Source organism: Corvus kubaryi, unplaced genomic scaffold (genome assembly GCF_017639235.1).
Source record: "Corvus kubaryi isolate FWS band 111438036 unplaced genomic scaffold, C.kubaryi_AGA036_p1.0 37357, whole genome shotgun sequence".
Lineage (NCBI taxonomy): Eukaryota > Metazoa > Chordata > Aves > Passeriformes > Corvidae > Corvus > Corvus kubaryi.
This window is the reverse complement of record NW_024581117.1, coordinates 16035689-16100806: the sequence shown is the minus strand read 5'-3', so window position 1 is coordinate 16100806 and position 65118 is coordinate 16035689. Positions and strand designations below refer to the sequence as shown.

Sequence of the window (65118 nt, the reverse complement as noted above, 5' to 3'; positions counted from 1 at the left end):
CATGCTTTATTTATGCTTTCGTGCAGCCACGGCCAGAGGTGGCTGCTGCCCCAGGATCTCAGCTCACCCCCACAGCTGAGCACTGAAGGGAATGCCTGGGCTAAGCTCAGCCCCACGGGTCTCATCCCCTCCACATCTCCCTGCTCTCCAACTCTTGTGACAACACAGAACAGCCTTTTTTTAGCTCCCAATAGGGGACAAAGCCTGACACGATGAGGACAGTCCTCCACAATGGCCTGGCGGGCAGCAGTCCCAGTCCCACAGCTACACAGATGGCCCAGCATCCCCAGCCAAGCCAGCCCTATAAGAAGGGGGGCTTTCCAGGTGCACAGAAGCCTTTGGCAAGCTGAACATCCAAGCAGCAAATTGAGATCAACAGAAACAGCCCTCGGAAAAGCAATTTGAATCAGTAACACCGGTGGGTCTGAGAACAGAACCCTGTTCTGAAATGCCTGAGGCTGGGAGCTACATCTCACCTCCAAGTCCAAACAAAATGGATGCCAGTAAAGTAACAACCCCACTGCCTCCCCCCCTTCTATCCTGCCCACAAAACAGTAAACACATTAACCGCTTAACTCAGTTAACTCCCTTGAATAGTCCTTGTAATTAACAGCTCTTAACACCTTGCATTGCTGTCATCCCTTTGCTCCACTGTTCAGACTTAAACTTGTTCTGATATGCAATAACGAATTTATGGGGAAGCTTTGATTGTCGATGTGCCATACTCTTCACACATCTCTCCCCTCTTCTACAAACAGCCTTTCTCCTTTCCAGCAAAAGAAGAAAATAAAACACAGTGGCAGTGAAACAGACTCAGTCTCCCCTCATCTCTTTCGTTTTTTTGGTTTTTTGTTTTTTTTTTTTTTTAATATAGCTTTGGTTTGGTTTTTGTCTGGTTTTAACTTAGAGTTTTCTAGATAAAAATAAGAATTTGGGTTGTTTTGGGAGGGTTGGGTTGTTTTGAGTTTGGGATATTTTTTATTAAGCAGTCAGGAAAGATCAAGACTGGAAGGACCTTCTTCCACTCCTCCCAGCAAGCTCCTGCTTGCCAAGATTCCCCCCCAACCTTTGGTTCTTCAATTCCTGCACAGGAAACCTCCCACCTGGAGCCCTTTGTCAACTTTCCTGCAGCCAATTCCTTCTGCCGGGGGAAGGGCGTTCTGGAGGAACCCATGTTTACCAGGTTTCTTACCAAATCTGTTCTGTCTTCACAGAACACAGCTTTTACTGACTCTAGAGGTCTAGAGGCTGTGGGAGGCCCCCGGACACAGAGTGCTGATGAAGTGTAATGGTGAGTAGGAAAGGGGCTGGCATCTGGAGGGTGTTAAAAAAGCACATAACAAGATCAAAATTATTTTGGCATTCCCCTCTCAGACAGACATGACCCATCACATTTATAGCACATTCAGTGTGCACATGCAAGGTGATAGTATCAATGAGAGAAAGGAAAACATTACTTAAAGTTTTGGCGGTTTTATATCTTGCTTTCCTCATTAGCTTTACAGAGTGGATTCAGTGCTGGGACAAAGAAGATATCTACCTTATTCCCCTTCCTCCTCTCACCTCAACAGGCCACCTGTGTAGAGGAATAGGTCCCTTACATTATTATTTTATATCTATATATGTATTTATCACTTGACAAGCTACTGACTTGACAAGTCTGAGAAATGCTTTGGATAAGCCCCCGATGACAGTTCAAGGCAGTGGTGGTCCTTTCTAGAGAAACTGTAAGTTTACCTAGAACAGGACAAAATTCAGTCTCCTGCTCTCCCTGCCTCACTCCCCCTCCATATAATTCCTATGGTGACCTCAAACCAAAGCCAGCTCATTTCACCAAACACAAAGAAACAAATCAAGAAAGATCGAAGAAACAATACTTTTCATTTTGGTATTACCTACATTTTGGCCTCAAACTCCTTTACACTAATCTGCTAATCCTGTATAATATTGACTTCTCAAGAAGGGAGATCCTGCTAATCAGGATTTCTGAAGGATTTCCACATGATCCTATATTTAATTTTGAACGTTGTCAGAGTGACAAAGGGAATATGTCACCACCAAGTTGCTACTGCATTTTCTCTGGGTTACAAGTCAAGGGCCAGCGCTGTCCAAATCTACAGCTACTAAAATGTGTCTCTAGCAGGCAAAACAACATATTTAGGATTATTTTTCCCCCATGGATGAAAGGGTAACTGCAACCATCTACTGGGAATTTCTGAAAGGCACAAACCTTATTTCCTCCACCCAGTAATACTTCTATCACACCTGTGATTTAAAGATCTTTCAACTTTCCAAATCATATGTGTGACCTAGATGTTAAAAAAATGTTCATGTCTTCAAGAAGCATCAAAAAAATTGATAAATTCAAGCCCTAAATGTATTAACTGCAGGGAAAGCAGGCAGAAATGAAGCATCACAAAGCTACCCAAGAAGCAGTAGAAAAGTAAAAGTAGGAAAATAAAAATCTAATATGTGAAACTGGAACAATCCCATTTTATTTTATATTGCCTAACAATGTCATGTGATGAACTGCAGCATATGCTGTGTTACATTTAATAGAAGGCCTCTACTTTTATTGTGATCTAGGGCTTTAAACTGAATCACCAAATATGATGGTAGAGATGGCAGAGAAATGTTTTGCTTCAGCAGTTTAATATCTATACAAGGGAGAATGCAAGTTTGCACCAGTCATTGAGTTTCCACATGTCGACATAATCAGGAACTTGATGCTGCATCATTATCCAGATGGAGAATGTTCTGGTTTAGAGAAAGGCGAAGCATCGTGTGGTTATGGGATGCCTGCGAAACCACAAGTGAAGTTGGTATCCCTGGTAAAACCCCAGAGGGGCCAATCCTGCCCTTCTCCAGGGCTGCCCAGCAAACCTCTGCTCACTCCCTTTCAGACAGCAGCCGCCCTCCCAGCGCAGCAGATGTGTATCGGAGCCGTGTGGGAGCTGCCCGGCTCCAGAGCAAGGCAGCTGCCTGCAGGAAAAGCAAGAGCAGTGTGTCCTGGGCCTCAGGGACCTCAGCAAGAGCCACTGAGCACTTTGTGAGCAGTTTCAGGTCCATGTGATCGGATTCCACAACACCCACAGACTCACTAGAAAAAAAAACCTGCACATGCGAAAAAATATTATTGTGTGGGCCTAATCTACTACAGAAAAGGAATAACTGCAGCTGAGGTGTAAACTGACTTTGTGTGAGTATTTCATTTCCCAAAAAGACTTGAAGGAAAAATCAAAGCAAGATACGATTTCTTTCTAAATGTGAGGAGTTTACCTTGTTTTCTTACTGATTTGCATTCCAATTGTGCAGAACAGGTTTTAGAATAAAAGTACAAAAGGTATTCTGCCCCGTACCCACCTGGCCATCCTGGGGCATCTGCATCACCTCATTCCAGATGTACAGGGACATACTTCATTCACAGGTGCACTTTTGCAGATTAGCAGAATCCATTCCCCCAAAAAGGCCCAAAACCACACAGATAGTACAAGATTTCAGGTGCCAAAGGAAGAAACAGTCCCTGGTTTTGCCTCTGGTCCCTAGAACAGCCTAGGCCCCACATAGCCGCAATACTTGTTTGTTTTTTTCTTCTACACCCAGCCCCTCCAAATTAAACCTGTTCATCACCAACAACAAACTTCCATTCCAGATAACTGCCCTTACTACACAGGAAGCTTTGGTTTCAGCAGCTCTGTGGACTCTGAAATATAAAGAAAAAGTAAAATACTAAGTTTCTTGACAAAAGGAGAAAAATATTAAACGTAATATGACTTCACAACTTGTCTTTTCCCAACTGCTCAGTACAGTAAGCTCAGCACTACGAGGAATTCCTTCAGAAGTGAAAATCATTTGCAAGTATCTTTTACCCATCCAGTAACTCTGACACAGAGCTGTTGACACATTTTGGTTTTTTTAAAAACTACAAAACAGGAAAAGTCTGTAGCTTCCAATCTGGTATTTGTGATTGCTAAATTTAAACCCAGAGGTGGCCTTGTTACTGATTATTACATAAACCCAACTGCTTATTCCCCTGCACCATAGTTACTTTTGACCTAACTAGGCTTAAAGCACATTTCTTGGCCCCACTTTCTGCTGTCAGCCTGCAAGGAAGCAAATACCCACAAAGAGAGGCTTAAAGGAGATACAGGAATACTTGAGAACAGAGAATAGGCAGGATACAAATTTGCTGCTTCTCTGTACCATATTATTGTTTTGGTTTGTTCTGGGTAAATCAGGTGAGGGACATTTGGTCACACAAGGCCATGAGCTCTATCCACAAATGGCCTTCACAATCACTGAAGTGCTGCTGAGTTTAAATTTAGATTTAAAGAAGGCTTTAGGTTTAAAGATTGATGTTTTAAGAAAGCTCCCACTTTCCTGCATGTTCTTCCCACAACGCAGAAGATGCACTAGACAGAGAAACAAAGGCTCACAGCACCACAGGTTTATTTACAAACAGACTACAAATAGGCAGAGCAGCAGGCAACAGAAAATGAAAACCAAGGATAAGCTCCTTTGCACAAATGGAAAGAATTCTCTCAGGAACAGGCAAGAAGATAACAAAGGGAAAACAAAGAGGAGGCTTTCAGATACTCAGGTGATTTTTTTTTTCTCTCTACACAGCTGTTTTGGTGGCCTCTTTGATACCCTCTATGTAGCCCTGACACAGACATAGCTCAGACTCTGGAGCTCCTTCTACATTCTCTCTTTCCTTCAGTATCAAAGGAATCAGTCACAGTCAGAATTCATCCAGCATTGGTTTAGCTTTATGTGACTCAGATGCACTGACGTATTTTGACACAAACTCATATTCTGTGGAATCACATTTTTTTCCTTTACATTCATCTATTAAACATGCCTCCTGTACTCAGGGAAGTATTACATTACACTTGCAACCAGTGCAGCAGCGGGGGGAGCATCATTGACCAAAGTCCATTAATTTATTTCACCTGCAAATTTATTGTAAAACCTGTGAAGCATTGAGAAAAGATATGTCCACTAGAGAAGATGCAACATCAGAATCTCAATATTCCTTGAGCCAGGCCAAGAGAAAACGAAGCTCAGAAATCCTAAGAAACGTGATAAACTCAGTTGTGGTGCGGTAGCTTAATTAGGATGTTGTAAAAAGACACATTTGGGTTGATTTTGTTTGTTTGTTTTGTTTTCACTCTCCCATGTGCATTATAGATGCACTGCAGGAAGTACAGAGCTGAGTAGACTGTGGTTTGCCAAGACATAATGCCAGTGGGGAGCAGAAACACCTAATCCAAGTTACCAAAGGACAAAAATCCACAATCCTGGTTGGTCAAAACCAGCTGCTCTCCAAAAACAGGTACCTGTGTACTGCTGTTTGGCAAAGCTATCTTGAGTCACCACTCAGCAAGTCCCTACTGCACACGCTTGGCAGTGCTGAAATTACTTGACCGCTCATTTCTACTTCTGTCCAACATTATGCAATCTTTTTGCAACTGCAGTAATGAGGGCAGCTCCCTTCCCACTTCCATCTTCAGAAAGCATGAAAGTCACATCACACTGAGGTGCGAGTTCCTTCACTGTTTCCCGCAAGACCCTAGAAAAACTGAAAGGGAAGGGAGAGAAGAACAGAACATTTTAGCAGCTGCTTTCTGATCTCTTTGTATTCACCTATAAGCAAGGAGCCATAACCTCAGCCAACATCTTCCACGGCATTGCTTTCTTTTGCTTTTCCTTCTAATCATGAAAGATACAAATTTCTGTACACAATCAGACTCTAATTTTTATTTCTCCATTTGAATTTTGTTCAGCATGATGCCACACACTGCCCGCGTCTTCAGAGATCATGAAGGAGGTTCTCTTAGCCCAGCTCAAAAGCTAATGCATCTATTTGTAGGCCTTGCTCACAAAATATTGACCCAACTCCAAAAACTCAAGACAGCTTTCCATCTGGGAGATTCAGATATTGCAGAAATATGCCAAAACACTGCAAAATAAGCATTAGGTTCATTCAACATTCCACAGAAAAGAGCCTCCCAGTGGCAACTGGACTTGCCTTTGCAATTTTTGATCCTTTGGCTAGGCAAGGGAAATGACAAAATGCAGGGAAATGTGTTAGATTCTTACCCCCTCTCAGGATTTTAATTACCTCAGCAGAAAGCTGGTACAGTTTGGTATGTTCTAACAGTGAAAACAAGCAAACAGCAAAGGGAAGTGGTGCCAAGGTACTCACTGTGGATGGAGCTTGTACAGAGTCCCATCTACTCCAACAGTGATTTGCAAGCGCCCCACACCTTGGTTCTCCCTCTTCTTCTCCACAATAGCAGCCAGCCCTGCCCCACAGAGCTGGGCAGCTCTTCTTGACACAACGCCACACACCTCCTTCACAATGATGCTGTCATCACAGGTGCTGTCCAGGCCGAGCTGCTGCAGGATGCGCCGCACTTGGAGGAGAGCGAGCCGGTCACTGTGCACAGGGAAGCACACAGAGCAGCAAGGCATTAGGGAAAGCTCCAGCAGCTGAGACAGATGTGATTCAAATGAAACAGGACCACTTCAACTCTAACACTCTCCAGCTCTTTTAAGGCAGATTTCTGTCTGAATTCAGATTGAAAACTTGCTCCTGCCATGCCCTTTGCCATGTTAAGCTGTATCTCCAGAAAGCACAAACTGTAGTCATTCATCTAACTCCCAAAGTCATGAGGGAGCAGAGCCAGATCAGCCACCTGACTGTTACTTTAGATCTCAAGGCTGAGACACTTCTTTCAAGGCTTTCCACAGCAGAAAGAGTTTCAAATAGCCTGGAGACCATTGCAGTCACGCACAGATTTATAGGTAAGCACATATTCATGTATCACTGACTTCCTACTTTCTTAAATAAGTACTATTCTAAGTCTCACAAGAAACATTTAGCTTGATGGCTAAGGCATCCAAGATAACCCAGTTGTGTGGACAGGAAATAATATTTCATATAATTACAGAATAATTCTGTAACTCCCCCAGTTTCTCATTTTTAACTTTTATTCTGGAGGTGGGGGGGTGCACAAAGAAGAAAACTGTAACTGACTTAATTGACTTCTTGAAGGAAAGGGCTCCACACACTTGCAAAAGACTGTTTTCTAGGTGTCCCAGAAGACTTTAAGGATTTAAACCATGTAAATCTAACAACTTTACCTCTCAATCTGAGACAGGAATTTTGTTTCAAATATGCCTCTTTTCCTGAGTGATTCCGAAATGTGTCCTCTGAACAGCAGCCCTTGTTTGGTTAAGTCAATCAAAATTTGCCTTACTATTTCACCTAGGTACATTCCACTGGTCATTTTTTCATACCTGTTGGGTCAAAAGAGGAATAAAAATGTTCATTTAAAGAGATGGCTCTGTTTAGCTTGAGTGGTATGTACATGCCCTGTGAACTCCAAAAAAGCAGCCCAAGCTTGCAGAGCAATAGTCATTGAACTCCATCTTTCAATCACCAAAAATCTGTTGCAGTGACTTCAAGTGCAAACATTAATTATGATATATTTACCTGTGCCAAATGGTAACAGAAGTAGAAAAAAACTCTTGCAATATTAAGCAGAATATAGTGTTAAAGCCAAAGTCCACACTGAAGTGAAACTCTTCCCTGTCCCCCCATGCATTCACCAGTGAGTCACACCTAACCAATACTGTCTTTACCCAACAAAGAACAGTCACGTTCAGCTTATCCTCTTGCTTGAGTTGTATTCTACCTTTGAAAAATCACCCTAAGAGGAGGAACAAAGCACAGCCTAGACTTTGCAGGGAAATCTTAAAAGCTGCACTGTTTGGTAACTGCTTCAAGATGAAAACAGTGCTGTGGTAACAATGTACATCTTCGCTTTTTCCTTTGGGGGTTTGTTGTTTTTTTGGTATGTAGGTTACTTACCAAGCAACAACAACAAAAAAATGCAATATTAAAATTTCCTTCCTGATTATTCATTCATTAAGCACGTTTTAAAAAGCAGCCAGTGTCTCTCAAAGACTGACTTCATCAGGCTCTTGGCATCAGGACCATCACATTTACCTCTGTTTCCCTGGGTTTAGTGAGCCTTCATCTACTTCTTTATCATATTTTGTCCTGATGTTGTCAATACAGCCATTGTCACCAAATGCTCCCCATTCTGTATTAATACACATTTTTCCTTCATTCCCTTCCACTATTTCTATGTTTTTCATGTCCTCCATGTAGCAAACATTGCTGCCTGTTCCTAGAAGGAAAGAAATAACAAGACTTCAGCTGGAAAAGTGAAGCAGCACCAGGAACTCATAGAAGATGACTGCAGTGTTCATCTTAAAGTTCTCTTTGCCATAGCTCAAATTTCAAGGTCACTTCCAACACAGGCCATTCTATGATTCTATGCTTAGATATATTTCTGGATCAAAACTTGGAGGAACCTATTGGGGGAACCATCTAAAAAGCCCAACAAGAATTCATTCAGATTTTAAAAAATATTTGCTTGTTCCATGGTCTGTAACCTGGCCACACAGTAAATATGAATACGCTTTCCGAAACAAGAATTCATGCTCTTATCTGCTTATATCCTTTTACCCTGCATACACTTGCTAGGCACCATCAGAGATACGATCAAAAGTCCAACAGGTCCAGGAACTTACCTGCTACAGATGTTGTTAAGTTTCCTGCTGAATACCACACAAATCTGCCAAGAACCCCAAGCAGCTAGTAACACCATATATCAAACTCAAATAAAAGATGCTGGTTTACAGATTCCAAAGCCCAGCATTACATAGGTGCTTTCTTCTCACAGTGGTCACCTGGCCACCACTGTACCTGCAATAAGGCCAATCTCACAGTTTGGATCCTCATATCCGCAAGTCATCATGGTCCCAACAGTGTCATTCACCACTGCTACAATGTCCAAGTCAAACTCCTAAAACACAAGTCACGATCAGTAGTGGAATGCCAGAGGAAGAGTGAGGGTGCATTAAGTACACCAAAATGAGCAGAAAAAAATAGCTCACATTTCTTCTTTTGATGGCCTCTCTCAGCATATCAACAACATCTTCCCCCTCACAGTCTGTTGCCTTGAATCCTTTTGTCCATCCCACAAGCGTTCCCTGAAACAGAAGAGAAAGAAAGTCATAAGTGAAGAAAAAGAGCAGACTGTACATTGCAAGCATCAGCTTTTTCTTGCCTCCCACCCCAATGTTTTGGGGTTTTTTTTCCAAATAATGTATTTCCCTGGATAGGTTACTGAGAGTGACTAGTGCAGGCTGTGCACATGTATCTTTGTTACCCAGCTGCTGATGGTAGTGACTCCAGGTTTACTCAGCTATTTATCAAGGCACTGCACTCAGTGCCTTCTAAATCTCATTTGGAAAACCTCATCTCATCTCATCTCTTGTGCACACAGCCATTGTATTACCTGTGAGGAAAAGACTGCAAAAAATACTTTTGCCATAAATTATTAAACACCCATCAAACATTAATGAACGTCTACTGTTAATTTTTCGGTCGTTTACTGAAGGACATTTCACAACTTCAGGCAACACTAATTTGTTTCTTTTCAGACAACAACCTGGCCTGACAGAAGTTGATTTCCAGGTTACCTGAAGTAATTAGCCTTACACTTCCTAAGTGGCTCTGGACTGTGTGTCCAAATAAGAAAAAAAGAAAAAGAAAAATAGATGGCAACTGGGAGAAAAAGCTGCTACTGAGAAACACCCTCAAGTTCTAACAACAATAAAAGATCAAACACACAGAGCAACATATTATGACCCTGACATATGTGTCTCACTCATTTTGCCTCCAATACTGTGGAATTTGCTTCCTAATCATTTGTCAAGATCTAAATGCTATGCTGTAGGTTGAGAAGGCATATGAATTAATGTCTCCACAAAAGGCTAAGTCCTATTGCTACTCTCTCAGCTGAGCTGAAAACTGAGACAGGGCAGACTAGCTTCCAGGCTTAGAAGCTATTGTAAAACCCACCAGGACATAAAAACATGCAATAAAATAGCAGTCTCTTATTTCCCCAATATCCTACACATTTGACTGGAACTAAGCAGTACAACATCCCCTGCCCCTCTCGGAAATTAATAAAAATAATCTTTTCTTACATAAGATCTGAAAAGATAAAAGATAAGGTATCTGTCAAAAATCCAACTCTTCCAAGCTGAACAAGAAAACCCAGGTCTATCCACTGACACTCAACAAAAATAAGCTAATGTAGTGCGGAAGTTAAAACAGTCAGAGCTGTGCAGCACAGCTTGGAAAACAACCTGGGACTGTAGCTGAGCAAGCAGAAGGAGCCATTTATTATCCCTTGCCACTGAAGAGTTAAGGCAGCCAGTAAGATTCCTGGGTTATTAAAAATATGCAGTTCATTTTGCTGTCATGAGGGCTTAGCTTTATAAAACAAAAGCAAGTCATGTCCACCACTTACCACAGACAAGACGTGAAAATTCAGATTCCCACAGGCAGATGGATAACATAGGATGATAACTTTCTCGTGAAACACAACTAATTTGCAAAATAAAGTAATAACATTCTCCAAACCAACAAGTCACCCTTGCCCAAAATGATATGATTTACCAAGCAGATGCAGAGCTGCCATTTGACCCATTTTGTGCTGCAGTTCTTACCTTGTCAATGCTGGCTTGCCTGCAGGGGAAAGAGAAGGTGAAGCCCAGAGGAAGCCGAGCACCTTTAATCCCCATATACTCCAGAAAGTCTGCTATGCACTGGACAATATGATCAAAGAGCTGGAGGGAAAGGAAAAGTATATAAATCTCACAACTAATCCCATACAATGGGCCTTGGCTGGATCGGTTAAACAGTCACTTAAGATTACCTCTTCTCCTGTTCCTTGCATGATCTCCAAAGGAATGGCAAAAATTTTGTTATACATTTGCACTGATCTTCTTCTCCCACTTTTGATTTTGACCAGCAGAACCCTGAAATTTGTGCCACCAAGATCAAGGGCAAGGAACTTTCCTTTCTCTGAAGGAAAAGAAAGGTATTTCATTTTGGTGCTTCTCATAGCACATTTGCCAGTTAGAATGACATACCAATGATAGCACACTGCTCCCTACGGCATTTATCCCATCAAGTCTTTTAGCATGGGGCTGAAGATAACAGATAACATAGCAGGAAGCACCGGTTTGACAACATAAATCCCCCTGGCATTTGCCAGGTTAATTAGCATATTCCCTCTCCCCAGAAAACAGACAAACAGCTTTCCTGAACCACCTTCAGGTGATCAGGAACTAACTTCACCTGTTCCATCTGGTGTCCCACAGACGTACGTCGGCAGCATCTTCACTGTGGCATTGGCTTGTGTCTCTCTCTTCAGCCCGTACTCCAGCTCAGCCCTCATTTTGTCCATAACTTCTCTGAGGATGCCCAGGGGCAGCAGGAAGGGTGCAAGCGTGGCATCAATGCACTGGCGCTGGGCGGCCAGTCTGTGTGCCACCGCCGTGACCATGGCAGCCCCCCTGCCGCTGCCGCTCACTGACAGCAGGAACCGCACGTCACAGGTGGGCACCAGCCTTCTCACCACCTTGTGCAGACGTTTGGCATATCTAGCAGGGACAGAGATTTGCTTTAGGCTCTCACAGGCCTTTTGGGCATGGTTTACTTCATCTCTGCCTGGAATCAGACCTTCAACCAGTTTGGGAGAATAGTTGGAGAAAGTTCCCGGTTTGGGAAAGCACGTGTTCAAAAACAGGGAGGTAGTGGAGGAAGGGAGAAAGAAAGAAAGAAAAGAAAAAATGTGCAGTGAACTGCAAATGTCCTGGAGACCCAGGAGTCACTTGAGAAATCAACTGCATTTCCCCAGACACCGTTATCCCAGGTATCATGTTCTTCCCACCCCACCCCAAATTCTAAAGCTCCTGGGACAGCTTTGCAATAATTAATCCAGTTAGATGTCACCCCAAAGCTGAAGCAAAACTGGCAGTTCTCTGAAAAGCCACACACACATGCAAATGGAGACTCTTGGCAACATCAATATGCAGCCAGCAATTATCAAATCCTCTCTAGTTACTTACTGGGGGTGGGTTTTATAGAGTCCCCCATCAATCCCAACAGTGGTTCGCATCCTCAGCAGCTTTTTATTCTCCCTGAGCCGGGTCAGGATAGCTGCCAAGGCAGCAGCACAGAGGTTGGCTGAGCGGAAGGAAACGATAGTGCAGACATGCTGAACAGCAACACAGTCCTCCTCAGAGGGAAACAGGTTCAGCTCTGTAAGGATCTCTTTTGTGTTGCTCAGACCTTCCTTGTACCTAACCCCAAAACAAAAGAATACATCACCAAATGCAAAGGCAACACATAAATCAATACCTTGGCTTAAAAAGAAATGAGAGGAGACCAGGACACAACCTATCAGGCAGTATCATGATTGGTTCCCATAAACCAGTAATGTCTTTTCCACAGTATTCCCAAAAGTACCCAGGGAAGAGAGTCTGCTTCCTGGGATTCAGCACTTGGTGAGACCAATTGGCTGTTCAAGAAGAGAACGGGATAAAATAGTCCATACAAGGAGAGCACATGAATAGATGTACAGCTTCACTCAATACAACAAAGAAAATAATTCCTGGACTGACTGAGGATCAGGATTCCTCTCAAAACACCAGAATCCAAGTTTTCCATGCAGTCATCCATTAGCTAATCTAGAATCTGTACTACATCTCCACAGCCCCAGTATTCCCACATCAGAGAGGCTGAAAACTGCAGCAATCATCCCACACACAGGTCTCCAGAGAGGTTATTTAAACAACCTGCATCTGTGATGTTTAGCAATATATTTGCTACTGTGGTACTTGGCTAAAACTATCTTACACCAATTCCTACTTACAGAAAGGTCAACTTTTCTCCTAGCCAAAAGCAAAATCAAGCTGTACCGTTCAGGATTGTTCCCAGCACTCACAGATTATACCTACACATTCATTATCAGTGCTGTGCTTGTGACAGACTGACTTTGAGAGTGGCTACTCTCAAACACAGTATTACAGGTTCTTACTTTTCCATTGCAGACACGTGTTTCATTTCAATCTTGCCCTTAGTAAGCAGAGCTGTTGACACTTTCCCATTGAAGAGCAGACCTTCCTTTGTCATTTTTAGGAGAATGAGTCTTACAAGTTCCCCCAAATACAGGCTGCTGATCATCTTCTCAAACCTGGAATGGAGCACAAGAAGGATTACAGGTTGTTCACCTATTTTTAACAACACATGAGCAACTGTAGCAGCAATCCCCTGGCCTGAAGCAGGGAGGTGTGAAAGGTACCCACCCTTCCTAGAAGGGAAAGATCTGGCTAAGAGAGAACCAGGATCATGCCATCTCAGGTTCACTTAAGCCAATTCCTGTTTCAAAGGGGCTCTTGGCATATACTGGAAAAGCACTCTGGGAACTTGGACTGCAAGTCAGTCAGGGAATCACTTACAATTGTTTTCCAGGATTGAGAGATCCCAGATCCAGCTCCCGATCAAACTCCGTGCGGAGGTCATCCAAAGCACCATCATCTCCAAAGGCCCCCCACTCTGTGTTAATGCACATCCTCCCTTCATCCCCTTCCACCAGGTCAATGTGCCTCATCTCCTCCATGTAGCATGCGTTGGTGCCAGTCCCTGTGGGTATTGGATAAACTACTGTTTGTTCTAGGTGTGCTCTTTGTTTAACTCCACATGTTTGGGAATAAGTCAGTATATTGACTTTGGAAGAAAATACAAACACATACCCCTGTGGCATAGGATGCTAATATAGGCCACCTGCACCTGTGAAATCATCATTTCACAATGAATGAAAAAACCCTGAAATTATTCTAAGGCTTGTCTTGTTTAAAAATAGTTTTTCCTTTTTTCAAATGTACTTCTATGTGCCTAATAAAAGCCACCATGGTGCATGAAATGGACAAACTGTGGAAAGCATAGCTGGTACTAACTACCAGACATGAGGGGAATTCAGCCTTCTCTGGACAGACAGAGTAATTTTCTATACGGTCAGCAGAAAAGTTTAGTATGCTGGTCACAACTGAGCCCAGACAAAATGGGGACTGTGGTATTTGATGGCAATGTGATCAGCATAAAAACAGCTGCTTTAGAGAAGGCAGCCAGGCTTGAAAATCCAATCATTGTTTTTTCCATTTTCTTTCTGCTCTTTCCTGTATTGTGAAACTCTCTCCTACTCCAGATTTGTAGTAATTCAACAAATGAGAGGGAAAAAAACCCTTCATGGTGAACAGAAAAAATTACCAATTATGAGCCCAACTTCACAGCGCTGGTCATCATATCCACAAGTCATCATGGTTCCCACGGTGTCATTGACCAGTGCCAAAACATCAACATCTACGTCCTAATAGCATAAAGATGAGTGATTAACAGGGACAAAAGCTTAGAAAGCCTCCTGTGTGATAAAGCACTGGCATGCAGACATACTCCCCAGGTTGCATTTTGAAGGCCTCATTCAGGAAAACTCTTTGATTGAAACACACTACTTCCTTTTACAACACTCTTCCCACAACCCTGTAAAGTTACAAGTATCTCTGAATTCTCAAGTGTTTCACCAGCCTCTTTGCTTGAAGGATTTGTTTTTCCCGAATACCACCTCATTTGCCAGAAAAATGACGTGATATTGGTGTGAATGTTGTGATACTGTGCTTACGGACTGTGTGAAAGGATAACATCCTACCACCTGAGCAGATCCCACCAAATAGGACAGAACATAAATGCAGCTATGGCTGTGCAGCAACACCACACTCAAGCAGAAAGTCCTTCCATCAAGGCTGTGCAGTTTTCCCTTCACATTTCTCAAAGGATTGTTGTAACTCAGATGCCAATGCTAGGAGGAGGCCACACTTCACCCATGAAGCCCCAGATCTTTCGTTACCAATAACTACAAGACTGATGCAGATAAAGAAGTGAACCAAAATCAAGGCTGGATTTTTACCACGTGAGAAAACAGAAGAATTTCCTCTTTACTATGAATTCATCAAGATATGGAAAGATGCCTTGTATTTCTTAGCTGTTGTTACCAATAGCACCAAACATGAAAAGCAAGGCTTTCCAAAATATTAAAACACAGTGTTATTCAAAGGCTATATGCTAGTTCAAGGGCAGATTTAATCATGTCTTACTGCTGACCTTAAAAATTACAATCACTCTGTTCCACAGACTGGACAGGCAAACCCTGATAGAGTCAGGTGTGCCAATCTGAGATGACAGTTGCCCCCTACCAAACTTCATCCCACAAGCCAGTATGTGAAACGATTGAGTGTTTCATGTCTCACTCAGTAGGCTCACAAGAGATTCCCTTGGGCTGAGACAGTGGGGCCATACTGGTATGCTGTCACAGCCAGCCTGGGTTACCAGTGTGCAGATGCCCTTGCTGTTACTGGGGAAGCCTGAGTTACAGCTGCGAGAGAGATTCAGATCCACCAGATGTACAGCCATGCTGAACACTTGCTACTGACCATCCCTTAAGGATGTCTGACAGCTCTCAAAAGAACCCACACAAGAAGAGCTGATTTCCCAGGAGGATATTCTGAGGCCACTCAGGTTCAGCTCCTGCAGGTACAAAACTTGCCTTACGCTTCTGGAGGGCCTTGCGCAGAGAGCTGACCACATCTGTGTCCTGAACTCCTCGGACCTTGAAGTGTTTTGTCCACGCAAGAAGAACCCCCTGAAAAGTAACAGTGCAGTGGCCCGAAAGCACACAAACTTTAGCATACAAACCACAAAGCCCACCAAGACTAAAGTGTGTGGAGAAGTCCACTATGTCTCTCCACACATTAAAACTGAGCCAAAATCAGTCAGAGCAGAACATCTTACCTTGGGGCACCTGTAAGTACCAACACAACCAAACAGGTACAGTCAAAGACACAATCCTGCAAATGCTTCTCCCTGTGCTTCATTTAAAGCACATGTGGCTTTCCTGATGCTCATCACAATCTAATAGCATTAAGCAAAAAGCATTCGCAGGACTAGGACCCAGAGCACAAACTCTTAGAAATAAGAGAGGCTAGAATGAGAGAACACAAAATAATTGCAACCAGTCCTTTGTTTCCCCAAGAGGTGTCTCAAACAGCTCTGCTACAGGTATTTCCTATTCAGAATCAACTGTAAATAAAAAAAATTGAGAGTGATTAAAAAAGTAAAGACGCTTCAAGACACAAAAGTACATATCTATTTCTAACAGTGTTAATACAGGGGCACGTGGTTCCTATGGAATTGGGTACTGATTAAGCAATGTAATAGCTTTAGCTTAAATATCATGGTGCCTTGAGATGAGCAATGAATGGTTAAATGGTAGTCAAGTCCAGTTAGATGCTAATGGTCATCTGTGCCTTCTTCAGAGAGCTACGTAAACATGACCCCACATAAAAGCCACAGGGTAACACCCCCATTCAACAGCTTCTCCAGATTCTGCAAGGAGCTCAGCTTGACAAGAGTATTTCTTTATGCATCTTACCTCTTCCAATTTGGTCTGTTTGCATGGAAAAGAAAATGTAAAGCCAAGAGGTAACTTCTTATGCTTCAGGTTTTTGGTTTCCATGAAGTCTAACAGACAGTCAGCAACATAATCAAAGAGCTGCACAAAAGGAGAGGACAGTTGGGCTGTGTCCTGCAGGCAGGTGCTCCAGCACAGCACCACCACAGCAGTGCCCTACCTCGGCTCCGTTCCCCTGTATGACCTCCTTGGGTGTGGGGTAAAACTTGCTCTCCAGCTGGCTGCTCTGCTTCCCATCATCAAACACCTTCACCTGGTGGGCACGAAACTGGGAGCCACCCAGGTCAACAGCAAGGAAGTCACCCTTCTCTGCAACACAAGTGGGCAACCATCACTGGGGATGGCCACAAAGTGTGGCTCAGATGCCATGCTGAAGGCCACAGCCACAGACTCTCCTGCCCCGTCATGGCAGATCCTTATCCTATGGGCCTGGGTGCATCAGAAAGACTGAGAGTTGGAAACCCTAAGCAAGGCTATCAGGTCTCTCCTGTTAGCTTGGTATGTAATAGCTAATTTAATTTTTATTTGGCAGTTTGGGTTTGTCCAACCCTGCTCCTTCCACAGCAGCATATTTTCAAGCTGCAAAAGGATGAGCTTTTCAGCTATAAAGGCCCAAAGCAACTGCAAAGCCAACCAGAGCACACAGGGGCTGCAAAACTGTCACCTGAAATGTGGGAGAATCAGAATGTTACCTGTAGCCAGTAAAGGACGCAGGATTTGCAGGCATATGTTAAGACTCAGCTCTAGTGCAGAAGTCAACTTCCAAGTGGGGCAAAACTAATTTGCTACCTAAAGTCAACCAACACAATCCTTTTCAAATGCCTTTTGGTGTTTCTGTAAAAGTACCATTTTGTTTCACAGGCTTGCTCAAACACATACTTCTCCAGCAGCAGCCTCAGATGGAAGGACAGTTTGGCCTTACTGCTACAATAAAACAACTGTTTATCCCACACACAGGAAAAGGCCCTTCCCAGAAGGAAAACACAATGGTATGTGCCCAGCCTTGCATGATCTTTGTTCCACAGTCCAAACACCTGATTAAATTTTATCAAATCTGGTCCTGAAAGGGAAGGAAGAAGGAAATTCTACCTGTAATATCATGGTCAGCTATTAAAGGTGAGGAGGCAGATTGGGTTACTCAGTAAACTGTGACCTTAGTGAGACCATTAATCCCTAAACAACGAAAACCTGATAATGCTCCATGTGAGACATTTCAGGCAGCAACACTGAGGGCACCAAAAAAATCTTAAAGTTGAATGCTCTTGCAAATGGGGAATAACCATCCAAGTCTGAGCTGTTTAAACCTGCTGGAAGTTTTGTCTAGAAGCAAAAAAACCAACAAGGATTTTTCAAGAGAGCAAAAATAGAAAAATCAATGTGATACTTAGAGTAGGCAGCGTGTCAATAAGATACAGCCCAGCTTGATGCTGCAGCATGTCCTTGACACATTGGAATGGCCACGCAGGCCAGGAGAGCACTGTCCAACCTTGGCCTTGAGGAACAGGAACTCTTGCAACAGTGATGACACTACGTGAAATTTTCCAAGTCTGCTGGCCTCAGGGGCCCCCTGCTGTTTCAGGACAGCATCAGAGACATGTGAGACCTCAGGACCAGTGACTGTCACGGAGATTGCAAGGGTTAAGAAAGTACTTCTTTCTCTATGACAAAGGTAGCAGCAAAGGAAGAGTGCCCCCTTCCATCCAGGCAGCTTGTGTATAATTTCTCTCAGACATGCCTCATTTCAAGAGACTTACCTTCAAATACCTTCTTTATGCCATTAAAGCTGTTATTCCTCATTTAACTGCAGGGAAATTACCTTCAGAAGGAATAAAGTCACATGGAAATAAGGTACAAAGCTAACATTACATTTTTCTGCACAGCTAGTTTACACGGAGTCCTGACCTAGGCCACACACAGAATCCTGCAAAAATTTACTTGATTAAACCTGGGAAAAATATAATTTTCTGTCAGCCTGCACTGCCAGGAGCCAGCTGAGGTGTTATTTTGGATGTGCATACTTCTCCAAACAAGATGGGCTTTTACTTCCTATCTTGCATCACATCCTCCCAGACGACACTACTGCACTTTCTCCCTCTCTGTTCACGTCTCAGGTGAAGGAGAGCAGACAGTTTCCTGGCAGATCCCACCCAGAAGCAGATCTTCCCAATGCAGAAGGCAAGAAAGGGCAGAAGGGATCGCTTTTTGAGGAATTAGAAAAAGCAGTGCAGAGTTTGGGGATCACAGCTCTGAGGATGCCACGTTGCTGTCACTTGGCAATTTGAGGGGTTTCACTGCAGCATCCTGCCCTCCCTGTAGCTCCAAGAAGGCCAGGCCACACATCCCACAGCCTCAGTACACTGCAGTGCAGGCTCTGAGCTGTAGAGGCTGCCCTTGCCGTGTCCAGCCACAGCTCCAACAGCAAGGCCTGCACTAGGAACAGGTGGGAGAGGCTGTTCCTGAGCACTTACTAGGTCCTTTCCCCAAACAAGCAGCACTAGGTCAAAATCCACCCAGTGCAAGGAAAAAAACTCTCTGCCAGCATTTTCCCAGGCTCAATATACACACCTGCTTTCTCAATGAGATAGGCAGTAACCCAGAGTCACTGGGTGCCCTGTGTCTCTGCTGTGCTATCCTGGAGTATTGGCAGCAACTCATCTTGCTACAGCAGCCGTGCTGTGCTGGAGCAGGGCGACTCACCTGAGCCGTCGGGCAGCGAGCGCACGAACGACGGCAGCATTTTCACTGTTGCCGTGGGGTTCGTGTCTCTGCCCAGGCCCTTCATCATCTCGGCCTGGAATCGAGCCATCACATCCAGCAAGACATCGTCGGAGAGGCGCATGTGGTACAGGTACCTGTCAACCTACAAAGATGGAAGGTGTTACTCAGAGGCATGCAGGCCCCTTAGTGCTCAGCAGCTACTGATTGTTCATTTCATTTTTGACCTCAGCACCTAGGTTTTCATGACTGCCAGTGCAAGCAAGCTCCAGGTCATCATCAGGACAGTCACTCTTCTAAAAACTTTGTTTTGAAAATGTTTAATGTAGCCCTGGTGAATTACTGCCCGAAAGTTGGCCATCTTTTCTGATGGCTCAGTAACTTGACAATCTACGTAAGCCCATGAGATTGCTTGAGAGCCTGACAAGCTGTTTTCACACTGTCCACTCCTCCTACAGATGTAATGAACTAGAACTACAAAGTATCTCAATCTCATGAGAATTTGACCTCTCTGAGGCAGATCCAGAAAATGCCATCAGTACCCAAGCGTGTCAGCCACAACCTGAAAACATCCATTCAGCTACTGCTTCACTCCATGGACAATTAACTTTGTTGGCATGCCAGGCTAGAACACAAAGCCTTTTTCTCACTCCAGCTCTGCTCTCCATTCTCTTGTGATTCTAGGATTACATCTAAAACACATTTTTGGGTGCAATCAATACCCTTTGTTAAAGGTCTGTAACTCACGGAATACATCAAAATAGAAGCCAGTCAAATATAAAGGAATTCAAAAGTATCTATGAAGCAGCTCATTTAGATAAACTGGCAGAGAAGCTAATCAGTGTTTTATATACAGCTTCATCAGGGCAAAGTGATAGTTTTTTTCCTTGAGGACCACGCGCTGCTGGACCGACACGTACCTGCAGGGCTATAACTAGGGTGGCCTAGAAACTACATAGCTGGGTACAACAAAGGATTAACACAGGAAAATAAGAATCTGTCCACATCCAGAAGCTTTTCCACTGGGGAGCCAGATTTTGGTGTTGTATGAACATGATACAGGCATAATAATTGTGTGCTCCAAATAGCTGGATGTCCCCTGAAGGGTAATTCGTGTTCACATCCCACTCCCCACCACATGAGACTCTGGGCCAGAGGAGGTGGGCAGGGGAGAGAGGTGAGACAGCTTCCAACGCTTTGCTACTACAGACACTCAGCTCTTGCGCCACAGGATATGTTGTTACGGTGCTTTATCTGTTGAGAGCATTTCATCAGTCCAATCTACATAGGGAGGTCTGGAAGGTTGGAAGGACACAAACCAAGTCCCACCAGCACTAAGGCAGGATTTAAAAGGCTGCATTGTCTAAACAGAGGGCAATGCAGGTTGTAGATAAATTGGTCTCTGCCACAGTTTGGACTGGCCACCTATTTCAATGAGGCACAAAGTTAGTTACCTATTCACAGTCCCATTTTAAACTGATGGTCAGCAATGACCCACCTGAAAGAGCCAGGACCCTGAAAGTCACTCCAGCACTTACATAACACACACAGAGGAGCAAGTGTTAAACTAGAAGATACAATTGTCCTAGAGCAGCAGCTGCCTTTGGATACAGCTGTGCCTTGAAAAGGCCATTATTCAGATTTGTCTTCGTAGCCCTCATTTACACAGGTACTTGATTTTCTCCAAGGGTTTTTGAGGCCCCACCACTGCATAGGATCCATCATCTCAGCCCACGCACCCGTGGTGCAGATCTATGCACCAGTACTGCTTTTTTGGAGAAAATACAATGATGGGAGACATACAGCACTCATGCACTCTGACACAGACCCAAATAGCCTTGTGACAGAAAACCCTGTGGGGAAAAAAACCCTCAAGAATAATAAAAATTACTATGACTGTTTGCAGAGAACATGCACTAGCTCCCTGCTGCCCACAGACATTGCATTCCCCACCCTGTTTACCTACAACCACAGGAGCAGACAGTCCTCTCCAAGGAATTAGATACGGCAGAGCCCAGGAAAGCCTGCTGGCTCTCCAGCCTGACTTACAACCAGAGCAAGGCCCTGCTCACATAGCCATTTACTTGTCAACACAGGAATGGCCAGGCTGTGCTAAACCAAACTTGTTGCCTCCCTACCATGGCACTGGAACAGTGCCTTGCCTCATTTATGGAAATAGCACTGTTTTCCTGGCAGCCAGGCTCTTGGTTTTGCCACCACAGAGTAAATAAGCCTGGGGAGGTAGAGGTGGGAAGACATTCCTTCTTTCTAATTAGGGACAAATCAGTTCTGTTCTGTACAGCCTACCCTAGGCTCCTTAAAAGAGAAGTCTGAGAAGCATGTGGTTTCTTGCCTTCAGGAAGGGCTAGTTTGCACCTAGCAGAAAGACTTCGACATTTTTAATGGCTTTGTCAGAATTCCTCTGCCCCCTTGTCTCCATTGTCCTCACTCAACTACAAGCTGGATGTTTCTCTGAAAAGCCCAATACACCCGAGCACTGCTCCACAAGGTCTCTCTCTTTCTTAGTAAAAAGGAAGAAGAAATAGTACTGTCTATATGTGAGATCAGCTCCTCACACAGGGGAGGGGCATCGAGGCCTTTTTCTGATCACATTAAATCCTAGGGGCAAAAGGGCTATGACTGAGTCAGAGACACCTGATTGTTGAGATACCAGTACCTCTCCCGGAATGCCTCTCTCCAAAATAGAATCAGTGGAAGAAACCCTCCTTGGAACAAGCCACGCCATGTTTTGGGCACAGAAAAGAGAACCCAGAATTGCTCAGTTTGCTGATGAGCTCAGTGATGAAAGTGGATCTATGCACCAGGACCCTGGATCTCCCACCATGCATCCACAGACAGCCCCACCTCCCACTGGTTGGAAAACCAGAGGACAGAGCCTGACAGCAATGGCCACCAGACTGCACTCAATGAAGACATCAGGAATACAGAGGGGCTGCAGGGGACATGCCGACAAACCAGAGGACCTCTGACCCATGAAGCTTACAGGTCTCACATGGTCTTATGACAGACATATGCCCAAAAACCCATTTCAGCATGGCCATGAAAGTAGATTAGGGAGGAGCGACCATTAGGCAGCTCACTCCCAGTACTGACAGCTTCCTATCTGAGCCATCCTGAGCTTTTCCAACTGTAATTAAAGTCACACCTATAAAGATCAGAGTGATTAGCCAGTTTTAGATAACCAGAGAGGAGGCACAGGCACACCAACACCAACTGGAAATCTCTCCCGGATCTCAGCAGACCCAGACCAAACACCACAGAGGTTTCTCCTATCCCTGCTATGTGACTGACTCCTGATTCCTACTCAGATTGAGAAATCCCATCATTCACACTACACTTGCAAAGCGACTCAGCAAGAGTCATCCTTTCTGTCCTCTGGGCTCTACTACACCATGCCAGATAAAGCTCAAGCAGTTTCCCTTAATGAAGAGAATTTGTTCCATTACTGGGAGAGCACTTTTAACAGTGCAGGAAAAACCACAAAACAGACCTGTTTTCATACTCGTCAGGTGGTTTAGGGTTTAAATACCTCTTACCCCATTTGGCTGAATGGTTTTAGTGGATAATGTCATTATATGGTCTGCATTACATACTGCAGACCCCTCCGTATCTGAGTAACACAGTTCTCAAAATAGCAATCAGTCAATGCTACATCTTACCTTTTTTATTTGATCCTCTTTTAGCTTTGTGAAGTGGAAAGCTAGCAAGTGGACAGCAAACATTTTCTTGAAGCAGATGGATGAGTCAGTAGTGACAGAGCTGCTGTGAATAACTCCAAAGCGACAGGTCTTTATTCACGGAGCTGGAGCTAGAGAAACTTCAGCAGAGGCATTTTCCCCAGTGTGGAATAGTGGAGTTCCTGGGAAATTGAGTCCAGAAATAAATCCATCCAGTGTGATCGGGTCAGTGATTAAACTTCTGCCTCTTTGTATCACACGCCCCCCCCCCCCACCAACCCAAAGTCCCTCCCTCCCCAGCTACACACTTCATTGTGCCAGAGCAGGCACCTGGAGAGCTGCCAAGCTGAAGAGGAGAAAAATCGATTTTGTTACTGCCCCACTTGGGAATTGTTACCACTTCTCAATGCAGTTGCTACGCAGCCTGCCCCGCTTCATTCCGGGGGCTGACAGGCTCCCACCACTGCTGCGTGCAGCAGAGTGCTGCCGGGAATCTGGAAAGTTAGAGGGTTTGAGGAGGTTTCTTCCCTTTGCTCAGTGCTCCCACTTGTGAGACAAGCTCTTCTGCATGAATTAACTTCACTCTAGTTCTGCACATTGCACCCTTATCTGCAGCTTTGTACCAATTAAGCTTCAGCTGTGCAAAAGAGCAAAGAGACACACAGACCCCTGCCCCCAGCTGGAATACCTCTTGTGCAATTCCCAGCAGAGAGGCTTTGGACTGATTCTTCTCCCTTCACCCAAAGTTTCAGACCAGTGAAGATCCTCAGTACTGCAAAACCCAGGGAGAGGACAGATTTACCTGGCAGGCAGCAGTGTGGGTATCAGACTGCCCCACTGGAAGGATGCCTTTAACTGGCAGCACAGAGCACCTACAGCAAGAGCAGCATCCTTACACCATCAGATTTTGACACAGCCTTTAACCATTACTCTCAAATTCATTCTGAATACACAAGTGTTTCCAGGATTTTGTCACTGTATCAAATGATATGGACTATGGAAACATCATCCAGAGAAAACAGTGAAATGCTGACACAAAGGAGAGAAAAAAAATAAAAGGCATTCTCTTGGGGTTATCAGAGGCTCACTCTCAAACTACACCTACAGACAGTGTGTTTGCCCCCAGTTACAGTTCACCTGAACTGAGCACAGTTACCGCAGACAATTGTCACCCTAAATTTTGCAGAGCAAGATAACAATTAAAAATTATTTTGATAGATTGGAAAAATAGCAGGGGGAGAAGAGGAAAGGGGGAGGGGAATGCCAAGTAATGCGAGGAAACACAAAGAACTACTGAGCAGTAGAAAATTGTCTAGAGATCCAGAGAAAGGCAGAGGCAGCCTGTCAGTAGAAAGGATGTCTGGCTACATCAGTTCATAGCCTAGAGTGCACCCAACAATCTCATGCTATTGTAAAAAGAAAAAAGTACAACTCATCATGGTGGGCTGTATATACAGGAGTATAATCCACAGACACACAAACCAACACTCAATTCCATACTCAGCACCAGTCTCAGAAAGAGGACTCTGACCAGTCCTGTCAGCTATGGCACATCAAGAAGGCATGGATCAGGAGGAGTTTGCTCTGCTGAACATCAGGAGCAGTCCAGGTCACATTTTTTCAGCTTCTGATCACGAGGAAAGATTGAAAGAGCTGAGGGAGGGGAACTCCTTCTGCAAAGACAAATTATACAGAACCTCTGCTAGGAAAGGTCTTTTTCTCTCCTCCTGCCCTGCATCAGGGATGAGCTCTGGACACTGGGAGATCCTGCCAGCTCTATTTATTCTTCATTATTCTAGAACAAGAGTAAAGCAGACAGAGTGGCTGAGCACTCCATAAATAGGACTTGTTCTAAAATTAGGCTTATGATCTTCGAGAGAAAGGGAGAAAAGAAAGAAGAAAATAAGCCACACTACCAGCCACAAAGCACGGTTCACTTCTCCTCTATTCATCTTTTAATAACTGCTGTCTCGTTAAGTCAGACACTGACTCCCAAAGGGACTGTCTCTCTCCTCATTGTTTACCCATGCCATCCGAGTCACAACCCCTCTGGCCAGCAAAATTGAAAACATCACCTTTCAAGCTCCATCCCATTTTGATCCAGAGCTCATTGTGTCTGTAATACAGTAGATTTATTTTTCATTCTCTCCTTTCTTTCTCTGACGGATGCCACTGGAAAAAGGTCTCAAAGATCTAAATGTTCCTAAACTGGCAGCAGGCTCTGTGAAATACCTGACATGTCAGAATCACTGTGTAACTTGTTCGCTCATCCCTGGTGCATCCCAGCTTCCGGCAGGCTGTTGTGCAAGAAAAGACAAGACATTATCTCATTTCCACACAGACAACAGTTCAGTGTACCAAGGGCCCAACACCCAGAAGTGTTACAGCCATTTAGTACATATCCTGGCCAGGACAGGGGAACTAATCCACTCCCAAGAGAACAGATCAGCTCCAACTGCATGCAGTTTGGAAGCTTGAGGCGATGTTGGTTTTCCCGATTTTTAGAGCTGCATCCAGTAAAAGTTATTCACAAACCTTCCCTCCCCACTTTGCAAGGGCCAACAAAACTTCCAAATTCTAACACCCCTCTCTCTACTTTCTTCTCCTGCAGTTCTGCCTCCAAACCCCATCTTAAGGCACAATGGAGAATCCTGAAGAGTCTGGTGTTCATCTGCCTCCCACAGCCTTGCAGTCAAAGGCCTGCAGAGAAAAGGAGCTCATAGCTACAATGGGGAAGTGCACAAAAATGTCTTGAGTACATCAGCTACACGTGCCCTGGTTACCTCCAGAAAGAGGTACCGTATCAATATTTTATTGCAAGATAAAACTCATCTATCTTTGGTGAAGTATCAAAGGCAGTGGCAATACTGGCTGCTGAATTTGGTACCCAGGTTAACAAGGACACAGTGGACAAGGCTACTAGCAAGTCATCAGGCAAAATCCTTCTTCCTTATAGCTTATGATTCCAAGACCAACCCTTAGAACACATTCCCCCCTTCCCTGCAGTAGCACCTGGTTCATTCCCCATTATATTCCCACAAGTTCATCAAAGCTCAGAAGAGAAAGGGATCTCCGTATTCTTCCTGCATATGCCCCTCCTTGAGCAACATCAGGATATAAAGTAAGGCAGAACACCTGAAGGGACTAAATGGAAAAATCAGAAGAGATGGAAACAGCACAGACAGAACAGAGCACACTGGGCTTAAAAGACAGAAGGATTTTACCAAGCAGTGCTGTTACAATCAGCATTTTACACTTAAAGGACAGCAAATAAACAATTAATGAAAAACTTCCAAACATCTTTAATTTCAATGCCTGAAATTAATCTGGAAATCTGAACACCTGAAATAGTTTTGCAAATGTGATTCCCAGATCAAGTTGTTGTTGCTCAAAAATAAAGCTTCAGCACAGCCCCACAAGGAAGGCTAAAAGTGGGTAGTTGGGGTAACTCTGCATCACACCAGTCCAGACTGTACCACATGGGACCAATTTGGCAGCCATTCTAATGGGAGTCAATGACAGCCACACCATTAGCTCCAAAGAAAAGAAAACTTTCATAAAGTCAGCCTGGAAACGCCTGAATAAACTTCAGAGCTTCTAAAACAGTTACTATGGAGTCACTATGGAAACAAGCAGAGTTAAGCAAAGCGCTAATCTCAGCAAAATACAAAAAAGAATGCTTATAGTCATTTAGCTTCTTTATTGCAAGGCTTGGTGCTGAAACACAAGGCTGGCTTACACCCTGAAGTCCCAGACACTCTTTCCTTGCTCAAAAATATACTCTAGTACTCAGCTTACTGTACGATTAAAGGATAAATTCAACCTAACAGACTAGAAACAAAGCACAATAGCAGTGTGGGTCTCCTGCAACCCAACCTCACACACACTGGGCAGAGAAAACAGAGTTGTCCATGGTGGACAGCCAAGGTGGTTTCAAGTTGTCCCAGGGGTAAGTGGGACAATACATGTGGTCAAAACGTGCCTGCAGGCTTGAGCAACTTCAACTTCCCTTCCAGTGAGTACCAAGGAACAAGGAGGCAATTGATACCACTCCATCACATAACCCACATCACACAAGCTGTGTGAATAGTAGCAAATGCAACACATTCGTAAGGGTTAATGCAAGCTCACACTGTGCAAGTCGTGCTGCTGTTCAGCAGGACTCTGGGACAGCAAAGCTGAATTACTCACCCACGAAGCAGAAAATCCACAACACTCACATGGCCAGTGCCACACACATAGAGCTGCTTGGTTTTTCTTGGGGGAGGAAAAAAAGATGTAGCTTTGCAGAGGAAGGGCCTAAAACTTTCTCTTCCCACCAGTACTGTACTGAAACCAGCAGGAGATCATGTGGACTAGAAACATTTACGCACTGCTTGCTTTTTAGTAAACAGTGAGGAAAGAGTACATTAACTACCTGAAAACAGCTGTAAAAACATTTTTCAAACTGCTGCAGATTTGTTGCTGAACAGCAGCATAAAGGACTGATACCAGGAGAAAGAAAAGGGGATTCAGAGCAAACTTTCAGCCTGCAGAGAAACAGAGTTGATCACTTCAGAAAGTCAGGTATTTGATAGTGAAACTCAGCCTGGATTTTAAAGGTTTCCCAACATTAACACAAGCAGGATCTGTGCTCTTGTACACAGCCAACCCCAGATATATGGTTAGTGTAGCATTATTCTCATCAGGCAGCCCAGCAACATGTCCCAGTGCTGAAATCCATTTCTGAAAACACACGGCAGTTTCAGCATCTGATTCCTTCTACTCTCCAGTATCCATACTGGGAGCTCAAAAGTACACCTTAAAGCTGCTCACATGAAAACCAAATCACACAGCATCAGTAATTACCACTTAGATTACAGAACTGAAATTTACTCAAAATTCTTGTAGCCAGAATTCCATCATTCCCGACATATTACCACAAATGCTTTTCACTTCCTTCCACATTTCACGGGACACAAAGGTTAGAGGCACATGATTCCTATCACCATTCTGAGCCAATTTTGTTCCAAGCTGTTCATTACTTGTTTGTGGTTTGTTAAACTCTGACCTTTGGGAAGGGGTGGAATGAGTAGCTAATTCATTGCTAGTGAAATATCTGACATTTATTGATGATGAGAGGATATCTTGCAAGAAGACACCACATTCAAATTTTCACATAGCAGTAGATTATACACTTATGCTGAGCACCATGATTGAAAGAGTGTACAGCTGAGCGGTAAAAGCAAACTTGTGGCCTCTGAGCTTTTAAGAGTCCATTTCTCTGAGTGCTTCACATTACTGGTCACAGAAGAAGTAAAATTATCAAGGAGCTGCACCAGTGTAAACATGAAATGCCAAAGAAGTTATTAAAATAGGATTTTATTTTATGAATAAAAACTAAACAGAATTAGGACATGGTTCTATTTTCTCTTTTTCCCTGTTTCCTTTGAACGATGCTGATCATCTCTTTTTGAACCAAAGCCGTATCTACCATTCCTGTGCTGATCCTGCCACTCACTCTCCAGCTGTCTCAGCATTTCCTGTGTCAGAAGTCCCTCCCGCAGCAATCTGTTGGCAAGAGATCCACGTCCATAGCTTTTCAGATCCTCCTGCCTGCTACCAAGCCGAGAGGGTCTCAAGTTCTTTGCTCTTCTCAGTCCTGCAGCCTCCACTGCAATGGACAGTGCCTCTGTGGAGGCTGCACCGTGACGGTCTGAAACTACCCTGGCATCCTTCTTAGTCCTTGAGAGAGGAAAGTCTTCCGACACAACTTCAGCTGTGCCAGGAGCAGCTGCAGACTGGGATGCTCGGATCAGCTTTGTGATGTTGCAGACACCAATCTGTATAATGTCGTCTAGTTTTTTCTGAATATCCCTTACAAGGACAGCATCAGGGAACATATCCATGAAGCGGTAACTGAAGAGAGGCAAAAGAACACACAATTAAACCTTCTCACTGGGACAAAAATGGGATACATACTAAGTAAAAAAACCAAAAACGTTTATTACATGTTGCATGGGAAGGTCACTGTATTTTAATTTGCATTTCAGCTGCTCCAATCCAGGATCACCTTATTTCTACCTTTCTCTTTCTGTCAGTCACAAACTGCTCTCTGCAGAACTCACTCCCTCAACATTGCTACACTTGCATTTGTCAAGATCCTCTAAAGGGCCAAAGGAGCCCATCCTGCACCACATACACACGGGCTTGAAGATACTGTGCTTCTAAGGACTGTAAGTCATAAACAGTAGGAAAACACCAAAAAACAGCTTTCAAGCACAAAGACAATACCTTAACCACAGATAGAGGTCAAAAACATCATGCACAGCTTCAAGGTGTACAAGTTCTTTGATGTTTTTTGGAGCAGCTAAGGGCCACTTGGTGTGCCGGCAGAGCCAGTCAAACGTCAGAGGCTCATTTCTACTGAACTGTCGTGCAAACTGAAAAACAAGCAAATTCAGTCAAGTCTGTCAATTAGTCAGGAAAGAAGAAATCCCCAAAGAGTTAAACTCCCCAGAGTCTGCATACAAAGAATACTCCAGAAAATACCTGCTTTGTTTTACACAACCCAAATGCCACACATTCTTTTACTTAATTACTCAATGCAGGAGTCACCTCTCCTTTCCAGGGCCTCATTAACACAATTTGTCCACGGACCATGCACAGAGTTAAGCAACAAAAGCACAGAGCTATCCAGAAAAGTTAACACTGAAGGCATTTGATTTCATTTAGCAAAGCAGATGGACTTTGTGTCCTTTTTTAATCCTCCTCCTCCTATTTGGTTAATTATCTTGTTTCAGGGTTGCCAGGGTTTAAAATATTAAATGTATTCCCTGGCTTAGGAAACACACTACCCACAACCCAAACAGATTAATCTGCACTAGAAATCCGCCCTTCTGAAACCCAGACACCTCAGCTCCTTAACTAACAGAAAAACAAATCAAATCAGATTTAAATCTAAAATTTTCAAGAGTACTGATGACTTGGAAAAACTGCTTCCTAACTGGCTGATACTAAAGTGGGTTTTTTTGGGCAAGGAATGGGGCTTAAATTCACACAAGTATTCACAACAGCCTACCTCCCTCTAACACCACACAATGCCCCTCTGCATCTTCACTACTTGGAATCCAAATGCTCAGCATTTTCCTAATGAGGCACTTTTTTCAACTCTTCAATCAATCACTCATTTTTTAAAGATTATTAGCCATTTTTGAAAAGCAGGGTTCTAAGATTTGTGACATGAGGGCACCACATCAGTTTCATTTTTATACTATTTCATTAAAAAAGTTTAATGCAGTCTTTAAAAAGGGAACAATGGCAATACTGTCTGACAAAGTAACAGTCCCAAGTGACATTATTATTAACCCTGAAAAACTGAAACATCAGGTGAATACAAATTCCTCAAAATAATCACTCTGGGGGCACAGCAAAAAACAATTCATCCAGGCCTGAAAAGTAAAGTGACATAATTCTGAGAGCAACTTACAACTCTGTGTTTTCTGAGGTTTAAATTCTATGTAACTGTATTATAGCATCAGCAATCACCCTTAATCCCCACATTCTCTTCTTTTGTTGACAAGCTAACAGCTCAAAGGAGCAGTAACTTGGTTTTTAATAACTGCTTTCCGGAACACTGCACTGCAAAGCTTAGCAGTGCACAAGTGACTAGGGAACACAACTCTCATCTCTCCGAGCAGTTCAGAGCTCACATACAAGGACAAGCAGGAGGATTTCCTGAGGCAAACAGCAGAGGAGCTATCCAAACTTTAATTTACATCATTAGAACCAGTTCTCAGAAGTTAAAAGCTTTGGTCAATAAAAATAGTGAAGAATTCAATTAGGAAAAAAATACATGTCCAGCTATTTTATATATCTTACACTACCTGTGAGCACTTTAAGAATGCTCTCAAATGATCTGATGGCAAAACCCACAACAAATATAGCAACTAGATACAGTCTCAGTGCACCAAGACCTGCTTGGTCCAAAATAAACACCATGGCTTTTTGAGGGGAAAAAAAATAGCTGACCTTCAACAAAGTGGTACACACAAAAGGCTCTTTTCTGTTCAAGGGTGCAGTGCAGAAGACATATCGTGATCGCAGATTTAGTGGAATGTGCTGAATCATATCTGCTAGAAATTTAAAGTCGTCAATATTGCAGACAAAGTACATCCCATCGACTTGTGAGAGGCTCACAAAAATATCCTGTGAAAATAATACCAAATGTAAGAATGTTATTATAGGAGAGGGTTGCTAAACTTTTTATTACCAAACCAAAAAATTATTTAGAGTTTAAAAGGCTAGTTATACTGAAAGAACAGTTAAAAACCATCAAATTTGACCACAGTAATAAAAAAGTGTCCAGGGGAGTTCCCCCTGCTCTTTTAGCAGAATTTGCATTAAATTCTCCAACACAGGATCAGAGGAGAAGATGTAACACTCTACACTTTATTTAAACACTTTCAGTTAGTCTCCTAAATAACAAGTTCTGGAAGGGTACATTTTAGTTACAAAGAACACCATCACAGGAACCAGTTACCACTATGTTTAGAAATTTCTCCAGTTTTGTCACTTAGCATGACCCAAAAAGCTAACCTTACAGCATAAAATTCAATAATTGAGCTATTTTTAGCTCAATGTCAGGATCAGATCTATTTTAGGAAGAAAGAAAACACAAGCTAAATACAGTATTCCAACAGAGGAGTTCAGAGAAAATATGAGACATACTCAAGGTTTGAAGAAACAGAAGATGCAGTGCACCCTGCAGGGGGAATTTTATGGGCCCCCGAAATTATTTCTCTAGTGTACATCTTTGAAGGATTTTTTAAAAACATCTTTAAAGAAATGCTGAGCTATTTAATTTTTAAAAATTAGTATTCAAAAGATCAAAAACAACACAAGGTTTGTATCTTAATATTTCTATGCTAGCCCAAAAACTGCTAATTTTAAAATTTTAATCATGTGCTGTTACCCTACCAGCCTAAGTCTTCCAGGAGATCTCCAGGTACAATCTTTTAGTTCAAGGTTAGAAATATACATTTTGCTAGGTAACAGCACATCAGCAGAGGACAAAAATGCACATTTAAAACGATGAAAGCTGCCAAGAATTTCTCCATGTACTAAAAGCTGTGATACTATTCTTTAAATACAGTATTAGAACCCTTAATTTCTATTTAAAATGTTCAGGTACATCCAAAAGAACTAGTATCTATCTAAAGAGGAGATCAAACTGATCCCACAAAACCTGTTTTCTGAAAGTTACAAACATACTGTTTTACCACAAAATCCACAGAAGCAGGAAAAAAAAAATATCAGGTCGCTCTCAGATATGTGGAAATCTGGCACGACCAGCCTAGTTTCCCAGGGATTTTCAAATAATTTATCTAAATTTTGATCTCTAATATCTTCAGCCTCAGACCAAAATGTCTACATCTAAAATTCAGAAAAGCTGGAATGAAAAAGCTGCTGCAGTCTTAAACAAGTGTAAAAATGACTGACACGTTTCAACAGCTTTCAAGTTTATTGCAACACAGAAAAGTTAAACATTCTAAACCTATCTGCAGTCACTGTGCAGTAGAGAGAAGAATCCAACTGATAAAAAAATACACGCACGGCTGTCTGTCAGGTCTCCCAAGGGCAAGTTTGTACAAAAGCAGCAACTGTTAGTAATGCTCCATTTTTAAAGCAGAAGCTAATATTTTGATCATTCTTACAATTAAGTTGGATAAAGTGGCATCAGGAAGATGATAAGCAAACATTTCTATCTGCTCAGGAGTAGGATGTAGGCCAGCTGTCTAAATGGAAAATAAAGAAAAAAACTTCCATTAATTCTCAATATTGCTTTAAAGTTAATGCACCAGAAACAACATATTGGAAGACAAAATGCAAGAAACCAAAGCACCCTGCAGAGTCCAGTTTATTTAGCACACTTAGCTGAAACTTAAGAACTTTTGTGCTTGAGCTTTTAATTCTTAAAAGAGCAGATTCAATATAAAAGCAACACTGAAGTCTCCAAGTGGGACATACACCCAAAGTCACTCTGGCACAACACAACCCACTTTTATCACTAAATTGGAAACAGACAAAAGGAAAGATAATTTGGGATCAGAATACCATAAGCCAGCCCCAGAGCACGTCTGTACAAACTGGATACTGCAGCTCTCACCTTCACAGGGGGCACAGCCTCACTCAGAATTTCCTTCAGCTGCACGAGGTCATCACGATGCATTGTGGTGACTTCTCCCTGCTTGAAGGAGGAGCCAAAACGCCCAGCCCTGCCTGCGATCTGGAGAGCCTGGGAGGTGGTAATGGAGTCTATTTCCTTCTCTCCCTTCTCGTTGACAGTCGGCTTTACTATGGAGTTAAAAATTATTCTTCTTATACACCTGAAATATTTCAACAAAAACAAAAAGGAATCGTTTTTTTGCAAATTACTTCCAATACAAAGAATTAAAGCTTTTGCTTTTTTATAGGCTTTCTTCTCCTCTATAAATTAGAGTATCATAGATACTGCTTATGGACACAGCATATTCTAAAGGACAGGATAAGGCTGCTGGGTAGATGCAGCCTAGGAGAATCATCACTCCTGCACACATCAATCATGTCCTATTAGGGTCCCAATCCATTCACCAACATCCGCCTCAGTAGTTTGTAGCAATGTGATTGCATGTCCGTCACCAATGAAATACATCTGAAACTGGGCTGAACTTGCTCTGTATTTCAGAAATACTAGAGAGTGATAACTCTGACAACCTAGCACATTTGACTCCAGTTGATCCAGTAGGCCCTGTCATCCACTGCCAATTATCACACTGAATTAGTCCAAGGGAGTCATTTAGTTCTTGGAATCAGTTTTAAAATTAAAGCTTGGTTCTGCCTAACCAAATTGATCGCTACTTCAAAATTGAAATGTATGTACTGAGTTATCAAGACACAGCAGATATTTATATGAGTTAATCAGACTGGGGAGATAAAAAGCAAGGAAATTAAGGTGGCCATCACATCCAAAGGAAAATAAAAGTACCATAACCTGCTGCAAGTACTTACAAATTGAGACCCATTCCAATTGCATCTGTAGCAACTAAAATTTTGCATGGATCATCAGGATCATTGAATTTCTTTGCCTGTTCAAGCTTTGTTCCTAAAACAGAACGACAGAACACTTTGCATAGCAAACTTCATACAAAATAAAGACAACGTGCCACTAAGTCCAATGTCATTATAATAGGCTGAGGAAAAACCAAATAAATTGGTATTTTATTGGTATTTGGGTGCTGTTGGGGGGAGAGGGCAGGAGGGATTTAAATCATTCCCAGAGCTGTGGATAGATCTCATTTAATTATATCTATCTGAAGATCAAAATTAAGTACATAATAAAGGTCTAATCCCAAGATTAAAACACCAAGCAATGAAAGCTGATTACTTTCTCTAGCTATACAGAGAAGCAAAACTAGGAAACTTGCACTGCTTTATTTTAAAATAAAGCAAGCAATACAAGGGGTTTTTTCCTAAGAAAAGCAGCAAGAAACAGAACACACTCTTAACTATAAAAGCAGGAATGCTTTACCTGGTGGCAGACTGCCATATATGACGGCACATTCTAATCCTCTGGCTTCAATCTGTCGGCTGATGGAGTAAATGTCATTCTTACTGAAACAGACAATGCAGTCCCCAGGACGGAGGTTATCCAAGGACTCTAAGGCATAATCCAGCACAGTCAGAGGAGTTAGTCTCTTGTAGTTTCGGACCTAGAATCAAAGTTGTCAAAGACTGTATTTTTCTAAACTCAAATTCCATCATATAGAGAATAACTATCAATACATCCTGTAAAGTCAGCAAACTTGAGAGAACCGTGCCCTCCTGGAAGATCAGAATTGTAAAGAAAGTCCATAAACAGCTGTAGCAGCTGCAGCATCCCCTGAAGGGAACTCATCAAACCACTTATTTTCTTTCTGTAAAACAGTACCACTATTTGAGAAAGAAAGAACTTTGCAACATCTTTGCTTTACAGAAATTAAGAAACATTGTAACAAGACCTCCTGCAGGATAACTTTGAGCAGTGATACACTCAAAAGACCCTACATTTTTTCCCTGTTTTACAGCAGAACCTGATGCTCTGTTCATAGTTTCCCAGAATTACTTACTTCAACTTCCTCCCCTGTAGTGTACATGAGCTCTGTCACTAAGTCAATAGCAGCAGGTTCTCCACAAACATGGATTTCTTCTGCACAGAGGCCTGAACAAGGTCCAGTGAAATAAAAAGCAAAATGTTACTTGTTTATATACAACAGTAGCTTTAGCTAGCTCTTGAAGTATCCGAAAATTGTATTTTGGTTGCTAAACACAATGAGGACAGTATTTCACCTCCTTCAACGACCCAAACCAGCACCTAAAGCCTCTCCCAGAATACAGTATTTCCTCAGAGCTGCTCTTGTTCTCTTACCAGCAGATGATAATTCATTAGTGTGACAATCAGAGCAGCCAATACCTCATTGCACCCTCTCAGCCAAAACAAGAGGTGCCCTTAGCCACTGAACAAATGGAGCAAAGCTTTGAGTATGTTTCATTTACTACTCATGTTTTACTAACTCCCAAACTATAGCAGAACTGAGGAGTTTTGTTTTCTGCATGAATTTGCCTCTAATTCAGTCAGAACAGAAAAGGGAAAAATAGGAAGTAAAGGAAGTATGACAAATCTGCTGAACTTAGAATCAAAAGCAACGAAAGGAAGGGCGAGGAGGAATCAGATTCCAAACTTCTGTTCCAAATATGAGGAAAAATGCTTCCAAAATTCCTCTTAAAAAATTCTAAAATTATCAAAATAAGCATTCTTCTACGAATGTTAACAGATTCATGCAGCTCTATAAATGAGCCATTTGCAATTAACACTATAAAATATTTTAAATTGCCATTTTTAAGCAGTATCTCTACATAAGGCAGTCTCTTGAAAACTTGTGTTGTTTTCATTTAACAGAAAAGCATACTTCTTGGAAATAGTCAACGTAAAAGGACAGCACAACTTAGTAAAGACTCCGTATCATCCAAGGAAGGAAAAATAAAAGGCGCCTGAATAAAATTTTAAAACCCCATTTGTTAAGTAAAACACAACAGGTAGCCTGTCATGCAGACAAATCCTTTGAGGCAGGTATCTCTCTAACTTGGTGCAAGAAGACATTAAAAAAAAAAACCCTTTTATTTTGCATCACATATTATAACCACTGATGACTATACTGACTGCTAAGCTTGAATTTCATGTGCCATTAAGCTAATTCATTGCCAACACAAACAAGCTTACCTAGAAGGGCTCTCGTCCAAGCCCAGCCTCTGGCAGGATCTCTGATCATCTGAATTTCATCAATCACAGCAACTTCATCTTAAAACAAAAAAGAAATATATGATGCACCAAGGAAGAGCATCTAGAACAGCAGCACAAGACATGAAGGAACTCACGGGTTTCCTAAAAAAGCTTGCTCAGACAAAGCTAATCCTCTATCACCAAAGAGCTATTCTGAGATGATCCAGGTTTCTTCAACTGCTCTATCATAGTTCAGAAATTGTTCAAGTAAGAGTGAAAAAAAAGACTTTTGACTCCAAGCAATAACACACATAACGATCCCCCAGATGGGACTGAAACAATTATGTGTACTTACAAGGTGTATTAGTGCTGCACATTTCAATGGTACAAGCAACATGAGGAGCCTGTCTGGCATCTTCATTGGCATACACACGCTCTTCTCCTGTCACCAGGTCACATGGCACATTCTAAAGGCATTCAGAAATCTCAGGTTAAGTTTCTTTAATATAAAAGAATCCCATTCCAAAGGGGACAAAATCAGTTCTTTCAGTAGTTTCTAGGACAGTATAAGAGAAGCTATTCAGGAAGTAACTACTCAGCCTTGAGAGACTTGTGCCTTGTATTTAAGTCCTATCAGAGTGGAGGTTTAATGAAGAGGTGGTGTCTGTAATTAGATGCCTTCCCCTACTCCTGCAGGAGGTTACATATTCCCCTGAGCATTTCAGAGCTGTCACCCCTGCCACAAAAGAACTGTTAGAAAAGTACAAGGGGCTCATAAAGCAAGGCCCAGCAGTGAAGGAGCCTTGCAAGCTCCAGCTCCTTTGACAATTGACCTGCTGCCAGCCTCATCTGCTGCCTTATACTCACAGAGCAAGAGCTCATGAGGATCAGCTGTGAGAGACAGCTGAGGCCACCACCCTGCCAGCCCTACACTCCTTCATGCTGGTGGCTGCTCCATCCAAACTTACAGCCACCTGCAGAGCCCTCATGGAAGCCCTGTTTAAGCCCCAAGGCCTAAACATGATCCAGGAGACACCAACTGAAAAGTTCTCACACACAGTAAACACGTGGGAGAAAAGTTCAGTAACCACTACCAAGGAACACCACTGCATTGTACCCACTGTCACGATGTGAACACACGTCGTACATCACAGGTATCTCCTAGGCCAAGCCAGTCTTTCTTATGTGTTGCTCAGACAGACTGATAATAGGAGTTACTCATTCTACATCAACAAAAGAGAAATCACAACATCACTACTGTACACACACACAGTATTAAACTGTGCTGTATTAACATATGATACGTGGTTATAATGCTCCAGAACTGGTCTGGTTCCCTGCAGCTGGAAACACACTGGTGAGGAGCCTCCAAAAAATATGCCAGAAGCAATATAAAACACTAATGAAAATTTCCTCTAAGGACCTGATATACAGCACTGTTATTCAACTCAACACATCTCAATCTGCAGAATTTTTCAAGGGTGGTGAAGTGAAATATATTTAAACATTGAAGCAGAAGGCTAAGGGGAATTAAGTAAGGGTAATTTTTTGTGCGTAAGCTATAGTAAAGGTAATAGGCAAAAGAAGTCACGGTCCCTATGCTGAAAACCCTAATAGCAGAACCTACCTAACCCAGGGAACAACAAATTACAGAACAGAGGCAGGTTACAGGGATGATTGCACAGCACATGCTTTGGGGACAGCACTGTTCCACTGGGGGAAACAAAGTTCCATTCTGCTCCTAATGCAGAAATGCATAACTGTTTTCATGTGAGCTGACACCACTGCAAAGCAAAGGCACCTGCTCAACCACAGGGCTCCAGGGACCACCTGGGGCTTCACAGACACGCATTCATGAGACTGTTCCAGTACTAAGGATGTTGATAAGTAATATGACATACTGACAGCATCATTACTCTTTTGGAAGATCTCATGAGCCAGAAGTTTTAGTGGACCACAGTATATTCCAGATTTGGCTGACAAAAATCTCTGGATAGCATGGTAAGTTTTTCCACTGTTTGTAGGACCAGCATGGAATATTATCTTTCTCTGAATAGCCCTGGCATCTGGATACCTAAAGCAAAGGCAAAAAAAAAAGCAGATCTGTTGAACATCTATCTGGATACTGATTCAGGAGAAACTAGAAACTGGCTTAAGCATTTATTTATTAATAGATTTTAATGTGTGTTGAAAGCAGAAATACCAAGTTCTTAGAGACAGTATAAAGAGGTTACTATGTCTTACACACTGATCTTCTAAGTCATACAATGCTTTCAAAGATTCCAAGTGAAATTCACACATTGCGTTCAAAATAATTCTCACTACTCGTCCAATTCTCTCTCCTTGAGCTTATCAATATTTCAACATTTTGATGTGCTACTTCCCAAACATATTGTCAGAAAACATCCTCCTGGAAAAGCCACACCAACTCAGTGACTTTCATACTTGATATAATCTTATTTTCTTCTTAATTCACTGTGATGTATCTTGTAAAAAATGTAGGAGTTCCTGACACATATTACTGTAAAAACAGAGAAATGGATCTGCAAATGTAGCATAATTACACTTGAGTCCACAGTCTATGAAGTTCTATGACACTAAGAAAAGAAAACAATGCAACCACTTCATCACACTGACCAGTTGGGCGGCAGCCTCAAATCGCTGATCTTGCGCAGATCATCCATGCAGTCCAGCATTGGAAAGATCTGCTTTGCATGCCTCAGGAAAAATGGAAACAGATCATCCACGTGACCTAGCAGAACAAATCCTTTTCAGAAAGTTTGTGTGCTTGAGTGTATACTTTCATAATAAACTTTGAAAAAAAATTCTCTACTACTTCCACCCCACACTTGTGTAATCCTTTCAACTTCTGGCTCTCTACAAAGTTCAATAACTTTGAATTATTGAACTCGAAGTTCAGTAAGTTCAATAACTTATCTCAGTGGCAGAAAAGGAAACTAACACAAGTGCATGGACACATTTAGCAGTGGAATACAAACACAATAATATGAAAAAATGCATCTCATTTCAGCATATTCACTCTGTCAGCCTACTTGCCTAGAGAACCTCTAAGTAAAATGAGAAACTGTGGAAAAGCTGGATGAGAACCAGCTTTTCTGTCCTAAGAAGATTTTAGCCCTTTCTTTCTAAATTCATGTATTGCCTTGAAATAAAGCTTTTAAAGAGCTTTTATGACTAAACAGAGAAAAACAGATTTGCAGATTCTCTAAGATACTGAGACTTAGGATGCTGATTCCAAATTCTAAGTTTCCAATCCCTAGGAGAGAAAATAAAAATACTAAAATCAACTCAGAAGAGAAATTCAGGTTCATTCTTCTAAATGTTCGCAGAGTAGACATGTGGGCCTTAAAGGTCTCATTTCAGGTCACACTCTGACTGTTCAGCTCTCATAGAATTTCAAAGAACTATCTTGATGTAAAAAGCTATTATCAAACATACACACACAAAAAGAAAAAGCAGTAGTTTGGGGTTTGTTGGAGTTTTTTTATTTTGGGGGGAATGTTCTATTTCAGGGGGGAGCTTAAATTGAGAATTATTATTCAATGAATAAAAATTATTGTGGAAATTTTTTTTTAAATGTAATATATTTAATTACCATCTTCAGACAAGCAAAACTCATATTAAAAAATTTCAGTATTTCTGTATATGAGTTTTAAGGCATAATGCTCACGTACAACTAAAGGAGTGGAAATAAAATCCTGTGGAACATTTTATGCACATGTAAATAATGAGACAATTTCCTAAGATTGCCAACATCTACACATTTACATTTTAAGACAAAACTAATGGCCACTGTAACCCTTAAATTCCCATCATTAAAACACACACACTATGCAGCTCAAACCCTGGAAGAAAGCTGATTCTGCTGTTCCCAGCTGGCATCACCTCTCAGTTAAGTGCTGTTAATTACAACACAGGATGCACTAAGCAAGCAAACACACCTCTGTGAGCGCCACAGGGAAACAGAGCAGTGTCACAAACCTGTCCCTAAAGCCACCTGGCCGGGAGAAAGCTCTCCAAGTGCCCCCTAGTGACTACTGGATTTTTAAGAGAGGAATAAACAGAACAGCACTGTTTTCATTTCAGCCCTGAACAGATGTTGTACAACAACAAGCTGCTTCTTGCTAACACCTCCACATCTTTCATTTCCACTTCAGAAGATTTAAGAACAGAACATTCCCTCCTAGAATGGGCACAAATGTTTCTGATACGGAAGGAGGGATTTTTTAATCTTTCTGACAGCATAGTAGGGGGTCCACATGTATGTAGGTAAGTATACAGGGCAAAGACAAATAAAAATGCACATTTTATTTTACAAGCACTCCAGATACTTGCCTGCATCACAGCATATATCATTGAGAATAATATGCAAATCAGCACTCACAGAACTGGATTCCATTATATACTTCCTAAAGCTTATAAATGCTTGGTGAAAGAGGCGAGCTGCAGTAAAGAAAAAAAAAAAAAAAAAAAAAAGGAACAAAATTAATGTGGCCAGGATCATAAAACTCTACTTGTAAACACTCAATAAAACACTGATGCAGTTCATTAAAAACCTATACCTTAATAAAGGCTATTAGAAGTAAATATAAAGGTTATTTGAACCAAGTAGCAGAGACAACGTAAAAAAAGCAGTGTTGTGATGACAAGATCCATACAAAAAGATCTAATACCATATCTAAATTAAAACAGATTTCACTCTAAAATAATATATACTTAAAACATTTTCTTACCATCTAGTCCATTTTCTGCTCCTAGTCTTTGAATTTCTTTTCTTTTGTAGAACTTGTTTAAGTTCTTTAGAACTTCACCTGTAGAAAAAGAATAACCTTTTTTTTAGCTTCCTCAAAATTAAATCACATTCTCCTGGCCCAAAGATCCTGGTTACAGTCTCCTTACTCTGGAGAGAGGGCATCTTTCCATGCTGAACAGACTCAAATGAACTCTCCCTACATCAAATACAATCAATGAGTGAGATTTGGACTATTGCAAAGAAGGACAACCCTCAACTGCAGCAGAGTAAGAACTGCCATGGAGAGGTTGCCAACCATCTCCCCCAGTTCTTGATAGGAAAGCATAAAGTTTGGAACATGCAGCTAACAAGTCATGGAACAAACTAATTAATGGTTTGGGGTGGGTTTTTGTTTGCTTTTTATCAGCACCTATCAGGAGGTTTTAATATGAAAAGCAAATCTGCTTGAACTATGTGGTGACAGCTTTTAATAAACATCCTGAGGTATGTTCTTCCATCCATCCTGCTTCCACGACAGACTCTTCGGAAAGATCAGGTAAACCAGACACAGTATTCCTTCTTTTCTCAGGTTAAATAAAAAGAGGGAAGGAAAAAAACAGAGTTTCTTCATATATATCACAAGTTACTCAGCTTTGTTTGAATAAAATCTCTTATAAACTTATTAATAAACGCTTTCCCTCCCATAAAAGGCAAGTTCAGTGTTGCAACAAAACTGTATTTACTCAAGTACACGCTGATTTTTAGCTCGTTAAATGACAGTGCAAAAAGATGTGTCCCCTTTCCATCTACAGATCAGAAACTCACAAAAAATCCAGCAAATTTCATGAACACCTATTCATGAGCTTACATTATTCTTAAAACTCTATGAAAAGTCTATGAACTCTGCATTGTAAAATGCTAGGAGTGATAAATGTAGCACACCCCTGGTGCCAGCACAAGTCACTGGACACAACACTGTCAAGCTCTGCTCTCTGCAACTAACTCCCTAACTGTCTGAGATGACATGGAAACCTCCCCATGAGATCAATCTTACATTATTGAAAGAGTGCCTCTCTAAAAAGCTATAAGAGACAGTCCACTTGGCACAATGAAAATCACCAGCTGACAAGAATATGCCAAATTTAAATACACATCCCAAGCCCCAGGAACAGCTACAGGAGTCTCTTAATGGATTAACGCACAATCTGAAATGTTCCCAAAGGCAACAAAGCAAGGCCGCCAGCAGGATTACATTTCCTAGGAAGGCATCTACAGCCATCATTAAGGGCCCCGAAATCAAAGACAGACTGGAAAACAGTGCAGTATAAGAAAGCACAGAGCTGAATACTCTTCAGAGCTTCCCTAAGAAGCTCTAGCAATTAACACATCATCAGCACGCAGCTAAATTCACAGCCCATTGGCCTTACTATAAAAGGTTAATGCCAAAACATGTTACTATCCAAGGCAACATGACATTGGGACCATGCAGCCCCACAACCAAGGTCACAATCCTTCCTAAGCATAAACACTTGCCTTAACAGTAAGGTAAATCAAAACAAAATGAAGCTGGCATTGCAGCCCACGTGAGCTTAATCCAACACATACAGGTAGCAATCGGGGTACACACTCAGGAGGACATCTGTGTCCTGTCTCAGTCACCACCTTTTTTACCACTCACTTTCGTTTTGAGATTTCCTTTTGTTTACCATTTCCTCATTCTAGAGATGTGTTTTAGCTCTTACTCCTCAATTACTTTTACTTCTCAGCAGCATTTTTAAGGTTCGCTGTCAAAAGACAGCCCAAATGCAGTGAAGTTCAGGAATTATGCAGTTAGTCTCCAATGTATCAGATTCATTTAGATGTTTCACCCTGTTTGCAGGAAGGCTGTTGAGTCATTTCCCTGTATCTCTGATAACAGTAATCCACTGCAGTCAGGCTGTATACTATCACTGGGGCAGCTGAACTGCTTTATTTGAGAATTCCTCCCCAGCTATTAAGACTACCATTGTCCCGTCCAAGCAACCTTGGGCATCTAACTGACCCTGCTGAGGCATCTCCTGTTTCTGCTACATGAATTGCTGCCAATACTGGTCCTTCCTGACTTGCACTTCCCACAGGTAAGCACAGCCCCATGGTCTGACAATTGAAGCCACAGAACTGACGTTCAATTACAACTGATACAGAACATACATACACCAAAATTTAAAGTATTCATCAGCACTCACAGGGATATACTTCCTATGAAGTCGTGGAAAACAGAGCAGTGAATTCAGTCCAGGTTTCTTATGAAGTTTTTACAAAACTGGCTTTACAAAAGTAAGCTTCTAAAAATACCTTTAGATTTCCTAACAGTGTTTGCCTAGTATGAAAACTATCATCACTCTCACTTGAGCAAGTAACAAGCTAACAAGATGATTCACACTGGAATTACACTCACTAACAAAGTTTCTTTACAAGCTGTAACCGGAAAGCTCATAAATACGCATCTTTCTTTTTTGAATCTAGTTCAGTACTTGGCAGCAGACTCTGAAAAAGCATCTTCGTTTAAAATATAAAAAAAACCAGACGCATAATACTGTGTGTGGTCAGAACCTGAAGGGGGGAAGCAGAGGAAGACTATTTATTTCACTTTTTAAAAATGGCTACATGTTAAGGGAGGTCTTGTCCAGTTTTCTGTAACATTACTTGGTTTCAAAATACCAGTACTTTTAAAATACATTCTTGTTTTTTCAAAATATTGCTGACAGCAACGAAGAGAGCACTAAAGGCCAACAAGCCAGGGGAGCACCACACAGGTCACCTGGCTGCTATTCCTTGCCAGTCTCACATGGAAGAACTTCAGGCTGTTGGAGGTAGTTAATTTTCACCTGTGGGAGCACACCTAATCTTAGCCAATCTGTTCTCTCTCAACAACTTAGCAAAGAGAATCTATATTTATTTTCCCAGAGCATTTTAGCTGTACCTTTGAAGAAATCCAACATAACTGCTCCTCTAAGAAATGAGACAACAGGTAATGTATAAATAAGCCATCATTCATCTTTACTGGCACCTGAGGAATGCACTAGTCATATAAAAGACAAGTCTGACAACACAGATTTTTGCATTACAGCTATTCAAGATTCTTCTCCCTAACTAGGTTTTTTTTAGCTTTCAAGACCAAATATTCTTTTCTCCACAGTTCTGAACAATTAAGATCATTTTCCCATGCTTCCTATTCTCCAGAGTTAATATAAATAATATGCCATCAAAACACTTAATTAGGAGAAGATATGAAAAATATTTCCATTTGCACGCTTAATACTTTTGGATCAGCAAACATAGAAAGAATCAAGAACTTCTCTTATTTACCAAATCTTTAAAGACCATGGAGTCACAAGATCACAGAACTATTTGGGTTGGAAGGGACCTTAAAGACCATTTCGCTCCAATCTCCTGCCATGGGCAGGGACACCTTTTCCTGGACCAGGCTGCTCCAAACCCCATCCAACCTGGCCTTGAACACTTCCAGGGGTGGTGCAGCCACAGCTTCTCTGGGCAACCCATGCCATTGCCTCACCACCCTCACAGGGAAGAATTTCTTCCTAATACCCAATCTAAACCTACCCTCTGTCCATTTGAAGCCATTCCCCCTTGTCCTATCACTTTGCCCACTTTTGGTCTAGGCACACAATCTCTTCTGTCTGTAACACCAATATTCGAGGAAACTATGCCTTTTAAGATCAGATACAGTTAAGGTTCTGGAATGCACAAGATCGCAGTTTGGCTGTGGGACCTGCCTCAACCCAAGCACCTTTACCCTGACCACGCCAAAACAGAGAATGGAGGAACCCGGCCAGCAGAGTGTTTCCTCCACACAGGGCACACCTACTGGCCCATGTCAATCACAGAATATTCTGAGCTGGAAGGCACCCACCCGGATCATCAAAGTCCAACTCCTGGCCCGGCACAGCACAGCCCCACGAGTGCTACTACATGCCAGTGTCATCTCACCCAACAGCCTTTATTCCACTTCACCTTCACGGGCACCAGCAGCTACACCGGTCAGAGAACCTGCAGGGAAGGACTCCCTGCTCTTAAGGGGGGGTGGTCTTTCTGACTCCAGGAAAGGACCCAAGAGCAGCAGGGGCCAGTTCCCTCAGCCCTCAGGAGGGTCACAGAACCAATTAAGTTGGAAAAGACCTCTAAGATCATCGAGTCCAACCTATGACCGAACACCACCCTGTACACCACAGCAGAGCACTGAGTGTTACATGCAGTCTGTCCTTAAAACACCTCAAGAGATGGTAACTCCACCACCTCGCTGGGCAGCCCCTTCCAACGTTTAATCACTCGTCCTGTGAAGAAATTCCTCCCAATGTCCAGCCTTAACCTCCCCTGGCACAGCCTGAGGCCGTTTCCTCTTGTCCCGTTGTTGTTCCCTAGGAGCAGAGCCCGATCCCAATCTGGCTGCAGCCTGTCAGGGAGTTGGAGAGAGCGAGAAGGTGTCCCGTGCGTCCCGTGTGGCCGAGCCCCCCCAGCTGCTCCTCATCAGATTTTTGCTCCAGCTCCTTCCCCAGCTCCATCGCCCTTCTCTGGACTCGCTCGAGCTCTTCAACGTCCTTCCTGAATAGAGCGGCCCAGAGCTGGACACAGTGCTCGAGGCGCGGCCTCAGCAGCCGCCTCCGGTGCTGGCGCGCGAGGCCTCAGGGCCGGTGCCCGAGGACCCCTCCACCCGACCCCTCACGGTCCAGCCCGCCCTCACCCTTGTCGAGGGGTCGCGTGAGCTCGGCGCCCACATCTTCTTCGGCCGGGCCGCCGAGGCCGGGCTTCAGCGGCACAGGCACGAAGAGCGAGGTGTCGGGGGCGCGGGAGGCGCCGCCGTCGCCGGAGGAGGCCGATGATGAGGACGATGCTGAGGAGGCGGCGAGGCGCGCGCGGGGAGCGCCGCCGCCATGTCGGAGCGCGAGCCCCGCGCGCGCCGAGAGCCGCCGCAGCAGCGGCCACGCGCAGCGACTCATCCGCGGACAAGGGCGGCGGCGCGCGGCGGACGCGTCATCGTCCCGCGCCCGACCCGCGCACCTGCGCGCGCGCGGCACCGCCCCCCGTCACCCCTGCCCCCCCCGGGCGCCCTCAGGGACGGCAGCGCCCATGAAAGACAGACAACCCGGGTTTAGTGAGAATACAGCTGGTTTAATAATTCAAATAGCAGCTCAGGATGTTTCCCCCCCGCTCGTTATACATGGTTGCACAATATCAGGCTGGTTAAGTACAATCAAGTTTTTCAAAATCATCCTTCCCAGGTTTACGACATGCAAGTGACCATGAAAATATTTGGCTTTTTTTTTTTTTTTAACTTTATTCTTTTAAGTTTCTGAACAGGCACTTACATGAGGGAGTTGGATTTGCTCTCAGCCGAAGATATCCAAATTAGGAGTATCCTAGCATAAAGTACACAGAGTCTTTGCTTTATCAAAGTGCCACAGTAATAAAACAGTTCTTACAGAAATGTAATTTGATTATTTACTTACTCATAAAGTAAGGTTACCAATGACACTTGCACCAGAGTTGAGAAGCCTTGGTTTAAAGGCCAAGTTAACTACAAGTGCAAGTTGCCTTCCTCACAGCAGGCTTCAATTTGTGCCCAAGCCACAGGTCTGATAACAGACTCCATGCTCTGTGGTGAACAGATGAACACTAACTCCTTTAAGCTACTTCTTCAGACACTAAATGCCTATGAGATGATGATAAAGACAAACAGTCTGCTATGCCAGACAAGCTTCTAAGTTTTAAGGCTTGCCTGGCTTCAAATACCTTTGCAGAAGACCACAAAAATCTTGTTTGCCCTCTAACAGGCCCAGAAGGATGTCCTTTGAGGACATTTTACCTCTCCTGTCAGGACAGTTACAGAGACTAACTGTGAAGACAGTGGAATCATGAAGCCAGGAGGAAACACAGTTTTCACGTATTTGCAAAATAATCAATGTTACCAGCATTTACTTCATCAATAAGATAACTACGTTCGAATACTTTACCCACTCACCACCTGAAGGTGGACTCATGACAACATCTCTACAGTCACTAATTACTGGGTAACAAGCTCCCAAAAATTAGAAGCGACTCATGTGAAAGGCTTAGAGAAGTTTGACAGAGAACTGGGGGAGAGAGGGCAAAGATGCTTCCCAATATTCTTTGTTACTGCCAGATGCAAAGCCTCCCAGAACAGCTGGTGAGGTGTCTGAAGGCTCCACAGGTACCAGTCATAGTGCACGTACATGCAGCTTCAGTTAAACCCTGTCTAATGTAGTAATTAGGAGATTTAGGACAGATGCACCATAAACCTTGATTTTTAGTGTGATTTAGTCAATTGTGTCTTAACGCAGTTTCAAAACAAAACAAAGCAAATACGCGACACTGGAAACAAACATGCAATAAACAACATGAGAGAAGGGAAATGCTTTAGTCTACACTGTAGAGGTGAGCAGCAAAAATCAAATATACCAGCCTACCATGCATGGAAATAACTAGATTTAAGCTTTTGCATACTCAAGTGCATGTAACATTATCAAATAAAAGTAAATGTGCAGTATAAAATAGTAGCTTAAGAAAGTTCTAGTGTTTGAGAAAGCACTTTATTTTAAATGTATATACATACTTGAATGTTTAACTGAAGAACGCTTTAGTAGTATGGTAAACGCAGCACTGCAAGATGAAGGAAGACAGTTGTAATGGGAATTCTGGCCTTCTTTTCCCACAGGCTGCTGCCATCTTTAACCTGCTGAAGCATTGCAAAGTTTTTCACCTTAGACCAGTTCACATTTCGGGTTGCTCAGCAGATGCTTGTGACTCTGGAGATTCAAATCGCTGGTGGAAGTTTGTCCGTTGTTTCCTCAGCTTCTCAGGAGCTTTTCTCCATAAAATTATTTCCTGTTTGAGGAAGAAAACACTCTTGAAAACAATATTTACCATTAAGGCAACAGCATCAAGTATCTTAAGTTCCTGATAAACAAAGACTTTTGGGAAAATAAAAAAGATAAACAAACACAAGAGCCCACAAAAAAATGTATCCCCCCCTGCCTACAAGTGCAGTTCATATGAAAGTAACAAAGACAGCACCATTAAGTTTACATATTCAGTTACTGCTTGAATACTTGCAATCTTGAGCAGTCACCTCTTCCTCAACTATCCTATCCTCAATTTTAATAGTATTGAAGAGCTCAAGAAATTTTTCTTCCTCCTTTTCTCCAAATCCAAAGCCTACCATAGCCACTGTATGCTCCAGCTACCTCTTGTTTTCCATGTTTAATTATACTGTCTTGTCTACTTTTGTAGTAGGAAGATTCTGATCTAATCCACATGGCTTCTTCCAGTGACCCTTTTGGCTATACCTTTCCTCAGCATCACCTCATCTTTTCTAACATTTTCAGTCAAATGTCTTAGTCTTTATTAAGACTTTGCCGTTTTGAACCCGGGCTAATGCAGGAGGGGAGATTTCTCTGCAGGAGTGTAAGAAAGCAAACAAATGCATCAGTAGCTCATTTTACCCACCCAGTGTTTTGTCTGGGTATTCCCAATGCAAGTTCTATGGTACTGAGCATCCTGTCCTTGTTGGAATAGCATCCAACATCCCCCTTGGCTCCTTTTGTGCAAGCTAACATTATCCACAAACCTGTCAACACACTTGCCAACAGAAATGCTTATGCCACGCTTGAAGCACAGGTGGCTTCTAACTTGCTGAAGGTTCAAAGCAGCACATACAGAAGCCCAGATAATTCTGCAACAGGACTGCTATAGACCATACCTGCTGCTTGAAGTATCGTCTGTCTTCTTCATCCACAAGCACCAGATTTAGGAAGTACCTCACTGAGAATTTTTTGTTTACATCCCTCATTGTCGGAGTTGGGTCGTAGCCTGCTAAGAACAGTCTTATAGGAATTGATTCACCTTAAAAAGAAAAGAAAGCTTAAATTAGTTCCTTAAAACTGGAATAATTAATACAGTTTCAGAAGACATGTAAAATGAAAGCAGTTTCCCAAGCACTCTCTGTGCCTGTTCCTTGGTTAAAAAAAAACATACATGAGACAAAAAAAAATCCACCCAAAAAATCAGAACCATAACACTGAGCACAGAGGCAAGTATGAAATGAACAGTGAGAACCCTTTCTCAGTGCAATCATGGTAGCCAGGAAAGCCAAAAGGATCTGTATTTTTAACTTTCTAGAGCTGGTCTACACCATGGAGTCAGTTTGATGAAAGAATCAGTCATAGAATTTCCGACGGTAAAGAAAGGTAAAAGTTACTAGGATCCCAAGTGAAATGCCCTAAGTCCATAAAAATGTCTTCTCTGAATAGAAAATGCACCATCATTTCAGCAACCTAAGGAGAAGTATGGTTTCTCTGGTAAAAAAAAATTGTCTAAGTCATCTCTTCTGCCCCAGATCTTTTAAATAGCATTTTAACACTAAATGCTCACCCTTTAAAACAATCACAGTTATTTACCTTTAACTGGTGCACCATCCATTATTTCGTACTTTGCAATGGTTTCAGTCTCTGTTGTGGTACTGGGTCCTGGTGAAACAAGTTTTCACTGTGAGAACACACGCTTCAGTTTTAAACATTTACAAAGCTTTATCACAACAATTCCCATTCTGCAGCACTTAAATTAACACAGCACTGCATTTTGGCCTTCATCTTGCATGTAAGTCAGACATGGCTAAAGCAAGCAAAACCCTCTCCCAGGCAGGACATCTCTTTCTTACTCTTCCCCCCGCCATGCTGACACTGAAGAGACAGTAGCCAGAGCTTCAAAGGAACCCTGGATATGCAAGCTTTAAATAAGGGACAAGCAAGAGGGTCTGGAATCTTGAAATTGCTCTGTTTGGTGAGCAGTGCTAGCAACTGATACTGCTAGGCCACGCTCAGACTAGAAACCTGAAGGGTTATCAGCCAGCTCAAGAGCCGGCTGATAATAAAGTAGTGAAATAAAGTAGTGCTTTCTGCCCTTACTCTACTAGAAGCTTTCTCATTCTTCATACAAGAAGCTCCAAAGAACCCCAGCCACTGGGGAATGAAGTCAAGAGCCACAGCCTCTTACAGCCTTCCTTGCTCGGGCGTGTACAAGCCTGATCTGCAGTAACAAGCTGTTTCTGCTTTGAAGCTGCTTGATATTTCCATCGCATCAATTTTTTTAGGATGACAGAAAATGACACATTTCTAGAGCATTACTGATTCATGCTTATGTTTACCAAGCCTCTTTAACCAGTTAATCCGTGTAGAGGCAAGGGGGTCTTCAGGATGCATTTTACACCTCTTCCCTTGTTCATTACTTATTAAGGTTGATTAAGCTACTGTATATTTATGCCCAAGTTCCATTTACAAGGGTTCACATTTGTGAAGAGTCACAATAGTCACAACGCCAGAACAATTAAACAGACTGACAACGTTGACTACAAAGTACTATTGCCAAGGCAAAAAATGCCAATGGTAGTCAAACACCAGTGAGAAAGAAGCTGGTGGAGCACTAGTTTAGTGAGAGCTGAAACTACTGACTTCACTCTCCAGGTCTGCATAAGGCTCAACTGGCACACAAGTTGCCCTTTCCTTTGGACTTTGTTTCTCTTACCAATTCCAGTAATCTCCTTTTTGATCAGCTGCAACTCCATGTGCTGAATTTTTATTCTCACTAAGAGGAAATAAATTTTTCCAACAATCACATCCTTTAAGTGATACCTTTAAAAGAACAAAATGGGGGGTTTCGTTAAAGAATAAACACAAGTTTTACACCTTCTTGAATACAAGTCACACAAGCAGTTATCTTATCTGCCTGGTAACTACTTAGAGCTTACTTCCCCACTGAACTAAGCACCTCAGCCAGACCGGAGCAACTACAGTATTTCATCATTCCATCAGTACCAGTAAAAGAAGTGCTGTTAGTCATACTGAAAAGGCATAAAAGCAAAAACTAAGCCTTAAATATTTGCTAGTGACCTTCCTGTTAGTACTGAAGACAGAACAGCCAACTATTTCTCGAAAACACCATTGTGTAATTAGTACTTTACATTTTAAGCCCGCAGTTGGTCATAATGTATTACATACCGTACCCTTTTATACCAAGTTATTTACTTGAATGCATTTTGCTCTGACACTTACTTTGACTTATTGTATTCAAACTCTATATGGAGACAGTCTTCAATGCCTACTTCCATTTTGATGGAGTTGTTTACATCTGGGTATGTAGCGAGCTGGTGAACAATCAGATCATATTCTTTCACCAAGTCTGACAGTCGTCTCACGATAGTCACTTTTAGAAAATACCTAGGAAGAAAGACACTGAGTTAGCCAGAATTATTCAAATTTACTAAGAGCCCTTGTGTTCTGAAGTACAGATATTCTTTGAAAGACCAGTATACAATCTTGTAAGACTCAGTAGAAAAGAGTAAGACACCAAAGCACAAGACAAAACACTCACATGTGGGAGTGTTTTCTTCAGTTGTGGATATGTTGATTTTTTTAAAGGAGAGACATGGACTGTCTTCACTTCATTGAACTGAAGAATTTTATTTATACAAACAGCATTGAGCGATTCCACATTAAGTAGAAAAGACGTGTTACAGCCTCAACAACTCCAATCAAGGCACACTAGCTACTGGCTATTACATGTTCTATATAATAACCAAAAGGAGGAAGAGGGGGCAGCATAATTGTTAAATTATGAATTTTCTGCAGGGGAGGAGAGGTAAAATAAAAGATTTAGCAGTTACCAACCTCAGTCTGACGTTGGCACCAATGTAGGATTCATATGGCTTTTCAACCTGCATGAATTCAAAATCATAGTTTCTGCTTTGGGTCAGTTCTCCAGGTAAGGCCAGTTCTTTCACTAAGTTTACAAATTCATGGGTATTACTTTTGTCATTGAAGAGTTCTAAAGTTAGGAAGTTAAAGGAAAACATGTTTCAGTGCTTGTTTTTAGCAAAATTTAACAAAATTGTCTCTAATTTGGCAGGAGCAGGTGGGAGAGTACAACAGAAGCAATTAACTTAAAATACACGTATTTGACCAAATGTTTTACTCAGGCTTTTTAATTACCTTCAGTTCTAGCAGCCTACAGTTAGCATCCCTAAAGAACTAACTGGAATGAAGAGAACACGTTTAAAGCTTCACTAGCAGGGCATTGTTTTTTAATGACAGTTTAGCTAGCTTTAATAAGTACTTCTTGCTTTGCATGCTCGGTAATTAGCATTGCCTGGTTTTGGCTTCCAGCATTTATTGCTGCAGGGACAAAACCTAAGCAATGTCAAGATGGGCTTATTTAGGACAGGCCAGTGATCCTAAATGGTCTCCTGCAAATTAATAATATCTATCAAATAATTTATTATTACTACTAGTCTACAATCAAATGGCTTATTATAACCCTGGTTTAAGTCAGTCATTTGGAAACAAAAGCAGTTTCACAGCAACGGCATCTCCTGTCCCCAGAGAAGCGTCAGTTATTCATGCCTAGATCTGTGTCCTGCAATTCTCACCTAAAATTACCTTAAACATCAAAACCCGAACACTTCAGTATCTAAAAATAAGCTTTGCCACCATTCAAAACTGAACATCAGCGTTGGTAGTTGGTTTTACACAGACTGAAGTTTTTCAGAAAAGAATAAATGAACTAAACACACCAACTTCACAGTTCATCACTGCCAGTTTGGTAGAAACTGACACTTAACTAGTAACTCCTATTTTCTGATATGACCACAAATTATCTAAAAATGTACTTAGTTTGCTGTGACTACCATTTATCTAATACATAGTTTATTTACTGCTGCATATCAAATACTTTTTGTGCCAGTCAGTCAAAAAAGCTGTACTCTGAAGAGTTGGTTTAAAATACAGCTTTGATAAGGAGTTAGTCTCCAAATAGTGCAGGGAGATCACACTACTGGAATACTTTCAGCATTTCTACACTAAAACTTGGAAGGATGCAAGAAAATACTGCCAAGTGCAAAGAGCAGTAGTTTAAACCATTTCTGCATAACTCTGTGGACTTCTAAATGTAGCGTAACAGAAAGTCCCAGAAATGCATGAATTTCAAGAAACACTACATCAAATTAAATTCATCTGAATAATAAAATTTGTAATTCAAGAGTAAATGAAAAACAAACTGTACAGCTATTAGAAGACAACAGACTAAATGAAACTGACATACATGAGCTCTTTTTTTCCCTGTTGCCTATATGCCTCATTCCCACCCCAGTGCTGCTTTATTCTGAAAGTTTAATTTTACAGCCTTACTGATCAAAACTTCAAAGCATAAATCAGCAAGTGCCGGGTCTCAGCCATATCTGCTAGACAACAGTTCAGACACAGACTACTGGAGCCGACTGACTGATCAGAAATAGGGAATTTGTGTAATTCCATATAAAGTCAATTGTATGAGGCTGAAACTTGAGTAATTACTTTCAAGAGGGACAATAATGCAAACAGCTCTCTGAGAAGGAAGGAATTCTAGCATAAGCCTAAGGGCGCAGAGAGATTACCTGGACTGGTAAGAAGTTAGATATAATAAAGATTCCTCATAGTTCAACTCTAAGACGACTAGGGTAGTTATAAGAAATTGACATTTCTAATAGGTTTTATAAAACCAACTGCCATAGAACGTATTTTGCTATAGGCTACCTCTTAATCTCTTTTCTATGCCTCTTCTCTTTCAGAGAAGGCCACAAGTTTATTTTTCCTAAATCTCTAATGGTTATTAACCAAACTTTTAGCTAGTCTTAGACTGAATACTCACCAACCTGGTTCTCCCTCACATGTACATATCTTTTTCCCAATGACTTTCTGAATAGCACAAATTAGTACATCACTTGCTTTAAGTAAGGAAGATAAAACTTTCCCCTGGCACTTATCATCTACTGATCAGAACAGGTTGCATTGTTTGAGCTGAACTGCTGACAGTCACAAGTGCCAAGTTCCATAAACCACAAGCACCTAAAAGCCCCTTTATAACTTAAACTCACCAATTTGTCCTACAAATTCAATTCTAATTCCTTGGTGCTCTAGTCTCTTCCCGTGCTTAAGGGAGACATTCACCTACCAAGATAAAATAAAAACAAACAAACACAAGTTAAATTTTTCACCATTTTCATTCTAACACAATCTCAAAAGGAAAACATATTAGTACATGCCTATGAAAACCAACATCTCTTCTCAACAGCCCTACCTGAGCTTGAAGGCAGCCAAATCAAACAGCTGATTATGAAATTAAGCATTTCCAAGGCACCACTAAAACATTCAAGAAAAATCTAATCATCCACGACACTGAATTTTATAACTAAAATTGAAACTTTCAAGTCCCAAAATTAAGTATCCAAGCCAGAGCTCAAGCAGAGCCAGTCGTGATGCTTCAAAGCATCTTCTGACAGTCACATTTGGAAGTTCAAAAATGAACTGCCATGAGATTGATTCCTTTCAAGTCAAGTGAGCTTCAGTCCCTTCCCTAGCAGATAGCTAAATATTGGTATTGGCAAAGTCAATGAAAAATAACAGATAATGAAACCTGCTATGAAGAGTTTCATTTGTGACTCTGATTCTCAAAAACAGACAAGAAAGGATTCCACAAAGTTACTTTGTATTGAAATATGTAAATATTAAGCATATAGAATGTTTGCTCATAAAGCAGTGATGACCAGAGAAATTCTCGTACTTTAAAATCCAGTACACTGTCAATATCCGAGTAGGAAGTAAACCACTCAAACAATCCATCTTTGTGGTGAAAAGAAGGACAGGGTAGAGGGAAGCTGTCCAAAAATTACTGGTCTCCCAGACCTCCTCATGCCACTGCGTTTGTGTTAGCCAGAACTCATGAGGCACCTCTCAGACGTAGCCGATACAAGAGAGCAGTGCTCCAGCCTGTGATCATAAGCTTCTCCCTCAGCTTCCTGAACTTGAGGCCCATCTTGTGGCCCTTCACATCCCTGGAAGGATCCTTCTGGAGAAGCAGGACCTTTGTACAGAAAGGTATCACTAGAGCAGGAAGATGCCCAGTGGAATAGATCAGTCAAGATCAAAGTAGGCATTTAGAAGTCAATCTCATAACTCAAGTCTTTTGATGGAAAAGTGAATCATAATAGAAACATTCAGAGAATGGCTCCAGTAAAACAGAGCGATAGCAAGGAGTTCCTAGGTGCAATACTGAATGTAGAGAAATCCCTCTGGCTATCTGAACTTCACTGTCTTTTTTCCAGTAAGAGAAACTATTGTGGACTCAGCAGTCAGCTGAACTTGGTATGTTGCTTCTCTGATGCAATCCAGAAACCACTTCAGGGCATGGAACGCAAGGCTTATCTTCAGGGTTTGCAAATTTTTGACTGCACCAGCCAAAAACTACTGTTACGTGTGTTGGATTGTGGATTTTGGAGCTCAAAGGGAAGGGGAAGCAGGAGGATGCAGTTCGGAACAGTTTTCTCATCAGAAGTAATGGTAGGATTGCACATCATTGCACAAAAACCTTATTCACAAATATGAGATGACTGGAAATAAATAAACAGCTACTATTCAAAAATGTTGAGTTTTATCAGCTGCCTGAATGACTTAATGGTTAAAAAGACCATACATAGCAAAGCAGTTTCCTCTCTGAATAACAACACAAGCTGAAAATGCAGCTCTTAGAATAGTTTGTCATTTACCTACCTATATGCATTTGCATGCCAGAATGAGTAATTAATAGCCACTTTTAAATAAAAAATTACCTTTCCTGAAACAGATTCTCCATCGTAGAAGAGAAAATGCTTTTCTACTTTACCATCTTCTGTTTTGATTTCTGCTGGTTTTCGTGTTTCAGCGTCATTAAGTACAACATCAATCTCACAAACAGGAACAAAAAGGTTTCCAAGAAAACTCTGGAATAACAAGAATTGGGTAAGTGGACACTCCATTTTAAATGTGGTGTTTACTTGCAGCTGTACACTATATACTGGAGAAAAAAACATTTGTGCTTCCACGAAGTTACAAAGCCATTATGTATGAGAGACCCAAGAAACAGTGATGACAAAGGACAACTGTTCCTCTAGGAAATAACTGAAATCAGATCAGTAACAAGCTCTTACAAAAATATAACACTTATAAAAAGTATACCGTGTAATTACCATTACTACTACTAAAAAAAAAAAAAAAACAAAAACAAACAAACAAACAAAAAAAAAAACCCCACAACCCAAAAAAACCCACTAGAGCAAAGTAGAATGGAAAGAAACAACAGGGGATATAATGCAAAGCCCAAAGCATCCCCCCGGCTGGGCAAGGGGAATAGGGATTTTACTTATTTGCTGCCTCTGCCTCCTCACCACAGTTGTCTTAGCAAACAGCACTAGCAGCTTTGAGAGGCAGCGGTTCTTCACACAGCCCACCTCAGCTGCACAACGCTGCCATCAGAGAGAGTGGGTGTTACAAGTTTACCTGTAACACTGCTTTGGGCACAATGTCGGTCCTCACCTTTCCTCAGCATTCTCTGTGCTCGAAATTTTGACTAGCACCAAACACGAGAACCTGAGAGATCATCCTTTGATCTTACACAAACACTTCTTACAAGAAGCTGCAAAACATGTTAGTTGTATGGGAAACTCAACAAGATTAGTACAAAAGCCAACATTTTCCTCCAAAGATTTAGGCACTAATCTGCTTTGATGTACTAAAGCAGATGACACTTCACTAATTCAGTGTGATTTTTGTGGGGTTTTTTATGTTCTTCATGAGAACATCTGCTTCAACCAGATGAATTTGGTACACATTAAACAGTCTGTCCTGGTTTCAGATGGAGTTAACTTCTTTCAGAAATAATTTCTCCTAGAGTTGATTTCTTCTCAGTAGCTGACACAGTGCTGGTTTTTTGATTCAGTCTGAGAATAACATTGATAATACACTGATGTTTTAGTTGTCGCTATGTTGGGTTCATCCTAAGTCAAGGACTTTCTTGTGCTGCATGCTCTACCAGTGAAGAGGTATACGAAAGAGCTGGGAGCATGGCCTGGACGGGTGACCCAAACCAGCCAAAGGGATATTCCACACCTTAGAATGTCCTGCCCAGTGTATAAACTGGGGGAGTAACCTAGAAGGGGCTGACAGGGTTCTGACATTAGTCAGAAATTGTGCATTACCTGTTTATTTTTCTTTTTATTATTATTGTTATTATTTACCATTATTAATATATTTTACTTTGCTTTCATTATTAAACTGTTATCTCAACCTGCAAGTTTTACTTTTGCTTCTCTTCTCCAGCCCACCAGGGTGGGGAGGTGACTGCACAGCTGTCTGTGGTGGTGCTTTGTTGCCAGCTGGGGTTAAACGACACAATCATTCTCACTTCATCAGTTTAACGTAAAAAAAAGGAGTAAGAACACTTTCCAAGACATTCTGAGGACCTGAAGTTTGAAATGCAGCATAAAAAACAAAGAGCCTAGGGGAAGATTTGATCTGAATGCTACTGCTTAGCAGTAGGAACACTGAGTGACTTCGTGCTCACCCCTCCTAGTGAAGAGGGGATATAGACCAGGCTGGAGCTATAGGACAGTGATTCACACACGACTAAACTGACTTTGTATACATTCAGCAATTGGCCCTAGTTCAATCCACAAAGATATATATGACTCTAACTGAAACCCTGTTATATCTACTACACATTCTGAGGGGAAAGCAGCAGCAGATGACCAACAAGGCCATCAAACAAAAGACCAAAATGTCTTCCACATCTCTGCCAAACACAGATTTGTACTGACTGCTGAAAAAATATCATTTTTTTTAAACAGTGCACACTAGAACCATTACTGATTCTTGGCTTCTGGGGAAGGGCAACAGAAGAAGAAGAAAGTTTCAACAAGAATTTCAAATTGTAGGCTATTTTAAATACAAGATACTTTTGAGCATGGGCACATTTTTTCCCTTGAAACTGTACTTGTTTTCCAGATTAGTCTTATACTCCCCTCTAACTAAACAAGGAAGCACATTACCTTTAGGCAAATTATACCGGATGCTCTCAAAGTACCTTCTGAATTATGAAGCTGACCATTTAAATGGTCAACCAGACCAAACACTGGTAACACATCACTTCTCAGGAGACTGCATGTAAATATTTCAACTGCACCCCTTCGAGATTAGCTGTGATGTCCTCCAGAGAGAACGAGAACATATGAAATAAAGAAGTCAACAGCTGGTATCTCCTCCAGTTGCTATCGAAGATACTACTGCGGGGAAACTATGCAAAACAAGAATTATTTTAAGAAGCTATAATAGAGCTTATCATGTTACAGTTTAAAAGAATGCAGACAGAGAACTGGGGTTTCCAGAAACTGGCCAAATGCCAGGCTACGCTCTTGGTTTTGTGCAAAAGACAAACGTTGGAGATTCTGCTACATCAGGACCCAAATCAACCTGCGTTCAGCCCTGAAGTGTAACAGCTGCACTGAAGGACTTGTGGGACTGCCAGCGGCTGACAGAGGGTGCAGAAAGCCCAGCTTCAGCTTCACACGGAGCCCTGAGCAGCTTCTGCACGCGCAACAGAGAGACACGTGTTACGGACCCCGAACACCCCAGAACCACAAAGCCATCGATCCAGATGACTCTTTACGACACGTATTTTTTTAACCTCTTCATCAGGGCACACCGAGCACTTCGCCGAGCCTGCCAGGCACAAAGCGGCCGCCGTTTCCTGAAGGGTGTGATCCTTAAGGAACACAGCCCACAGCTGCCAGCGCTGCCTCACGGCACTGCCGGAAGATCTACCGATAACCCCAGGTCCGTCCACGAGCTTTCCCCGACGGCAGCTGTGCGGGGCACACGGAACCCGCGTTTCACGACCAAACCCCGCCCTACCGAGGTCATGAAGGCACTTTTAATCCGAAAATAAAATTAATACCCCCCCCAAACCCTTGTTTTTCGAAGGAAGGAGGGGAAGAGGCGGCACCGCCCTGCCCAGGCCGCCGCCTCAGGCGATGGCGGATCGGCGCTGCCCCCTCTCCGCCCCGCACTCGCCATGGTACGCGCCCCTCCTGCACACCCCCCATACCCCCCCCCCCCCCCCCCCCCCCCCGCCGCACTCACCATGGTACGCGCCCCCTCCGCGGCCCGACGCCAGCCCCGCGCGCACCAGCACCAGCCGCCCCCGGCCACGCGCCCCTGGTCATGTGACCTTACGGGGCCCCAGGCCACGCCCACCCCCGCGCGCGGACCACGCCCCGCTGCACGTGACCGCCCCCTCCAGCCCCGTGCCCACCCCGGGAGGGCGCCGCCTGGCGGCCGGGAGGCGGCAGCGCTTGGGAGGTCTCCTCAGGAAATAACCGCGGTAGTAAACCTTTCCTTTTCGCAGGATTTCGGGCTGGTTTTCGGGATACGCGGTTGGCTGACTGCTGTAAAAGTGCAGGCGGCTCCCAGCGCACAAAGGGTTGGAATTTATCCCCTCAGAGTACTATGACTTCCCCACAGAGCTGGCTGCCCACCCATCACTGTTGTTCCCCCCATTGGGATGGCTGCCGCACATACACACATAAGGCAGTTCAGACTGAACAATAACCTTTTTAGTAAGTGAAAGCAGTAAGGATCTTAAGGCAAAATTTTTATTGATGCTGGTTTAAAACCGCTTCATGGCTGTTGGGTCAGGCTCTGGGGAAGAGGCGAGGGAGCGACGCATGAGGACAACGTCTCCAGCCCTACAGGAGCAAATCCTCCTCCGACAGCTTTTCCTTCAGCTCAGTGCCTCGCAGGCTCTCCAGGAAGACAGGCAGCTTCGCCTCAGAAAAGCTGTCACTGTCACCAAGCCCCGACCCAGAGGCTGGCTCTGCTTCCACCATGGTATTGGACCCAGAGGCGGAATCCTCATCCGAGAGAGGGAATATATCACCCAACTCCTGGTATCTCTTCATCCTGAAATGCAGAATGGCATTTTTCTCTCTTAGATGAACAGATCTAAGCGTGGGCGAGCCACACTGTGACAGGACCGTCAAGGCAGGAATAATAGACATTCTGGGGTGCTAGCATTAATGACAACCATGTGGCAAATGAACTTACAAGGACGGGTCTGCCATGGGAGGAAGGATCCTGTTGGCTCCACCACTGGGCATGTAAAACCAGGGCCCCTTCTCTTCAATGCAGTTAGCAGACCAGGCGTCAGGCCGGCACCTCACTCTCTTGTACCTTGCCCTCTGCATCGGAGCACCTGATGGAATCAGCCACACATTATCCATGAGGACCAGGACATTACTCACCAGGTCCTATTAACTTTATGAGCACCCAATAAGGCTTAAAGGAGCGGATGGAAGTAATTTGTGCGGCCCTGATTGCTCAACCTCTGGAAAACTAAAGTAACCCTGACAACTTTTTTTAAAATGGCTACTGACATCCTAAGTGACTCCTTTGCCATCAGAGACATCAGACATATCTCCCACACGGCACCAGGAAGTCCATGAAAAATCCCTGGGAATCCCCTTCACACACGGCACTGGGAAGTCCATGGGAAACCACTGCTGTCACAGCAAGGCTCATCCCCAGCTCACAGTATGGCGCAACTGTGGGGGACCTGAGGGTGCCCTGCAGCTCTCCTTGAGAGAAGGTGGAGGTATGTGAAAATAATGTGAAAATCTCTGGGGACAAGGAATCCAGCTGACAGCTGGCTCCTGTGCTCTCCTTCCTCTCTTGGCTCCAGCTCTGCCCCTTCGAGTTCAATGGGATGAGTTTTGATGGGGAGGTGAGAAACTCAGGGTATGCCATGGGAGCAGGTTTGGGGTTTATGTAGGCTCTCAGAGCACTCGCCAGAGGAGAGGCAGTTCAGGTGTCTCCTAGACACAACAAGGTTTTGTAAACCCATGTTTTCAGTTCTGGTGCTCCCCAGGTGCCTGATTGGGGCTGTCACTGAAAATGTGGGTCTTCAAAAAATACCAAAATGACAAAATAAGGATCACATAATGAAGATAAAAGCAGTGGCATTTCATCCTTCCTCTTGGTCTCATATAATTAATTTGTTCAGAAACCTCCTGGTGCATTCTCAACCTGTTGGCACTTTATCTATTTTTTTTCTCAGTTTCTTGGGAATATCTCTCTGTAATTACACTTCTCTATTGCCCTATATATTTCCATAATGTACTGGATGACTTTCAGGTACCTCCTACACTCTTCTGTAAAAGAAAAAAGATCTCATGGGTGTAATTTCCTGCTGCTTCTACAGTATATTCCTTTATCATACTTATTTTCTTCTCCTCGCCTATTATTAAAAAGGTTTTTAATAATAACAGTCACAACAAAATAAACAGCTGTAGCTGAAAAATTTGCAAATAAGCAACATAGAGCAAGCAGGCCATCGTCCCTCAAAGATCAGCCTCAGAGTGGTAATGCATAACGAGAGCCTTTCACTATCACAGCTTTGGTTTGTGGACAAATTACGCTCTACATGCTTGAAGAGGAGTTTTTCTCTCACAAGAAACAAATCCATGGGGCATGGCATCATGAATCAATATTTCCTTTTCGTTGTTTTAGTGCTGTATGTTGCAATATTTTACCAAATAAACCGTTTAGTTTCCTCATACTTACAGCTAGTTTCCTTTCCTGCTCACCCCAGAAAGCAGACCGTAGGAGTTATGACATGGGAACTGTTACATATTATGTCTGTAACTCCCTAAGTGAGTAACAGCAGTAACCAGACCACTATGAAAGGGACATTTAGAAAAATATATATTGAAATACGTAGACTGAAAACATACACACATACAACAAACTTTTCATTAAGCTTTTTTCAAAAATTGAAATGCTCCAATTGCAAAAAGCACATTTTCTTGCTGTTCCCTCTCCAGAAAAGGAAACTTTAGCAAAACAGACTTTCTGAATAGATCTCATTACCCCCAGAAGAAGGCCAGTTTGTGAAATTCAGAGGCTGCCTACACTGCATAGCTCAGAAAGAGGATTACCGAGAGAACAACAACCCGTTTTACCTTGTGCTGTGTATCCCACAAAGAGGATTAAACAAATAGCCAGGAAAATCCTCCCGTTACATCTGATAAGGAGCTGCATTTTGGCTGGCATCCCTCTGCTCGCAACCAGCCTTTACCACAGCTTCACGCTTCAGAAATAAGACGGAGCGAGGAGATCAACTTTTAGAAAAGGTTCCAAAACCTCAAACCCAACCCATAACCTGCGTCACCACTTCCTGACTGACAGGAGTGAGACATGAACAGAAAAGCTCAGCACTGTGGCCTTCCTGCCTTCATCAATCCAAATTGAAAGTTCCTCTGCCTTCATCTCCTGTTTTGCCCAAGGAGAAAAGCAAACCTAGGACCCACCAGCTGGACTGAAGGTGGTGCTGCCAGCAGCTTGTGGTCAAGGCACACATCCCACCCAGCGTCTGCCCAATGCTGAGAGGCCTCCAGAGTGAAAAAGCAGTGCTTCATGTTCCCTAATTTTCGGTCAACTGCATTTGTGCATTGGCACTGCCTTTCCCTGCCTCAAGCCCACACCAGTCCGCCAAGATGGTTAGAAGCCAGCTACTCGCAGTAGGTACATGTTTCACCATCTGGGAAATCATCTTTTTCCACAGAAGTAAATTATCTCTGTAATTTCATGCCAGGCTTGGGGGTTTTTGGGTTTTTTTGAAAGCAGAATCATAGATATTCACAGTAGAAGTGAAAAAAAATGTATTAAGTTAAAGAATATATTCTGGTAGAAACACATCAGCTCCTTTCTGGAAGGGCAAAGTCAATTTGCTTGGCCAGATCATCATTGTGTGGTACAAATGCCCCTTTGGATCACATGTGGCTCCACAAGGAACACATCTGAGAGGCCATGAAAGCTCTTATAGAGACAGATAAATAGAAGCTGCCTTTCAGCTGGCTCGTACCTTTTACTTGCCTTTTGGCTGTGATTAAACTCAGGCTTGAGTTCACTTAAGAATAAATTACAAACAACAAGGTTACCAAAGGAGTGAAGGTTTTTCTCAGTCGTACTGAGAGCTGCTGGATTAACTGGGGCACCGACATGTGGGCCTGACATGCTGCAACACCTTGTCGGTACTGGGGCTGACAGTGCAAGTTGTCTGTGGTAAATCTATTTTTATGTGGTGGAAAGTCCACAGAGGCCCCCAGTGGGGATCTGGGCTGAGTGGTGACTTTCCCCAGGGCACGGTGTTCCACCAAAACCCCATGAAGCAGCAGAAGAGATTCCAGCAGCTCCCTCCCCTCTCCATGCTGGGATTTACCACCAGATTGAGGGATCAAGTTGCATGTTCAGCCTTGATGTGGTTTATTATGAGCCTCTGCACATGGGGTTTTTCTCTGGCACAGGAAAAATAGGAGCAGGTGTGGAAGGACTCGTGCAGTGGTTATTCTTACCACCCTCATTTGTACATTGTATTTTTAGCATCAACTCTTTTTTTCTTTTTGTTTAAGGCAGTGTTCAGCATCAATAGGAAGCTGGGCAAACACGTGAGGGAGATGATCAGCCTCCGCTTGCTGAAGGCTGCGGAAACCATCCCTGCAATAACACCTCTCACTTTCCACTGATCATGGGTACACACTGATCCGTTCCTCACCCCTCCACTGTGCACAAACAATCTCCATGTGAGAAAGCAAAAACTCCACTGGCTAGTTTTGCCCACTAGCCCAGGGCATTTTCCACTATGGCATTGGAAGCCCCGTGAGATGCAGCCAGAGCAATACCCACCAGTGGGCACGGTCATGGGGAACTGGGGATTCTGCAGGAGCTGGGGGAGCTGCAAATTCCCTGTATCTGGAGGGGGATCTCGCAGAGCCAAGTTATCTGTCTTGTACCATCAGCTGATGGGGGAACTTGTAGCACTGGCAGTTTTGCTACACAGTTTTGGTTTTTTTTTTTTTGCGTCCACAGCATGCCTCAGGAAATGAGATCACTTTACAATCGGTAGCTGTGGGAAGTCCAAAGCAAATGTTTCACCCCTATCTCACATACATCTGTGTAACAGGGCCCTGAAGCCTGCAGGTAGGGTTAGCCTGTGCCCATCTCCTGCCCTGCTGTGCTCTGCCAGTGCCCACACCCCACTGCACTTCGCAAGTAAAGAGTTTTCCACCTTCCTACAAACATGGAAGTCACTGGAGACCTGGATCTTAAGCAGACTGGGACATGCAGGTCTTAAAAGTAAAGCATGCCCTTTATGGAGTTTCACGGGATGCCCAAGGAACACCATCTGTAAACCACTCAAGACATACAGTGAAAATAATCAGCTCTAATTAAAAAAAAAAAATCTCATCTTGGGCTAGAGGCCACAACTGCTGAAAGTTAACAAATTTTTTCTTTTTTTAAAGAGCTAACCTATATTGGAACACTAACATACCGTGGTATGACTATCAGACTTTAAGAGAAACAGGATTTTAAGTTAAATATTTTAAATCTGCAGAGGAGAGCACAGTCACCATACCAATGTCAGCTACCTCAAATTTACCTTCCATAAACTGTGAGGAAGATTTGTAGGATAATATTCTTCCTGTGTATGTAAACTGAAAGATTAAATAGCCCAACATAATAGGCCTACAAAAAGAAGCAAATAAATGAGGAACAGGTATTTGAGAACACAGCTTGCTCCTGGAGCCTTGCTTACAGCTACTGCACTGAAGTGCTGCCATTATTTTCAAATCACATGCAAAGCAGGTTTCTTAATCTGCAAAGCTCTTGCTTTGCATTTTTGTAAGGCATTAATTTGGGGAGAAGGGAACAGGTGGAGGGAGAAGGCTGCCTCGGCACTATGCACCCAGACCCCTGAGCAGACACCCAGGACTTTCCATTATGTGCCTGAACAATCTGGAAGTAGTCTTAAACTACAATAAACACTTCAAAATCTAAAGTGTTTAACTGCTCCTTAGTCTTAACTTTCAGAGCTGTTGTATCTCCCTACTGGCCTCAGGAGTAATGACTAATTTAGTAACATCACTAAATGTGGACCACACTGCAGGAGTGCCTGGCATAAGGACATCCACTCTGCTGATGAGGGCAGAATATCGGGCAAAAGAAAATCCCAGCAGTAACCCACAGGGGCATCACGGGGGTGTTTCAGCCAATTCTTTGGACATCAACCCCTTCTCTGCTCTAGCCCAGGTAAATGCTGATGGTGCAGATTGGTCCAGAGGAGTGGTCTGGCATAGCAGTGCCAGGCCAATCTCTCTGTTGCTTTTCCTCAGCAGGCAGCACAGGTTTACTTTGCAGTCTGTATTCCTGACAAGCAGCCAGATGGACAGATGGACTCCCATGGGTGCAGGGG

General features: G+C 42.7%; 4 protein-coding genes across 10 annotated transcripts; all 4 read right to left on the bottom strand.

Annotated features, from left to right (window-relative positions):
- Positions 1 to 4432: 4432 nt before the first annotated feature.
- HKDC1 (hexokinase domain containing 1) lies at positions 4433 to 23310 on the bottom strand. Of its 4 annotated transcripts, none has more exons than XM_042033459.1 (19): positions 23201 to 23310; positions 22853 to 23052; positions 19155 to 19317; positions 16618 to 16766; positions 16419 to 16538; positions 15534 to 15629; positions 14204 to 14303; positions 13396 to 13579; positions 12975 to 13130; positions 12004 to 12237; positions 11231 to 11535; positions 10806 to 10954; positions 10597 to 10716; positions 8974 to 9069; positions 8783 to 8882; positions 8018 to 8201; positions 7150 to 7305; positions 6209 to 6442; positions 4433 to 5581 (listed from the first exon to the last, which is right to left on the bottom strand). In XM_042033459.1, the coding sequence occupies exons 2-19, from the start codon at positions 22913 to 22915 to the stop codon at positions 5437 to 5439; spliced, it is 2754 nt and encodes a 917-aa protein (XP_041889393.1). In that variant the 5' UTR covers positions 22916 to 23052; positions 23201 to 23310; the 3' UTR covers positions 4433 to 5436. The 4 variants fall into 4 exon arrangements, with proteins under 4 accessions (XP_041889393.1, XP_041889394.1, XP_041889392.1 ...); XM_042033460.1 differs by lacking the exon at positions 23201 to 23310 and adding an exon at positions 23179 to 23197; XM_042033458.1 differs by lacking the exon at positions 23201 to 23310 and having other exon boundaries at positions 22853 to 23120.
- Positions 23311 to 27957: 4647 nt separating this feature from the next.
- Positions 27958 to 45911, bottom strand: SUPV3L1 (Suv3 like RNA helicase). Of its 3 annotated transcripts, XM_042033462.1 has the most exons (15): positions 45641 to 45911; positions 40901 to 40978; positions 40503 to 40610; positions 38784 to 38898; positions 38052 to 38220; positions 36502 to 36613; positions 36147 to 36224; positions 34996 to 35087; positions 34419 to 34599; positions 33899 to 33992; positions 33018 to 33237; positions 32566 to 32646; positions 30881 to 31057; positions 29144 to 29292; positions 27958 to 28768 (listed from the first exon to the last, which is right to left on the bottom strand). In XM_042033462.1, the coding sequence occupies exons 1-15, from the start codon at positions 45894 to 45896 to the stop codon at positions 28273 to 28275; spliced, it is 2406 nt and encodes an 801-aa protein (XP_041889396.1). In that variant the 5' UTR covers positions 45897 to 45911; the 3' UTR covers positions 27958 to 28272. The 3 variants fall into 3 exon arrangements, with proteins under 3 accessions (XP_041889396.1, XP_041889397.1, XP_041889398.1); XM_042033463.1 differs by lacking the exons at positions 38784 to 38898; positions 40503 to 40610; positions 40901 to 40978; positions 45641 to 45911 and having other exon boundaries at positions 38048 to 38178; XM_042033464.1 differs by lacking the exons at positions 38784 to 38898; positions 40503 to 40610; positions 40901 to 40978; positions 45641 to 45911 and having other exon boundaries at positions 38063 to 38178.
- A 136-nt stretch (positions 45912 to 46047) lies between these two features.
- VPS26A (VPS26, retromer complex component A) lies at positions 46048 to 59051 on the bottom strand. Of its 2 annotated transcripts, XM_042033576.1 has the most exons (9): positions 58953 to 59051; positions 55610 to 55759; positions 53879 to 53951; positions 51639 to 51795; positions 51024 to 51188; positions 50497 to 50603; positions 49374 to 49442; positions 48677 to 48819; positions 46048 to 47802 (listed from the first exon to the last, which is right to left on the bottom strand). In XM_042033576.1, the coding sequence occupies exons 1-9, from the start codon at positions 58953 to 58955 to the stop codon at positions 47689 to 47691; spliced, it is 981 nt and encodes a 326-aa protein (XP_041889510.1). In that variant the 5' UTR covers positions 58956 to 59051; the 3' UTR covers positions 46048 to 47688. The 2 variants fall into 2 exon arrangements, with proteins under 2 accessions (XP_041889510.1, XP_041889511.1); XM_042033577.1 differs by lacking the exons at positions 53879 to 53951; positions 58953 to 59051 and having other exon boundaries at positions 55610 to 55688.
- Positions 59052 to 59450: 399 nt separating this feature from the next.
- Positions 59451 to 61986, bottom strand: SRGN (serglycin). The gene is made up of 3 exons (XM_042033678.1): positions 61829 to 61986; positions 59916 to 60063; positions 59451 to 59771 (listed from the first exon to the last, which is right to left on the bottom strand). Exons 1-3 carry the CDS (start codon positions 61917 to 61919, stop codon positions 59558 to 59560), a joined length of 453 nt encoding a protein of 150 aa, XP_041889612.1. The 5' UTR covers positions 61920 to 61986; the 3' UTR covers positions 59451 to 59557.
- Between the last annotated feature and the right edge of the window lie 3132 nt (positions 61987 to 65118).

Excerpts from the sequence above, each read along its gene's own strand:
- HKDC1 (XM_042033459.1), bottom strand. The coding sequence starts at position 22,915 with ATGTTTGCTGTCCACTTGCTAGCTTTCCACTTCACAAAGCTAAAAGAG. Across the intron at positions 10,717-10,805 it reads TGCAAGGAACAGGAGAAGAG|CTCTTTGATCATATTGTCCA; the intron begins GTAATCTTAAGT and ends CTTTCCCTCCAG. Across the intron at positions 7,306-8,017 it reads CTAAACCCAGGGAAACAGAG|GTATGAAAAAATGACCAGTG; the intron begins GTAAATGTGATG and ends TTGACCCAACAG.
- SUPV3L1 (XM_042033462.1), bottom strand. The coding sequence starts at position 45,896 with ATGAGTCGCTGCGCGTGGCCGCTGCTGCGGCGGCTCTCGGCGCGCGCG. Across the intron at positions 40,611-40,900 it reads AGCAGAAAATGGACTAGATG|CTCGCCTCTTTCACCAAGCA; the intron begins GTAAGAAAATGT and ends TCTTTACTGCAG. Across the intron at positions 38,899-40,502 it reads TGATATATGCTGTGATGCAG|GTCACGTGGATGATCTGTTT; the intron begins GCAAGTATCTGG and ends TTGTTCTGCTAG.
- VPS26A (XM_042033576.1), bottom strand. Across the intron at positions 51,796-53,878 it reads TGAATTTGTAGGACAAATTG|AACTCTTCAATGACAAAAGT; the intron begins GTGAGTTTAAGT and ends TCCTAACTTTAG. Across the intron at positions 49,443-50,496 it reads AAAGGAGATTACTGGAATTG|GACCCAGTACCACAACAGAG; the intron begins GTAAGAGAAACA and ends TTGTTTCACCAG.
- SRGN (XM_042033678.1), bottom strand. The coding sequence starts at position 61,919 with ATGCCAGCCAAAATGCAGCTCCTTATCAGATGTAACGGGAGGATTTTC. Across the intron at positions 60,064-61,828 it reads TGTGGGATACACAGCACAAG|GTGCTCCGATGCAGAGGGCA; the intron begins GTAAAACGGGTT and ends TGATTCCATCAG. Across the intron at positions 59,772-59,915 it reads CCCATGGCAGACCCGTCCTT|GATGAAGAGATACCAGGAGT; the intron begins GTAAGTTCATTT and ends TCTGCATTTCAG.